The 72,089-nt window shown below is 45.8% G+C and overlaps 1 protein-coding gene across 1 annotated transcript; it reads left to right on the forward strand.

Moving 5' to 3' along the window:
- Positions 1–10,200: 10,200 nt before the first annotated feature.
- UFM1 (ubiquitin fold modifier 1) lies at positions 10,201–32,709 on the forward strand. Its single transcript, XM_084625330.1, has 6 exons — positions 10,201–10,347; positions 10,442–10,498; positions 13,946–14,003; positions 23,634–23,673; positions 24,121–24,153; positions 31,449–32,709. Coding segments are annotated over exons 1-6 (258 nt in total). The 5' UTR covers positions 10,201–10,345; the 3' UTR covers positions 31,517–32,709.
- The last annotated feature ends 39,380 nt before the right edge of the window (positions 32,710–72,089 follow it).

Genomic DNA, 72,089 nt, shown 5'->3' on the forward strand with positions numbered 1-72,089 from the left:
TAACCTTTTTTAGAGTACTGTGATGGTTACTGTAACTGACATCTTGTACTCAGTCTATCCTAATCAATCTTCCAGAAGCTGACATTAAATTCTTATTATGTAGTCCAATTCCTGCTGTTTCTTGAAGTAAGAAAATAAAACTAAATCAATATATAACTATGAAGTCATTACAATAAACTAAATTAACTGCAGTAAAAATGTCGTCCTGATGGAAAAGTCCTAACAGCATAAGCACTTAATGAATAACTGAATTAGAGCAACAGTAGAAATAGGGCCCCTACTAGTTTCTCCATCATTGCCCTAGCTTGAGAGTGAAATTTTGGTGCCACTGAAGTCACTGGCAAAATTCTCATGGACTGTGGTAGGGCTAGGATTTCACCCTGAGTATACAGCAATGCTCTTCTGAGAACCTGAAGTAGAAAAACTGTAAGAGGGTCCCATTAGTTAGTATTAGAAATCAGGAAGCAACTTGGTCTGGAATAACGTTAATGTTTTCCAAAAACAGAAAGATACTCAGACTGCAATAAAAATGTACTCGGATTGAATTTAAATCTTTCTACACTGTTTTGTTTTACTGTATGAGCCTGTAATGTCTGTACACATTGCCTGATTCTCTGAGTCATCTCGTAAACAAGATCATTTCATCTCCATTAACAAGCCAATCTACAGTATTTCAGTGTATAAATAAGTCAATTATAGCATTACATGGCCTGATCATGGAAGTAGGGGAATCAACTCAGAGGCAAGCTTAATGGGTAAGGCATTCTGTATAACTGGATGAAACTACTTTCTTGAACTATGGCGTGTGATCATACAAGGACGATCTTTTGCATTTGCTGGTAACAGTAAATGACCCAGCAGAAAAGAAATAAGCACCCCTGCGATTAAATTGTACCAGCACAGCTGCAATCATATCACAATTCAACAAAGCATGGGCACAAAGGGTAGGATTCATGAAAGGACTACGGTGTTGCAACCCTGAGTGACACGGCACCTAGAAAATTACAAGAACAGCACTGCAATCCACAAAGTCAAGTTAGGTACCTAGGCTCTCCATATAATGAATGAGGTGAGATTGGTGCCTCCACAAAACCCAGTATGCTAGGCAGGAAGCCACCTAAGCCAGCCAATGGGGGATGCTGACAAGAGGTGCGTGTGCTAAGCCCTGACCCTCTCTTGGAGATAGGCACCTAAGTCTGGGCAGCAGAAAGATGCCTATCTCTGCTTAGTGATCCACGAATAGGAACCTGATGCCTGGAGTCAGGCCGTTTAGGTAACTAAGGGGTTTCTTGTGAGACTAAGTAAGGAGTTGGCAGCCAGGGATTAACAATTCACCAGGAATGTGAGATTCAACCTGGATTCAATTTCCCTCTCTCTGCTGGAGGAGGAAAAAGGATTTGAACGGGGGTCTCCCACCTGTCAGGTGGGTACCCTAACTATTGGACTACAGAATCATTCATTCATATTCTCCCTTCCCCCATTCTTGACTACTTAAGTATTTACCCACTGTGAAACAATCATTGGTGCCAGAGAGAAAATGACTGAGGTGGGAGATCCAGGATGCAGTCCCCCTGCTCCAATCATTCTTTCAATGTGCTGTGACATTTTAAATTAGGCATGCAATTTTACACTTGCATACAAAATGGCATCATCCATGTACATTTGGGACGTGGACAGAATCACCCCCTGGGCACAGCCGGCCCTGCGACATGCAAAGCATGCATTGTTTACACCAGGGGTCGGCAACCTTTCAGAAGTGGTGTGCCGAGTCTTCATTTATTCACTTTAAGGTTTTGCATGCCAGTAATACATTTTAACGTTTTTTTAGATGGTCTCTCTCTATAAGTCTATATATTATATAACTAAACTATTGTCATATGTAAACAAGGTTTTCAAAATGTTTAAGAAGCTTCATTTAAAATTAAATTAAAATGCTGATCTTATACCGCCAGCCCGCTCAGCCCACTGGCGGCCTGGGGTTCCATTCACCTAAGCTGGCAGCGGGCTGAGCGGGGCCGGCGGCCGGGACCCCAGACCAGCAGTGGGCTGAGCGGCTCAGCCCGCTGCCGCTCAGCCCGCTGCCAGTCTGGGGTTCCGTCCGCCGGCTCCTGCCAGCCAGGGTCCCAGCTGCCGGCCCCGCTCAGCCCGCTGCCGGTCTGGGGTCCCGGCCCTGTCCACATAGAGAGGGTACCTACCTTCTCCCTGGTTCTAGCCATTCTCTTGCTCTCTCTGCACTGAGATGAGGGTGGGAGTGCGCTGAGCACAGGCTGGGGGTGAAGGATCAGGCTGGGGGTTGGGGTGCAGGGTCTGGCCAAGAGCTAGAATGAGGGAGGGGGCTCAGGGTTGGGGCAGGAGGTTTGGGTGTGGAGCGCTTACCTGGGCAGCTCCCATTTGGTAGGAGGGGTGTGTGTGCGTGTGCGTGTGCAGGAGCTCCCGTTTGGTGTTCAAGATGGGGGTGGGTATGTGGGGGGGTGCAAGAGTCAGGGCATGGGGTTTAGGGGTGTGTGAGGAGGGTGCAGGGGTCAGGGCAGGGGGCTGGGTATGTGTGTGGGGGGTGCAGGGGTCAGGGCACGGGGCTGGGGTGTGTGGGGGGTGCAGGGGTCAGGGCAGAGGGCTGGATGTGTGAGAGGAGGGTTCAGGGGTCAGGGCAGAGGGTTGGGAGTGTGGGCTGGGGTTGTGGGGGTGCTCCCAGCCCCCTGCCCTGAGCGGCTCATGGCAGGGGGCTGGAGCGGATATGCCGATTCCACCCCCTTTCCCAAGGTCCTCGGAGCAGGGAGCAGACTGCGGCTCCACTTTTCCCTCTCCCACTCTGTAGCAAGGGCCATCAGCTGATCAGTCGCAGGGAGCGAGAGAAGGAGGGGCAGGATCCCTGCGTGCTGGGGGAAGAGGCTGGGGGAGGGGGAAGCTTGCCTGCCTTGCAAGGAGAGAGTGGGGGGCGGAGAAGAGCGGGCTGGGCTGGGCAGGATTTTTGATGGCACGCTGCTGTAGACAGCAGCGTGCCATTAAAGATCGGCTCGCGTGCCGTCTTTGGCACGCGTTTCCGTCGGTTGCCGACCCCTGGTTTACACGAATGGCACACTACTGCTCTTTCATTATGTACATGGGGGAACAGTTTCAATAGGATTGAGGGATCTCTCACAGCAGAATACCCCGTAGCTCTGTGATTAGAACACTCTCCTGAGAGGTGGGAGATCCCCCTTTCTCTACCTTAGGTAGAAGGGGAAATTGAACCTGTGTCTCCCATATCCCAGGTGAGTGCTCTAACCACTGGGCTAAAAGTTATACAGTGTGCAACAGCACCATCACCTCCTCCTCTGTCTTGATTTTGAATGGCATCCGATCTGGTAAGCATGCCAGAGGTCACCTACCACACTGGGCCCTGCATGTGACTTAGGTGGCCAAATGCCTGTCTTTCCCTAATTCATGAATTGCTCTGGGGCTTAGGTGGGAGATAGGCGTCCAGATGCCAAGAGTGAGGCAGCTATGAGTAAGCCCAGAGACAGAAACTGCGACACTGAAACCCCTTGGCAAAGAGTCTCCTGTTCTTTGCAAACTCCCCTCAGCTCAGACCTGGAAAACTCACTACACCAAACATGTCTTACAGGATATTTATCCATAAAGAGTAACATGTAAGGTATCTACAGAAATCTTGTAACTTGTCAAGATTCATAACCATTATGAGGTGGAAGTATGGGCAATATTTAAGGAATTATGTATTTATATTGCAGGTATGCTTTATGGACTTAGAGTGAAAAATATTCACCAGGGATAATGTGTCTCACTGATGCCCATTTGGGCAAAGGAAAGTTGTCACCGCACCCCTAGTTAGCCAATGAAGTGCCTAGCCTTGCTCGCTCCCAAGATTATCAATTGAAAACCATCAGAAACAACTATAAATGATCGAAACCTCTTGGAGGTGAAAGAGGAACATTACAAGATAGGAGTTTGCCCTATCTGTGAATGGAAACAAAAGACTGTTTTCAGTATAATACAGAGGAGGGAGAAGCACTGTGTATTCATTCACTCAGGAAAACCCCTGGTGGAGGGGGATGCTTTCCTGAATGTTTGGATCTTGGCTTTTGTGAAACCAGCCAGATCTACAATAGCCTGATTTTTGAGAAAAAAAGCCTACTTTATTATATAGGAAAGATAGGTATTGATAAGTGTAGAGCCAGATAAGCATTTTATGATTTTGTTTTGTCACCAGGTGTTCCCATCACTTTCTCTCACTTCTAGGTAAATCGTAAAAAAAACCTACACCTGTTTTATTATAAGTAAGGCTACGATTTAGTCATGGGTATTTTTAATAAATAATGGACAGGTCATGGGAAATAAACAAAAATTCATGGCCCATGACCTCTCCATGACTTGCAATATAAATACCCATGACTAAATCTTAGCTGGGGGGGCCACTGTCTCGGGGTTCTGGGGGGAGCCGCTGCTCTGCGGGGCCTCAGAGGGCTGCTGCTCGGGGGGGTACTGCTGGGGGAGGGTCGGGGCTGCTGTTCTGGGGGGTCCTCGGGAGCCACTGCTTTGGGGGGGTGGGCCCGGGGCCAGCGGCACCAGCTGCCAGGAGCTGCCGATCCACAGCTGCTCTGGCCATCCCTGGGACTGCTGCTGGGGGACACCGAGGTGTGACTGCTCCTGCCACCCCCGGGATGGCTGCTTAGGTAGTCCCTGGGGCCAGCCACACCGGCCGCTGCTTGGGCGGTCCCTGGGGCCAACTGCCTGGGGCCACCCAAGCAGCAGCAGATGCGTCTGGCCTCAGGGCAGCTCCAGCAGCAGCCGATGTGGCTGGCTGTGGGGTTGTCCCCAGGGCCACTTGAGCAGCTGTCCCTGGGGCCAGCCACACCGGCCGCTGCTTGGGCGGTCCCTGGGGCCACCCAAGCAGAAGCAGATGCGTCTGGCCTCAGGGCAGCTCCAGCAGCAGCCGATGTGGCTGGCTGTGGGGTTGTCCCCAGGGCCACTTGAGCAGCTGTCCCTGGGGTCAGCCACACCGGCTGCTGCAGAAGTCACATAGTTTGCGGAAAGCCATGGAATCCGTGACTTCCGCAACCTCCATGACAGACATGGAGCCCTAATTATAAGTACTCACAAGTGCTGTGTAGTTTACAGGAGCCATGGTTTAAGATAAAACTAGTAAGCAGGTGTACACTGCATCTTTTGAGTGCAACGGATCTGGAATTTCTGTGAGTAGCCAGTGTCAGGAGCTTGATATCATAGGGGAAAGATTCAAAGGGACTTGAGTGTACCTACCGTTAACATGCCTGCCAGAGGAGAGTGCTTGAGCAGCTGAAGGGCTGGCAATGTCAAGGAGCCGACACGCAGATGTCACAAGAATGGCTCCTTCTCCCTGGAGGTGGGGAGTAACAAGGTCATTGGCGGTCCTGGGTACCTTGAAAATTGTCTCAGAAACTTAGGTACCAAGTGACTTTAGGTGGCAGGTTTGGCAAGAGTTTTGTATACCATTCATATGTTCACTTGTTTTAAAAACAAGCATTCATATATATATATCAAAAGAAATTATTATGTACACGTATCACTGCCAAAAATGTCATAGTGCTCATTATCATACATGACAAAAGAAACATGAATCAATCTGGGACACCTGGAAAATTTAGAAAATAAGTGACATTTCATAAGAATACATGAAAAAATGTCCTGGTCCCTTTATATGCTTATGATGGCTTTTTCCATTCATTATAATTAAATTTCTGGTCCAAGGTCAAAGACTATCATAAATAAGATCACAGGACTACAAGTTCCACTTGGTCCAGCCATTTTTCCTGTAGGATGCTAAATATCCTTCTGACTCATTTTTTAAAATCTCAGTAATCAACTTCTCTTAGCTAAAAAATGTTACTGGCCACATGCGGAAAACTACATCATCTACAACTGATGAATACATTCAGTATTCTTGCTTTGGAAGAATATAACTGTTTGCTTGGCAGTCAAGTATCAGAACTATATATGTACGTGGACCACCCTTGTATTAATATGTAGAAAAGAAATTTTGCAATGTACAAGACCCAGTCTATGGGTATGTCTAACTCGCAGCTGGCCTGTGGCAACTGACTTGCGGGCTGTTTAACTGCAATGTAGACATTCCAGCTTGGGTTGCAGCCTGTGCTCTAGGGCCCTGAGAGGGTCTCAGAGTTCAGGCTGCATCCCAAGCCTGAACGTCTACAATTAAACAGCCCCTTGGCCTGAATCCTGCAAGTCTAAGTCAGTTGGCATGAGCCACCACAAGTGTCTAATTGCACTGTAGACATACCCTAAGATTCTCCATTTTATCTGATCCTGGAAGGATTAGATTTTTATTGGTGAATGTTGGTAAACATCAATTTCATTGTACATGCACAAATCAATGAAAAAACATTTTAATCAATAACTGAAATTTACAAATAGGCAAAGTAAGAAAAATGCTGCTTGATAACTTGTTAAAATTTGATTTAAGGATATTTACTTTATATAGTTTGACATGTGATGTTGACATTTTGTGTTTTAATGGTTATAAAGCTTTAATTTTTGAATCTCAATGTCTACTTTCAATAAATAATTGTCTGTCCCCTCTTACTGTCTGTCCCCACCATAATTTCCCACACCAGTGAAAATGTAAATGAATTACAATTAAAAATTCTTATAACCCATACTTTACAAAATTCAATACATTTAAATTGATAAAAATTAAAATAAATGTTAAAAAATAAACATTAATATTATTCATCAAAATAATTTAAAAAATTGAATTCTACCTACCCTAATTATGACTGATATGATTAATCATTATAACTGTCTATTTTGTTTGATTTGACAAACTATTTTTGTACATTATTTCTGACACATAAATGAGAGAACTGTAAGGATAATTTTAATTGTGTTTTGCTAAATAAAGATTACTGCGATGTGTTCATTCATATAATTGTCCAAAATACGCAAATGAAACCATTGTGTTCCTCATGTTTTATTTTCTTTTGATTCTGTCATATTTTGAAGAGACACAAACACTTTGTGCATGGCAATTTTTTTTTTAATGTTTAGATTTAAACATATCGACACACACTGTTATATTGTATTTGCTTTGATCTTTCTCTGGAAGATGAGGATAACTTTCTGTCAACTGCATTGTGTTCTAGTACAGCAGAATGCCCTATTTTATAAAATAACTGGGGAATAAGTTCATAAACTCAATAGTTAATTGAACATCTCAAAATTACAGTAAATGTGGTGCATCACTTTCTTCTCATCCTTCAAACCACTCCAAAGTGATTTAAGGCATCGAAATACAAGGGGATGTTGAATTGTTAATTACCATCACTTTCATTATGTGATTTATTTTTCCATCAGGAAAAACAGTTCACATAACTGGTCATTCATAAGATTAGTGTTTGTAAAACTGAGGGTCTACTAAATAACAATGAATAAAATTAAAATTACTCTTAAGAAACAACGAGGAGTACTTGTGGGACCTCAGAGACTAAAATTTATTTGGGCATAAGCTTTGGTGGGCTAAGACCCACTTCATCAGATGCATGGAGTGGATAATAATACAGTAGGAAGATATATAAACACAAAGAACATGAAAAAATGGGTGTTGCCATACCAACTGTAACGAGACTAATCAATTATGGTGGGCTAATAGCAGCAGGAGGAAAAATCACTTTTGTAGTGATAATCAGGGTGGCCCATTTCAAACAGCTGACAAGAAGGTCTGTGAGAGTAAGGGATTGTCATTCAAGATAGCTTGTAGATCCTTGATGATGCACTGGAGAGGTTTTACTTGGAAGTTGAAGATGACAGCTGATGACATTCTGTTACTTTCTTTTTTGGGCTTGTTCTTTAGTAGGTGACTTCTGGGTACCCTTCTGGTACCAGAATTCAATACTAGAATAAAATACCCACCTGCTGAAGTGAAGAAACAGATTGACAGAATCAGAAGGGTACCCAGAAGTCTGAATAAAGACAGGGGATGGGTCAAGAACTAAAAACTAATTTCCCCATGCTAATTTACCCCCTACTGTTACTCACACCGTCTTGTCAACTGTTTGAAATGGGCCATCCTGATTACCACTACAAAAGTAATTTTTCCTCCTGCTGATAATAGCCCACTTTAATTGAATTGTCTTGTTAGACAACATAAGGCAACTCCCATCTTTTCATGTACTATGTATATATATCTTCCTACTGTATTTTCCACTCCATGCATCTGATAGAGTGGGTCTTAGCCCACAAAAGCTTATGCCCAAATAAATTTGTTAGTCTCTAAGGTGCCACAAGTACTCCTCCTTGTTTTTGCTGATACAGACTAACACGGCTACAACTCTGAAACTCTTAAAAAAGGCATTTCTCTTCAGCAATAGCAACAAAATATGAAGTTTCTAGGCCAATACATTTTAGACATATCAGGAGCTAAAAAACTGTTGGAAAACTTTTCAAAAAGAAATTTACAGCTGCATTTCCAAAACTCCACACCATGGGCCAGATCCTTTCCTGTGACCGAGCTCAAATTAGTGCTAGAGTAATGGAGAGGAATTAGGGAGCTGATTATGACTTCCTGATTCTGAAGACTGGTCTGCACCAATTCTGACCTGAATTAGATCTTCTCTAACTTATGCCACTTGTGTAGCATTTTAAATGGACACTACACCACTGGATGATAGGCATTGCAAACCTCTGCTACTCCATGTGTGATATGACTAATACATCCATGTGTGATATGACTAATACATCCATGTTGTGAAGGGAGGTAATGTCGCTGGTGCAGGAACAGCCCCTGTCAGTTTTGTGGGAGCACAGAGTTCTACACCAGGGAAATTCCCTGCTGACCACTTACAGCTCAAATCTAGATCCATAATTAAAAAACCCTTTAGGTGCAATTCTCCACTGCTTTGAACCTTGTGTAGTCTTATTTCTGGGCAGCAAGTATAAAATGCTACCAAATCAGAATAGTAGCCTCTTAGACCTACCTGGCACATGGGTAAATTAGTGAAGGATTGCAACCAAAGGATTGTTATAAATTATGGGATTGTCAGCATGGAATTGCCTTGGTGTAGGAGAACACCATAGGGTCTGATTTATTTATTTATTTAACCAAACTTTCCAGAAAAAAATTTCACCCTGAGATGAGATGTTTTTTCCAACAGTGCCAATGCCAGGTGCCACAGAGGTAATGAACAGAACAGGGAATCATCAAGAGATCCATTCCCTGTTGCATTCTCTGCTTCTGGCAAACAGAGGCTTGGGAGCAAGTATCAGGGGGTAGCCGTGTTAGTCTGTATCCACAAAAACAACAAGGAGTCCGGTGGCACTTTAAAACCTAACAGATTTATTTGAAAAGGAGGACTTGTGGCACCTTAGAGACTAACAAATTTATGTGAGCATAAGCTTTCGTGAGCAACAGCATCCGATGAAGTGAGCTGTAGCTCACAAAAGCTTATGCTCAAATAAATTGGTTAGTCTCCAAGGTGCCACAAGTCCTCCTTTTCTTTTTGTGATAGACTAAAACAGCTGCTACCCTGAAACCTGAGATTTATTTGAGCATAAGCTTTCGTAGGTAAAACCCCCACTTCTTCGGACGCATGGAGTGAAAGCTAGAGGCATCATCCCTGCCCGTCCTGGCTAATAGCCATTGATGGCCCCACCCTCCAGGAGCAGTGACTCTGAGAAAGATTTGGGGGTCATGGCGGATAATCAGCCGAACATCAGCTCCGCGCCTGACGCTGTGGCCAAGCGCTAAGGGGATGCTCGGCTGCAGAAACCAGGGACTCTCAGGCAGAGGCTCTAGTGGGTCCCGGGGCCAGTGCTGCTCGAATACTGCGCCCGGGCCTGAGGGCCACAATGCCAGGCGGCTGCTGGCGGACTGGAAAAGAAGTCCTGCTAGCTGCCCCAGGCAAGTCACCCACCGGCCGCACAGGGAGGCGAACCCCGCCCCGCCCCGCCAGGTCCCTGCCAGCCTGGGAAAGTCCTTCCCGGCCCCGCCGGGCTGCTCCTCGCACCCCGCCCCGCCGCCCCCGCTCTCTGCGCACCGGGCGCCCGGGCCACCGCGGGAGTCGGGGAGCGGGTGGGCTCAGGGGGCGGAGCCAGGCCCCGGGCCTCGCCGCGCCTCACAGCGGCAGGACCCAGAGTGGCTGCCCCCGCCGCTGCCTGACGAGGACCCGCGCCCTGGCCCCGCCCCCGCCGGCTCAGGGTCCCGCTTGCTCCGTGGCGGTTTTGTTCAGGCGGCGGCCGGGCAGCTCGGGCGGGGCGGAAGCGGAGGCGAAGGACCCCCCCGGCCGGCCGGCCGGCGCAGCGGCGGCTGACGTGTGCCTGGGGGCGGTGGCGGCGGTTCCTGGGCCCGGACCGGATCATGTGAGTGACACGGACACCCCCCCCCCGGCTCCGCCATCCGCCGCGGCCTCCCCCTGCCCCGCCGGCTCTAACGCTCTGTCCTCTGCCTCCCCAGGTCGAAAGTCAGCTTCAAAATCACGCTGACCTCGGACCCGCGGCTGCCCTACAAAGTGTGAGTAACCCCCCCCCCCCGCCGCCGCCGCCTCATGCCTTGTGCGCATGCGCTGCCACATCTACTTCCCCCGCACCTACTGCCCGTCCTCCCATGGGCACCACTGCACGGGCACTGTCCCCCCTCCCTGGCCCATGGGCACCCCCCACACCCTATGCCCCCAGCCACCCCGCCCCTGGGCACTGTCCTCTACACCAGCCCCCTTCTACCCCCCACCCCCCCGCCGCCAAACGCTGGCAACATCCCCCCCAGCTGCCTCACCCCTAGGCACTGACCCCTGTATGCCAGCCCCCACCCTGCCCCGCGGCACTGCCCCCTATGCCAGCCTCTTGCCACTGACCTCCCTGCTGCCACCTCCTGTGTCTTGTCCACGGGCACCGCCTCCCTCCCCACTCCAGCCCCACAATCACCCTGACCACAGGTACTGCCTCCCCACACCAGCTCCTCCCACGCCAATGGGCACGGCCCCCTCACACCAACCCCCTTGCCATCGACCCTCCCCAGTCATGGGTATTGCCCCTCCAACTCTCTCTCCCTGCCCATGGACACTATGCTCCTGGTCACCGCCGTGCCCACAGACACTACCTCCAGACACTGATCCACCCCCGCCCACTGATACTGTCTGCAAGCCTCCCTCAGCTGTGCCCCCAACCCACCCATCTTGCCTACAGGCACTGCCCCTAGACCCATGAGCACTGCTCCCTCCCACATACTTCTTTGTCCACATAGAAGCTGCCTCATGCCTATAGTCACAGAGTTTAAGGATAGACGAGACCACCAGATCATGTAGTCTGATTTTCTGTAGAGCATAGTTCACCAGCACCACACACTAAACCCAACAACTGAAATTAGATCAAAGTATCGCAGCCCACAGGAGACTAGATTGTTCTATGCCACAGGCAAAGAACAGGAGGGACTGAAGTGCACTGATGCCAGAGGGCCCTGCAATGGCAGAAAATTGATTGAGATATACGCAGGTAATCTCGGGAAGTGACCCATACCCCATGCTGCACAGGAATGTGAAAACTCCCTAGGTTCACTGATCTGGGGGGTTTCAGAGTAGCATTCTTTCCCAACCCCATATAGGGCAGTCAGTTCGACCCTAAGCATGTGAACAAGAACAAGCCAGCAAAGCACATGAGAGTGAGTGCTTGTGCCACTTCAGCCTCCTTCTCTTTCCATGTGGGTATTGCCCCGTGCCTATAGCTTCAGTTTCATTCCATGTGGGCACTGCTCCACATCTGCTGCTTTGTCTGTGCTTTCAAGAACGTTAGTTTCAAGTGTAGTACGGATGGAAATGGTATTCTTATGGGACTGATTTGTTGCACAGTTATTTGTAATTGATGTTTTTGTGTAGTTTACTAAGGCCATGTTTACACTACACAGTTTTGTCGACATAAGGCAGCTTATGTCAAACTAACTATGGAGGTGTACACACTGCAGTGCTCCTGCCACTTTAACTTGCCTGCTACGCCTACATAATAAAACCACCTCAACGAGAGACTTAAAGCTTAGAGAGACCTAGTTAGAGCAACACAGTGTCAGTGTAAACAGTGTGTTGCTTACGTCACCATAAGTGGCCTCCAGGAGGTATCCCACAATGTCCACTGTGACCGTTCTGGTCATCGTTTTGAACTCCGCTTCCCTGCAGCCAGGTACACAGGTGAACACTCCACCCCTGTTAAAGCCCTGGGAAGTTTTGAACTTGCTCTTGCTCGATGTGGCGAGCTCTCATAGCAACTTCCCAGCTGAGCATGCCAGCTCCACACAGCAAACACGCTCCTGTCTGAAGGTGGTGGATTTCCTGGGTCTGTGGAGAGAGGAGGCTGTGCAGGCACAGCTCCAGTCCAGCTGCAGGAACTTGCTTGGAGCATCGAGGGGTATGGGGAAGGGCTACGATAGGACACACACACAGCAGTGCTGTGTAAAACTCAGCAGAAGACATGGGAGGCAAATAGTCACCTCTGGTGCAGAGCTGAAGACATGTTTCTTCTACAAGGAGGGGGCTGGAGTCAGGGTGATGGTGAATTGTGCCTCTCCTCCCCTGTTGAGCTTCTCTTATAGCCTTGTGTTCATAACACACAGCACGATACTGAAGAGCAGTGCGGGTTCCATGCTTTCTGACACAGATGGCTGGTTCACAGATTACCAGGGCAGTTGAACAGCAGCTGGAAATCTAGTAGGATGCCCATGGAATGATGGGTCAGTGAAACCTGCATCATGTGATGCTGAACTTGCCACCATGAGGCATTGCAAACTCTTTCCAAAACACCCTGTGGTCAATTACCCAGTGAGATAGCCACCCTCGGTGTACTGCTTTCTGCATCAATGTAAGAGCTGCTACTTTGGATGCATTCCGCTGATACAAGGAGCATAGTGTGGACATGCAACAGCGGTTTAATTTCAATAGTGGCTATACATTGACTTAACCTTGTAGTGTAGATATAGCCTAAGTAATAATAATTAATATATGGTTTAAAATGAGTGGTATTCCTTATAACTAGATAAAGTTTAAAAATGTGCAGAATTAGGGTGTGGTTCAATGATACTTGGTTCTGATCTGGCTGAATTTAAATTGTTTTATTACTGTCACCTGGACAGTACTTTACAGATGCAGAAAAGGGTAGTGCTTATCTTCTTTCCCATCAAACAGACGTGTTCTTTATAGATGGTATATAGCTTTCTACTGCTCCTGGTCTATTTATCTAGGTATCATCACTGTGGGCTGGAATGACGCACAGGACTCCTCATTAATCTGTATGATGTAGCACTGAGGCCAGGTCTACACTACAAACTTACATCAGTATAACTACGTCATTCAGCGATGTAAAAAATGCATGCCTCTGAGCGATATAGTTATACCGACCTAAACCCCAGTGTAGACAATGCCCTTCCATTGACGTAGCTATTGTCTCTTGCAGGGGTGGATTAACTATGCCTACAAGAGAAGCTCTTCCCTCGGTGTAGTAGCGTCTTCACTAAAGCCCTGAGTTCGTAACTGGCCATATTGCTCATCATGTTGGTACCACAATATGGTTTTTGAAGTCTTATCATTAAATCAGTGGTACTACTCATGGTATTAAACACCATGCCCCATAGTAAGTATTTGCAAGATCAGGCTGTTGGTAGGGGAAAGCTGAATATGTAATCTCACACACTCAAAAAGGTATGGAGAGTAGATACTGGGAAGTCTTCCACAATTCTTATGTGGTAAACATGTTGACATCACTTCTTCTGGAATGCCTGTAATAATTTATTTAAAAATAAAAACTTCAGTTTTTGGTTTTTTTTTGCAATGTACTAGTCTTCTTTCTGTGTTTTAGGCCCTTATCATTGGGCACTACCATTGATTTCAGTGAAATTATAATCAATAACTTTAGAACCATTGGAATTAGTCTCTAATTTGGTCTAGAAATCATATTTTCTATTAACTCTTCTTTGTTTCAGGTTAAGTGTGCCTGAAAATACACCTTTCACAGCTGTCTTGAAGTTTGCTGCAGAAGAAGTAAGTGTTGAATTGTGACAATGTTTACATCAATAACGAAAGAGTTAAATTACAAGACTCGTGTAAATTTTTGTGTGAAATTATAGATAGCTGGGTCTAGAATGATTCATGTTGGAAGTTTGCTTTTATTGAAAAAGCTCATTGGAATTTCATCAAGGCAGTTACATAATTATTCTTTTTTAAAGTAATAAAAAGTGATATCTGATCCATAACGTATTACATGGGTGTAAAATGTGTATGATTTAAAAATATGTAGAGATAGAAAATAGGAAGTAAACATTAAATTAATGAAAGAGAGAAACCTGGTAAGCAGTAATGACTGTGGACAACAAAAATGTCGTTGGCTTTTTTGCTGTAACACATTAAAATTTGTTTTGGGCTGCATATGAGGAAGTGCCACATCACAGTTCAGTGGGGAAATGGTGCGTCTCTACTTCGCTTTGGTGAATCTACACCTGGAATATTATGATATTTTGACCTTTTTCTTACTCAAGGGAAAGTGATAGTTTGGAGGGATTTCAGAGAAAGTAAAAATGATGAAGGGGCTGGAGGGATAAATGTGAAGAAAGAGCCGGAGAAATGTGTGTAAATTGCCAAGTGATGACTAAGGTGGAGGCATAGCTTATAAGTATTTGAAGGGTATAAACTCCAAGGAGGAGTAGAGAAGAAGGATGGTCCAGAGGTTAGGGTGCCAGGTTAGGATTTGGGAGCCCCAGGTTCAGTTCTTTGCTTTGTCACAAACTTCCTGTGTGATCTTGAGCGAGTTACTGTTGGCTTGTCATTGTAGGAAAGTTTATACAAGTATAAAGTAAGACGTGAATTTAGGCTGTGTCTACACTGTTACTTTCAGTGCTAAAACTTTAGTCGTTCGGGGTGTGAAAAAACACACCCCATGGCAACAAAAGTTGTAGGGCTGAAAAGCACCGGTATAGACAGCGCTTTATCACCAGGAGCCATGGTCCCACCGTTAAAGCTACCACCCCTCATTCGGGGTAGTTATTTTTTATCACCAGGAGAGCTCTTCCCTGGCAATAAAGCTTGACTACATTGCCCACGTCGCTGTAACATGGGCAGTGTAGTCATAACCTTACACTAATATAGTTATACCAGTATAACTCCCTGTGTAGACTAACTGGTAAACCTTTCCTATGTAGTCAAACCCTTATTCTCTCTCTGTGCCTTGGTTAGAGGGATAAAAATGGCTAAAAATAACAGTATGGCTGCAGTGGCTCAGACTAGCCACTCAAGTACAATCCCACTTTACTCCTTGGAACATGTACTAGAAGAAATAATAATGTATTGGCAGAGGGAATGGATTTGATGACATAGGCCATTCCATATTAGAAAGGGTTTGCCAGTATAGCTGTTCAGGAAGATCCTCTTACTGGAGATGCAATTTGCATCACCAAAGCGTGCTTTTGCCAGTATAGCTTATACCAGAGGTCGGCAACCTTTGGCACCCGGCCCACCAGAATAAAGCCAAAGGGATGTGCTAGCCACTGCTTCCCACAGCTCCCATTGACCGGGAATGGTGAACCCCGGTCGGTGGGAGCTGCAGGGCTCCGTACCTGCAGACGCGCCAGATAAACAAACTGTCCCGGCCCGCCAGTGGCTTTACCCTGGCGGGCCGGGTGCCAAAGATTACCAACCCCTGGCTTATACCAGTTCCCCAAACAAAATAAGCTATACTGGCAAAACAACTTTTTTGATGGTATAACTGCATCCAAAGTAGGGCTTTTGTCAGCTTAGCTATATTGGTGAGGGGTGTGATTTTTTTTTTTAAACACACACTCTTAATCAAAATGGCTATGCCAGTAAAACTTTTAAGTGTAGACCAGACTTTTATAGGTCTTTTCCATTTCAAAGGCTTTTGTGTACACTAGAAGCCCATGCTTTAAAAACAGCCATGTTAGGAAAGTATTAGTTATTAAAATGGTCCCATTAAACAACATACAGTTGCAACTAGTGTGTATTTATGTACTTTGGATCATGCCTTTTGAAATCAACGGGAGTCTTTCTGTTGACATCAGTGGGCTTTGAATCATCCCCTTTGTGTAGGTTTACAACCTAGAGGGATAATTACAGCTGTTTTCAGGAGGCTTAGAGGGAAAATGAAGAACAATTGTTGTAGTGGGCTCTTGTACCCCACATATCATTAGAGTTCAGTTATATAAATCCACTTAGCGCACACAGAAGAAAACATTTTATTTTTAAAAGATAAGTTTTGATATTTTTATAGGGGTTTTTTTGGAAGCCACCTATAATACAATATGATGATATTTAACTCTTTCACACACTGGTACAAGGATCTATTGAGGGGAGGAGGAAATAATGAAATGATCACTTTTAAAAATACTGCATTGTCTTTGGTTATTATTGTTATTTATAATATTTATTTGTACTACAATAGGGTCAGCGAGCTCTAGTCATGAACCCAAGACCCCAGTGTGCTACGTGCTATACAAATATAGAATAAAAAGACTTTGCTTCATTGCTTATTAGTTACATTCTTTGGGGAAGAGGAGAGGGGTAATTTAATTTTTAATTCAGACCACAGGTACTGCATGTATTTGGCACTGAAAAGAACAAGACCTGGTTTCTGGCTTTATAAATGGACTATACTCCTTGAACCACTTAGTTTAATGTTAACTCAGTCATTTGAATAGATGAATCATTCATTTACTGTGAAGGGAATTTTTTAAGATAACATACAGAATATCCGTAGCCCGTCAGAATAAACATGCAAGTGCTGGTTTAGAATTTTAAAAAAGCATAGTTTACAATGTGTTTCTAGAAGCAGAGAACTAAATGATTTCTAAATTATGTTTTTAGTAGGCATGCCATCTGAAATATGTAGATATTTTGTTCAGTTTATTAAGATGTTATCAATCCTTAAATACAGGTTTCATATGAGTTATGTTTTTAATACTATACCTTTTAATATTGTTACCCCTTTTGACTGAGCTGTTAGCTGAATTTGGGGTGTTGCAGGTAGGAGGAGAAATTGATGACAGAAACAGGTATTTTCTTTGATGCAATCTCGTTTGTTTACAAAAATTATACATAAAGTCCTGTTTTCCTGAATACAATAGGAATCAAACAGCAGGAGACAGTTTCGTTACTTGTACTTCCATACCTGCTTTGCCACCAGCACTCTGTGCCCACATAGTTTTCTTTCTTAGCTTTCCATCAGGGCCACATTACCAGCACTTCTGTTACTTTTGACTTTCTTGCTGCTTCGGTCTCTCTGTGTTGCTTCTCACCCTCGCATGTGCACATACACGCGCACACACCCTTAAATGTCCAGCTGAGCCCCTGTCCACATAGTTCACGTTCCTGAGTGGCTTGGATGTGCCTTTGTTTTGGCTGGAGACATGGGCCTGTGTTTAGGGTGGAGTCAGCTTAATTGTTTCAGCCACCTGATTACAATGTCCTGTTCGTATTTATCCTGAATATACAGCAGATGGTTATGCCTGACCCATAACAACAACGTTTAACTCAGCCCATAGCAATATGATATTTTTTTTTGGTATGACTCTGAGAAGCAAGTATTTAAACCAAGACTTAACCATTCTTTTTATACCTAAGCATTATTTTGCCACAAATATTGCAAAGAATACAAATGTGGACGTTTCTAGGATAAACATAGTATTTGCTTTCAAAAAGCATAAGTCCAGCAAAATTGGATGGCTTTTTCTACAGTATCAGATATGATCTTCACATTATTTACCTACAACAGTTTGAAATATAGGCATTCCTGCAAAAAGGTCTTGATCTGGTTCCCGCTTCTTTTAACGGAGCAGGATCAATCCCCAAATCCATATTTCAGACACAAAAGCTCTGTTAAAAACAAGTTACAAAGTCAAGCACTCAAAAGTTAGAAAATGCTTGTGCAACCTTAATTTAGCCCCCCTGTTCATTATGATACAGATTTTCATTACATGATCACATACTATTTTTTCTACTGGACCCCTCCCTCATTCAATGCACATCTTCTGTTCTGGAGATGAATCAGGGCAGTGTAGTAAAGGAGGCTGATGTCTGTAGGATCCCTGCCTCAATTGTTGCAGGAATTGAAAAGAAATGAATAACACAGGGAACTGTAAGAAGAGAAAGGATGGTTTTCTGGTTAAGGCAGCTGGATTCTATCTCTGCTTCTGCCACAGAGTTCCTGTGTGATGCTACCATGCAAGTCATTGAAACCAAACCTTTCAGAGGTGGTCACTAATGATGTTTGCCTCATTTTCTGCATGCCCAACTTGATATCTTGGGCCTCTTTTACAAAAATGCTGATCGCTCACAACTGCAGTTGACGTCCAAGGGAGCTGTGCTTGAATATATAAAGTGGTATAAAAAGTTAAGTACGTTCAAAAATCAAGTCCTAGGCATCTCAGCTTGAGCACCCAAAATTAATGGGTACTTTTTACCTTACTGTCTCTGTGCCTCAGCTCTCATCTGTAAAATGGAGATAATTCCACTCCGTCACCTCACAGGGGTGAAGATAAATTAATTTTATGAAGCACTCATATATGAGAGTGATGAGGGCCGTAGAAAAAATCATGCAGATATCTTCAGAGCAGGGTTTGAATATTGTGTGCTTAATGAGGTCTATGGCCACACCTTACATAAAAAAGATTAATGAACAGCTATACAATACTTCGTATTAATTTGAGCACTGTCCATCCAGTGCACTGAATGAGACAGGGATCCGATGGTAAAAAGAGTATGTGATCATGTAATTAAAAGCTGTATAGTAATGCACATGCACAAGGGGGCTCAATTAAGGTTACACTGGAAACTTTAATTGAGGCATTTCCTAACTGTTAAGTGCTTGATTTAGCAATCTGAATAATGTTTTCTTAGTATAGTTTTTGCGGGTGTGTGTAATTTCATAGATTTCAGTGTAGCAGCCGTGTTAGTCTGTATTCGCAAAAAGAAAAGGAGGACTTGTGGCATCTTAGAGACTAACCAATTTATTTGAGCATAAGCTTTCGTGAGCTACAGGAATGCATCCGATGAGGTGAGCTGTAGCTCACAAAAGCTTATGCTCAAATAAATTGGTTAGTCTCTAAGGTGCACAAGTCCTCCTTTTCTTTTTTTGTAATTGCATAGCTTTTTAAACAAGCAAACTGAACAAACATAAATTCCATCATGTGGCATCATATGGACACTCAATGATTCATCAACAGGATGATGAATATAGTTCAACCATGCAAATCTCTGCAATCTGAGCTTACAAAGTAACTGTTAGTAGTAGTAAGTTGTCATCCTCTGTGTGGGCCAGCAGTAAATGGGATGAGACACTTTGCCAGTAGGTTTCACACATACTTTCAGACAACAGAGGACTGTTGGGATAGGAACCTTGGGTTCCACTGCAAGCTCTGGAGGGGAGTCTGCTCTAGTAGGACCAGACTTCTTGTTTCCCCAACGTGACCCCTTATGCCCCTGCCCCTCCCCCTCCAACATGTCACTGTCCTGTCTTTTCCCCACCTCTGGCTCATTGTCCCAGTCCTTCTTCTCTTGCTTGTCCAATCCATCTCTACTCCTCAGGCTTCTCATTCAAGTCCCAGTTTCCATGTCCAGATGGTTCTAATCTACCTTATCCCACTTCCAAACTCCCTCTCCCAACATCCAGTCCCATTCTCCTTGCCCAGTCTCTCTCCTTCCACTGGCTCCCAGTTCTATTCTCCCTCCCTGCATTCTTCATCCAGTCCCAGTCTCCCACCTTCTCCCTGGTTCCTTGTCCCTGTATCCCCCGCTGTCTTATCCCAGTCTCTTTGCCCAGCAAACCCAAGTTCTTTCCTCACAACCCATCTTGTCAGATCTGTCTCCCCTTCCCCCAATACACACACTCTGGTTCCTAGATGCAGCCTCCTTGTTCAGCCTCCCCCCACTTCTTCATGTTGTGTTATCTCAGTGTCTGCCTACCCCAGTTCCCAGTCCTAGTCTCTTTGTCCAACCAGTTCCAAACTGCCCTTCCTTCCTACACAACCAATTAAAGCCTTCCCTTTTCCCACCCCCCACAGCTTCCAGTTCAAGCTTCCTCTCCCTTTCATTCCCAGTCAACACCCACCAACCCTATTCCCTTGCTCAGACGATTCTGGTTTTCTCTTCTCCTTCCAGCCACAGTCTTGTCAGACTAGTTGTCCAAATCTCCTCTTTTCTCTCCCCAAGTCCTCCTTGTGTCTACTCTGCTTTTGAATTTGGCAGTTTCCACCTTCTTACTGGCTGAGTGCCAACAGAGGTGTCACTGAGAGCACAGGACAGAGAGGTTTCTTGCTCTCAGTTCCAGTGCCAAGCCACACTGCAACCTCTAGCAGCCATTACAGGGAAAGTCCAGCTTCTCTGTAGCCTTGGGCTGGAAGGAAGCATGTTCAGTCATTCACTGGAGATGGTGCGTATACAGACCAGTCATATAGGAGATGTAAGAGGATGGATGCTCAGTTGCTCTTTGGGGATAGCCAGCGGTATCCTTTCCGTTACATACAGTTGGTGCATGAATTCAGCGGTTCCTTGGAATATTAGCAAATAATGAGTAACATTGGGAGCCCTATAAGCACTGATTACTGCTGCTTTCCCCTTTCATCCCAGATGTCATAGACTTGGGCCATGTCTACACTACCGCTTATGTCAGCAAAACTTATGTCGCTCAGGGGTGTGAAAATAACACTTCCCTGAGTGACATAAGTTTTGCCGGCATGAGTGGTAGTGTTCACAGCACTTTGTTGGTGGGAGAGCTTTTCCCGCCAACATAGCTTTCACTGCTCGTTGAGGTGGTTTTTTATGTCGACGGGAGAGCTAGAGAGTCATAGAGCCATAGGGTTAGAAGGGACCGCAAGGGTCATCTAGTCTAATCCCTTGCCAAGATGCAGGATTTGTTGTGTCTAAACCATCCGAGAATGATGGTTATCCAGCCTCCTTTTTGAAAACATCCAGTGAAGGAGCTTCCATGACCTCCCTAGGCAGTCTGTTCCATTGTCCTACTGTTCTTACAGTTTGGAAGTCTTTCCCTGAGATGTAATCTAAATCTGCTATAGCTTGAACCCATTGCCACTTGTCCTGCCCTCTGTGGCAAGAGAGAACAACTTTTTTTATGGCAGCCTTTCAACTATTTGAAGACCGCTGTCATGTCCCAGTCTTAATCTCCTCTTTTCCAAACTAAACATACCCAGTTCCTTCAGCCTTTGCTCATATGGCTTGCATTCCATCCTTCTGATCATCTTTATCGCTTGCCTCTGGATCCTTTCCAGCTTCTCCATATCCTTTCTATACATAGGTGGCCAAAATTGGACACAGGACTCCAGCTGAGGCCTAAGCAGCACCGAGTAGAGCGGTACTATCACTTCCCGTGACTTGCATGCAATGCCTCTGTATTTTGCAACTGCATCGCATTATTGGTTTATGTTGTGGTTGTGATCCACCACAACTTCCAGATCCTTTACAGCAGTGCTGCTGCCAAGTCGGTTATCCCCTATTCTGTATTTGTGCATTTGGTATTTCATCTCTAATTGTAGCACCGTACATTTGTCTTTGGTTGAATTTCATTTTGTTGTCTATAGCCCAGTTCTCCCATTTATCAAAATCTCTTTGAATTTTAGCTCTATCCCCAGCTTTGTGCCATCTGCCAGTTTGAACAGTACGCTCTCTAGTCCTACATCCAGGTCATTAATAAAGATGTTAAATAGCTCCAGACCCAGAACAGATCCCTGTTAATCCCTCTTGAGACCTCTTTCCAATCTGACATTATTCCATTCAGAATAACATTTGTTTGTGGTGTTTAACCAGTTATATATCCACTTAATGGCAGTTCCTCTGAGCCCACATTTCTCCAGCTTACTTATTAGACTGTCATGTGGGACTGTGTCAAAAGCCTTGCTAAAGTTTGGGTATATTAATGTTCACCACTTTCCCTCTATCCACCAAACCAGTTACCCTGTAAAAGAAGGAAATCAAGCTGGTTTGGCATGATTTGTTCTTAATATGTCCATGCTCCTGGTATTCACAAATTGAACATTTTATTCATTGCTCTATTAGCTTCCCAGGTATCAAGGTCAGGTTGACTGGTCTACAGATCCCTGGCTTCTCCTTTTCCCCTTTTTTAAAGATGGGCACTACATTAGCCCTTCTCCAGTCTTCTGGGACCGTTCCTGTCATTGATGCATTTGCAAATATTATTGTCTGTTTACCTACATTTTAAATGTATACCAGGACTCAGATTAAAACAACGAAAAGGAGGCTTGAATCAATGTGACTTTCTCTGGTAACAGTAACCCTTTGTCCACACCTACTATTTTCTCCTGTACCCTGATGTTAAGCATAATATGTGGTAGACCATTTGAGTCCAGAAACAGAGCATATTGGGTCAGATCTTTCAAAGATTTAAGCTTGTGAGTCACTTTATGGACCTGTGTGTTTACAGGATGGGGATGTTCGATTGGAAGCTCTTTGAAGCAAGAACTGTATTTTACTATATCTTTGTACAGCACCTAGCACAATGGGGTCCAATTCTGGCTGGGACCTATGGACAGTACTGCCACATAAAAATAATATCGTAGTCCATCAAAATTCCTAACTATTTTCAATGCATTACCTTAATATAGAAAAATCAAGTAGCCTGAAGTGAGTGTTTCAATCCAAGAGACTTTTGAAAGATTTACTGAAAATACGGTCAGAAGTGCAGAATAGAGTCTATTTTCTATCTGGCCAGCTGTGACAGGTGTTTTTTTGGTTTTTGTTTTTTTTTAAAGGAGTTAGCAGTTTATGAAATGGTTGTAAATTCCCCCACATAAATTGTCTCAGTAGCAGACCATCCCTGCCCAGCCCCAAGTCAAGTCAAGCAGGAATTCTGCATTGTGATTCCGCTCATTGTGCTCTTAATAAATGTTACTAAATATGCACACAAATGATTTTACAGTTGCTCATGCACTGAAAAACACCATAGCTCTCAATACCAGGACTGTGTACGTTTCAGATTTCAGCCATTTTTGCTATAGCCATGTCTTTAAAAAAATAAAATAAAATCACGTTTACGCAAAGACCAAGGCTCCAGTTCTGCAAATTCTTATGCACACGCTTAACTTTGTGCCCATGAATTGATACTTGAGTAGATTCCGTGAAATTGTTTATGTACATAAGTGTTTGAAGGTTTTATTTGGCCATTTTTATTCCAGAAGGTTCTGGCATCTATATTTGGTCAATTTAAATTAAAGCAACTTATAAAACAAAATTGCATATTTGTTCCAGAAATGTATGCAATTTAGTAGTTACTCATTTTCATCAACATTTTTGGTGCTGCTCCTTACAGTATTATCAGAATTATTATTTTTTGAACTTTTCAATTAGCATAATTTTGACATTATTTCCAGATTTTTTTTCAGTTGATTAGATCTAATCAACTGTTTTAACACTGTGTACTTTATGTTCCATGTAACCTCTTAGTGCATAATAAGCTTTGATTGTAAACTATTATTTTGATACTCCTATAAAATCTGAAGAGAATTTTTTCCCATAATTATTCTTTATACAGGCCTAAGCATCTAAAATTACAACAGAGTTTGAATGTTCACTGTAGTATTTTCCACTTTGTTGTCTGTCTTTAAAACTAATTTGTCATACTTTTGTTTCCTTTAGTTCAAAGTTCCTGCAGCAACAAGTGCTATTATAACAAATGGTAAGAATATGGTTTTTATATTGTTGATTCAGTTAGGCTGTATTCCAGAAAAGTATAAGCAGGTTTTCTCTATAACCTAACCAGCATACAAACTGATGAGCTTTAAAAGTAATACCTCACTGTTATACATAATGCTGGTGCATGGGATTTTGCTATTAATATTTTATTGCTATTTGAGAGGTTTTATTCTACAGCATATCTTGTGGTTCACTATGCTGAAATTTTTATCATCAACTGTAAATAATAAAGCTGACTAGCGATACTTTTTGGCAATAGGAAATTAATAAAGACTGATATTTAATAATTATTACAGTATATTGTTTAGAACCTTGTATATTTTTCATTCATTTTAATGTTGTAAGTTTATGCTACGAGATACTTGGATTTTTTTTGTTTTAGCCCCTAAATCAAACTGTTTTTGTTTGTTTGTTTGTTTTTAAAACTTAGATGGAATAGGAATAAACCCTGCACAGACAGCAGGTAAGTAGTTATTTGTGAAGTCCAATTAAAAAAAAATAAAATTATTTTTTATTCAGTTACGATGCACCACAGTGAATGACTTATGTTCTCATCTAGTTTATCCAATTTTTAACAGCTTTTCAAATAGGGATCCAGAAGTACTAAACAGTGGCTGAAAACTGCATCCAAAGCCTCATGTCAAACATTAAGATCATATAATTATTGCTCAATATTTTGTTTATTTAGATCTGTGAAACAGTAGGTGCCTAGCTAATATTCCAGCGAATATTCGCATAAATACTTAATATGATAATGAAAAAGAAATAGCAACCCCATAATATAATACTAAATAACCATGCAGGGAAAAAACAACAACCTTTAACTTACCCTGTACATCACACAGCAATATTTACTACTTCTGCAGCCTTTCTAAATAGATTTAGCAGTGTGCCCTGAAGGTCAACTGGTTAAAGCTACTTTGGACTGGGTGAGAGAAACATTCCAAAGGAAAGGGAAACATTCCTGCCAGCAGTCTCCTCTCACTCATGTCGAGGGGGATCCAGTTAAAGGATGTCTTCTGATCTCAACTGCGGCAATGTGCCACAGAGAGAGAGGTGGTCTCTCAAATAGGAAGGTTTGAAGTCATTTTAAAATCAACATCTTAAACTGTACCCAGAAACACACAGGCAGCCAGTGCAGATTTTGGAGGCTTGATTGGGTATGTGCATGGAAAGACGCTCTGTTTACAAAGCAGGCTGCTGCATTCTGCCCTAGCTTACCTTACAAATAAATTTAAGGTTTAACCTTAAGAGAACATTGCAGTAGTCTAGTCTCCAAGTGACAAAGGCACGATTTATGTTGGCAAGGTCCACTTTGGAAAGACTTTTGTGACTTTTGCCAAAATCTTCTGATTGCTTTACCGAGCCTACCAATATCATCTCCTTCTTATCTGGAATGAGCCTCAGCCAGATATAACTCATCTGTGTCCTAGTCTCCACCAAACGTTGTGGTAGACACACAACCACTCAGGATCAAAAGAGAGAAAAATGAAGCTGGGTGTTTTCGGCACATTTGAAATACAACAACTCTTTATTTCCCACTAAGGCCCAGTCCCACAAAGGACTTCAGCACCTTGCTGAATCAGGGTATAGTCCACTAACATCCTCATATGTACACTGAATGAGAAGGAGGAGAGATTAATAAGACTGGGACTTTTCAGCTTGGAAAAGAGACGACTAAGGCGGAATATGATAAAAGTCTATAAATTCATGACTGGTGTGGAGAAAGTAAATAAGGAAATGTTATTTACTCCTTACTAGACCAAATGAAATTAATATGCAGCAGGTTTAAAACAAAAGGAAGCATTTCTTCACAGAAAATACAGTCAACTAGTGGAACTCTTTGCCAGAGGATGTTGTGAAGGCCCAGATTATAACAGAGTTAAAAAAACCCAAAAAACTAGATCAATTCATGGAGGATAGGTTCATCAATGGCTATTAGCCAAGATGAGCTGGGATGCAATCCCATTCTTTGAGTGTCCCTAGCCTCTGTTTGCCAGAAGCTGAGAATGGGCGACGGGATGGATCACTTGATTACCTGTTCTGTTCATTCCCTCTGGGGCACCTGGCATTGGCCACTGGGCTAGATGGACAGGACACTGGGCTAGATGGACCTTTGATCTGACCCAGTATGGCTGTTCTTATGAGAACAAGATAGAATCTTAGAGAATCTAAGGCAGATGATAAATCTGATAATGCAGTATGGATACTTGAACTTCATCCATCACCACTAGAAAGTCATCTCGGAATGTTACAAGAGCAATATCGTAATTGACATGAGTCAAATAAATAAGAGGCATCTAGGTACCGAGAGTTCTCACCACAATCTTCTCATGATTCTTAGCTGCAAAAGGAAGATTAGACGCAGGGTGATCGGAAGCCAGATTGTCAGCGTCAGGTGACGGTTTCTTAAATATGTACCGATGCTGCTAAGCAATGCTGGCACATTGCCCTTCTGAAAGTGTTGAAAGTCTTCACCAGCAGTAGGTTCTGCACATTCACTGGTATTTAGTGCCCCATGCTTTAGTTGTCATGGGTCATACGTAAACCTAGATGACTTATGACAAAGCTGGTTATCAGTAGACATGGTATCATGTACTACTCCTGGGGGAATTTTATGCCACTGCGCATGCTCGAATTTATTTTCCACACAGATTTCTTTGCTTCCCCACAGAAAAATGACTTTCTGATGGGGAAACAAAGGGAAGCCACAAGCGCGGTATTGCGATCCTCCCCAGGAGTATGTTTCAGGTGTCCAGGGCAGCTGGCAGAGAGGTAAATCGCTGTGGTGCAGGAGGCAGGGCTGGGGAAGACCCAGCTCCGTACCCTGTGCTGGGCTCAGCTGCTAGTCCTGGCTGGACTAGGGACAACGGGATTTCCTCTTGCCTTCCACAGCATCTGGGGCTGGGTCAGACCCCCACCCCCACCTCCAGATTTCTCCCCCAACTGCAGGAAGCTCTGCAAATTCCCCCATCCCCCCGCTTTCTGCACCCATCACTCCTCAGCTGCAGAGGGAAGGATGCCTGTACAGGGAGTGGCTCCCCCATCTCCCACCTCTGTGCAGCCAGTGGCCTGTGCTCCCCGGTGCCATGCTCAAGCCTCCACGTTTATTTGACAAATAAAATTTGCAGAATTTTAAAATATTGTGCTCAGACTTTTAATTTTTTGGTGCAGGATTTTTATTGTTTCAGCTCAGAATGCCCTCAGGAGTAATCATGTACTTACCGATATACAAGAACTCGTGTTTTTAATATTTTCATTTAAGATGCTTTTGGTGCTTTAAAATCTCATTTGATAGAGCAATTGTTTCAGTCTTTAGAAACCTCAGAACGTGAGGATCTATTGGAAAAAATTTAATGTTATCCCTGCAGATCTCAGTCATTCCATGAGAAGACACAGTCCTTCCGTGCCATTCCCCTGTCTCCCCACCCCAACAACAGTAATGTTATTCTGCCAAAATATAATCTCTCCTCTTTCCCCACATTGACTGTGAGTTACCTCCATTTTGGGAGGGAGAAGTAAAAGATGCAGAGCAGGAGTTAAAGCAATCCAACCAGCATTAACTCCCATACAGATTTCCATTTGGAAGACGCTCTGGTTTGGGAGCAAGCATGCCGTACCTTTATAAAGAAAACACTGTTGCATTAATGGTAGAGGCAGGGAGAAAGGGGCAGGAGTGAGTGGTGTGTGAATGGGGGTAAATGTGGGCCTGTTTAAACAACATTTGTACAGCTTGTGTGTGGTTTGTAGTGGCACAAGTACATTTCATCCAGATTAGAGTGTTTAGTCGTCAGGGTATCAGATTCATTGTTCAAGCCCTAATGTGTTTGGATATAATCTGCTATATTTTCATGTTTCCTTTGTTGTGCTTTGGCTTTGTGAGTAGCATAAAATAATACAATAGCCGTATAAAATCTTTTGGCTTTTTTGTGCTTTAGCAGTATATGCTCCTGGCAAACCTCTTAAAAGTATATGCTTGTGGCAGGACACTCCAAGTGCGTGGATCTGCCAGCCCTCATTAGGCTGGACAAATGGAATGTTGTAAATCGCCATCACTGTGCCTAAAGTGTCCCTTAGTTTAACTTCAAGGGAAACAGATAAATGTTGCTCCACTGTAGTGATAACTTGGACAAGTGTTAAAGATTTTGATCTCTGTCATAAAAGCAAGCACTTAGCAGAAGTGATGTTGAGGCTTCTGGGAGAGAACTTGTAACAGGCATATTTTCACACATAAGTACCAAGGGATAAGTGCCTTAGATATTTGTCACATGTAGGTAGATTTTTTGGGGGAATAGAATTGAAATTTGTACAGGAAATACTCCCTAAATGTTAGATATTTTTACTTAAAACTGCTTTATCTTCCTGAAAAGCCTGTCACTACCTGCAGTATAGGCCTGCTATCCATTTAAATTGTGGTTAAGGTTCTACAGAAGCTAGGTTTGGTTTGCTCAGTCACACTAGTAGTTCGCAGTCTCAGTGTACCTGTGTGTTTTGTGTTATCATTGGATTGGAACAGCTACCTAAGGATTGGACAGTGCTTCCTAAAAGGTGGACTTACTCTCAGCTAAAAGAGAAGGAGTACTTGTGGCACCTTAGAGACTAACCAATTTATTTGAGCATGAGCTTTCGTGAGCTACAGCTCACTTCATCGGATAAGTGAGCTGTAGCTCACGAAAGCTCATGCTCAAATAAATTGGTTAGTCTCTAAGGTGCCACAAGTCCTCCTTTTCTTTTTGCGAATACAGACTAACACGGCTGCTACTCTGAAACCTGTCATTACTCTCAGCTCTTACTCTTACTCTTGTTTTCTCTGTTTTTCTTTCATTTCCTGTGTGGTCTCATTTCTCCACCACCATCACTACCACCACCCTTTATGTCCCTTTATCAATTACTCCCCCTTCACTCTCATTTTACTTTCTCATGGTATCTCATATTCTTTCCACCTCCAACCTTGTGGTGGTGGTCTGTGTCATTCCCTGTCCAACCATTATTCTCTGTTTTATTCTCCCTCCCTACTTTGGCTTTCCTGATGCATTGTTCCAACCTGTCCTATTGTATGTGTGAGCATTAAAGTGAAATTTACTAAATTCCTGATCTCTGAAGTGTCTGCAGGTTGTTAAGATATTGGAAAGTGGTCTTCATTTTGCTGCCCGTACAATACAGCTGACTGAGAGAGAAGGAGAAGGAAGGAATTAAGGAGGAGGAAATTTTAAAATAGTATATAATTTTCTGTTTTCAGAGGCAGAGATGAGGAACCGCTGACAGGGCTAGAAGATACATTTTTAGTATAATACATAAAAGTAGAGGAGTGAGTCTGTTTTTCTCTTCAATGTCCTGCTCAGGAAAGAGATTAAAAAGAACTGCTGCAGAGATGTAGAGAGATGATTCTTTCAACTTCTAACCACTGAAATAAATATTTCTTAAGGCTCCACTAGATTTCTTTCTTCTTTTCATTTACAGTTTGAGCTGGTCATAATGTTTTAAAAGAAAAAAAATGGAAAAAGTTTTGACTAAATTTTCACATTCTCCTCCTCCTCCCCCCTTCCAACCAAATATAGAAGTAGTCAAACTTTGCCCGCTCTCTTTTTACACACGCGTGCACATACACACACACTTTTCGTAGCTCTATTTACAAACCAGGATATCAAGATGACTTATCGCTTTCTAATTTTTGGTTTTAGATGTATATTTTAATCGCCATCTCTAGCAGACACTTTGGTTGACATTCACATTTGAGAGGTTAAACATCCAATCAAGAAAGCTTTTTTCATTTGAGGCTTTATTCCCTGATATGCAAATACCTGTGAACAGGTAGTCACCTATAACATATGTTGACACTAGGGAAGAAAATTTTGAAGGAAATCTGATTTTAATGATGTTTGACTGCTTTGAGGTTCATAGAGCACAGAATGGGTAACATTTAATTTAGGACTATGTTTTGATATTACAAACCGTCCAGTGTAAGAAACAGTAGTATGGAGGAGTTGAAAATCTACTTTCCAGCCTCCTGGCTGCTCCAGATTGGCCTAAACTGTATCAAGTCTATACCCAGTGCTGTGGAATCTCCCTGATGTACTGCAACGCCAAGGTTCATTTGGGTGTGTGGGAAAGAGCAGAGCCAAGATTCCACCTACTCTCCCCCTGACCGCCTTCATTGCACCTCTAGAAAACGGTGGAAGTAGCAACTCTGCTGAACCTGCTTCTCTCTTTGTGTTGCTTCCCGTGATGTGGGTAGCTGGTACAGAGTTTAAGGGCATCTTGTGCCCCTGTACCTCCACCAAGAGATGTGTACCTGTATATAAATACATAGTAAGATCACCTTAGGCTTGGAGAACTTTAAAAACCTGTAAGAAGATTCAATGCATTAGACACCTGTGAAAAAAGTTCTTGAAAACACAAGCTAATGAGTGAGGAACTGACTTTTCCTGCTTCATTGTTATTCAAGAAAGATAGTACATTTATATTCAAACAAAAAATTATGTTGAGCTAGTTAAGGTTGGGAGTATGTGTCAGTGATGTTAGGGTTGCCAGGTGTCCGGTTTTCGACTGGAACACCCGGTCAAAAAGGGACCCTGGCGGCATTGGTCAGCACTGTTTACCAGGCTGTTAAAAATCCGGTTGGCGAGGGGCTGGCTCCGCACAGCTCCCAGGAAGCATTTGGCATGCCCCTCCGACTTCTAGGCATAGAGGTGGCCGCAGGGGCTCCGTGTGCTGTCCCCATCCCGAGCGCCGGCTCTGCAGTTCCCACTGGCCGGGAACCTGCCCCAGCTCTGAGCCCCCTCCCACACCCAAACTCCTTCCCAGAGCCCGCACCCCCTGCTGCACCCCAACCCCTTGCCCCAGCTCAGAATTCCTTCCTGCACCCAAATTCCCTCCTGGAGCCCATACCCCTTCCCGCACTCCAACTCCCAGCCCTGAGCCCCCTCCCGCACTCCAAACCCGGAGCCCACCCTCCCAGCTGGAGCCCTCACCCCCCCTCCATACTCCAACCCGTGCCTCACGCAGGTGCACCCTCCCACACACTGAGCCACTCATTTCTGCCTCTACCCCAGAGCCTGCACCCCCAGCCAGAGCCCCCCTCCACTCACGCACCCCATCCCTCTGCCCCAGCCTGGTGAAAACAAGCAAGTGAGTGAGGGTGGGGGAGAGCGAGCAATGGAGGAAGGGGGAGATGGAGTGTCCTGGGGCGGGGCCTCTGGGGTGGGGCAGGGCAAGGGTGTTCGGTTTTGAGCACTTTGTTTAATTTTTGTGACAGCCAGCTAGACTGTACTACTTGATCTACATCGTTAAAAACTCAGTACCGTGCACAGTATATGGTATGAATAAAGCAGCCATAGCAGGCTGTACATAATGCTGGGAGGCCTTGAAAGCATATTGTATTTGCAATATCTTTGCTTTTTATTCTTTCCTTGAATTTTTGATGTTATGTTTAAAATCATGGTGAAACTATTAATTTATATTGTTAACTAATGAGCTTAATATGTAACCTTGTGCCTGGCTTTTTTGTTTTAAATTGCAAAAGTGTTCATTAGACTGTGCGTATGTGAGAGGAACTGGAAAATGTTATAAAGTACACAGTCAGTTTCTCATGCGTAAGAGACATTCTGACTTTGTAATTGAAAACTGAAACATGATGATATTATTGTTCCTAATATCATACTTACACCTTTTGGTAACTGATTTCCTTGAAGAGCTCTTATTGATAACACATATGTGTATTTAACCTATAGGTGACCAATTTTCTCTTTTTTTGTTTAGGAAATGTTTTCCTAAAGCATGGTTCAGAACTACGGATTATTCCCAGAGATCGTGTTGGGAGCTGCTAATATCTACTGGGTGGTTTTGGAATAAGTGAAATCACCATGTTAAAGAATAAATGGTCATATTTATTTTGGAATTAGTACAACTAATGAATCAGCCTGTTTTAAAATTACTTACAATGACTTCCTGGGATTTAAAAATTAATTAAAAACAGAGTTTTCATTTTCTTTCCCTGTTAGCATTTAACAAATCATAAGCTGGCCTGGCCCTTCATCTACTAATAGAAGAATGGTCTGATGTAATGCTATATTCTTGAAAGCAGGATGGACCTCTTTCTTTTTACTAACAGAACCTCTTAGGAAATGTTATTGAAAACAAAAGGGCAAACCTTGTCAGTAGAAACATACAAGTGTGATTGATGGATTAATAACAGAATCCTGTATTTAGAAGTTCATTTCATGGAGGGAGAAGCTGTGTTTGATTTTTAGAAAAAGAGACCATTAGGAGAAATGCTTTCCTACTGAAAGCTAAAAAACATAAGTTTAAGCCCTGAATTATGTATAATGTACATTGTCAAACTCAAAGAAACAGTTTTCCTGACCGTTAAAATTGTCAGTCCAAATAGAAGGGGTATCTTGAAAACTTCAGACTCTTGTTACTGAAATATGCAGAGAACTTCTAAGAAATGTAAATACTTGGCTACAATCATAAGGTACTGGGAAAAAATTAATTAAAGAAAAATAAATATACTTTTGTTAAATCTTCATTTGAGCTTCATTGGTCAAACTAGCTTTTACAAATTTTCACTTATGCTGGATTTAACATTTTAAATAAAGTGTCCTCAACTGAAGGGTGGTGTAAAAACACAAATCATGGGAATCCCATGTGCTGTATGGTAGGGATTTATCGGTTGAGTACTACATTCCTTCATCAGCAAACATTTATTTGAGGAAAATGTCTTAGTTTGTTGCTACTGTGTGTTACTTGGAAAACAGTGTTGGAATCACTTGTATGTTTGTATATTCAGAAATTAAGCATTTTGTTTATAAATTGTCTGAAGTTAAATTGTTACATCAACCACTGACCTACATTGGAGAAACCAGTATGTCTTGTTTTGACACACACTGATATACTGTAGTTTCAAGATAGTATGCATTTTGCCAAACAAATCATTATTGCATTTTATCTATCCTCATACATTTAATTTATTGAGGTTACAAAAAATTGAACAATAAACAATAATACTTCGTAAAAACAAGTATTTGTCATGTATGTGTTTATCTCATTCAGAAAACAGACCCAGAGGGGACTCGGAAAGGTGTAATGGTGGCTAATGCTATTCACAGGCACCCGAGTCCCCTTCTTAATGGAAATGAAGAAATGTGCAGGTGGAGGCCCCCTACATGTTCACATGTGAAGGAGGCATACAGACTCCTGCGTTTTTCAGCTCTGTCTGAACTGCCTGTATTTTGGTTTCCCTTTAGCAGAGTAAACAATGTCCTGGAAGGAGGGGAGGGAGAAAAGAAAGAGTTGAAGCAACTTGTGTTCATTCGTCATTTTCCCAATCAGATTGTGGTAATAAATTAGAAATTGTGCACTTACACCTTTTAAGCAGTATACTCTGAAATTAATTATAAATGGAGAGCTCCCTATTACAGTAAATTTTATGGTATGTTGATTTAAAGGGCAAAGTGCATAACTTCTATTAATATATTGCCACGATATAATTAGAATGAACAGAATTAATTGCTTCTAATTTTTGTCCTCAAGACTGTTTGGCTGGATAGCTGAAAACCACTTGCCATCAGAGCATAAAAAACAAACATGGAGTTTCTCTAATCAAGAAGTTTTCTTGTCTGTACAAAGTGCAATACAGCTTAAAGCCTACCAAATTCTAAGGTCACTGGAAAAGCTTCAGCATCTTTTTATGCCTTATATAAAGGGAACTAGGTTAAAAAAATAATTTCAAATGCTATATACATGCATTTTATTATAAATACACTCAAGTAATACCTTGACCATTTTAATAAACAGATTTGACCTATTTCAAATTGTAACGAAGAAAATTGAGTAGATACTGTGAAAAGGATCTCAGCAACTTGGAACAATGAATTATCATGTAGTATTGCATGGGTGTATTCTTGCAGTACATTCTTTTAAACCTGGGCATAACTCTCCTTACCATTAAAGCAAATGATGTGTTGCATCAGTAGTAAAAGGCTTGTTGAACTCTTTGTGGGCGGGCAATCTGATTTGATGTGATTTTCCATTTTGTTATGACCAAATTATGTTTGACATTGGTGGGGGGTGGGAGAGGGAATAACCAGGGACAAATTTCCAGGGGCTCTCAGCATTCATAGTTGAGGTGAGATTTTTCAAAGGAGGATAGTATAGAACTCAACATCCAAAGTGGTGTGTACTTTTGGAATCTGGCTAGTTATTGGAGTTGAGCTCTTCATAAAATCTGGCTCTGATTGTGAGTGTTGAGCTGTTTTTGAAAATCTGCCCCTTGGAGTCTAATCCAAAGTTTATTGAAGTGCTCGCCTTGACTTTAGTATGTGTTAGATCACTCCTTTGGTGAACAGACACACGCAGCCAATTCTTGGGCTGGTCTGTGCATTGAGTAGGTCTCAAATATTCAAGTAATTATAATTTTTCAATGTAAAAAGTGTGATGTTTTTGTTTTTGGGGTTTTTTTTGTGACAAGTCAATATTTGCATGTAAGAGCCAATGTTATGATCCATGAAAACTTCTCTGCCAAAGAGCTTTGGTCAGTCCTTAGATTTGTAAATTGATGCAGAAAATGTATTCCTAGGACACATACATTTCAAATAGATTTACTTGGGAGTGAACTGCACAGAGACTGGTAGTTTATGAAGGAATTGAGCGATTCTAATCTGCTGTTAAAATTGCTGCTATTGGCAAGTGCTGTCCTCACTGTTTCTATCTCTGTTATTAGTATTCCCAAGCCACAGAGGTGAACCATAGCAACAGGCTCACTCAGGTTTTCGAGAGGTTTACTTTTTTTTTTTTTGGGGGGGGGGGGGGACGGGGACGGGGAGAGGAGTTATCTTCTTGTGGCTGAAAAATCACTGTAAAAATTGGTGATGACAGCTCCCAGCATTGGATGTTTTCTCAGAGGTAAGACACAGATGTTTAGCCCCTGCCAGTATAAAGGGTACAAGATGCAGTCAGAGTGAAAGGAGGAACGCTGTTCGTGTGACTAAAGGCTGGGAGTGGCTGTAGAAGATTATGGATGCAGCAGCCCTTCAGATGGCAGCTTGTAGATGATGGGTGAACTGAACAGCTTAATGGGCAAGATGAAACTAAATCCTTGAATCAGCCTAATGTTACTGTTGAGATCACATTTCAACAATCTTGTCATTAGTTACATGTTCTGTCTCGGTGAAATTCACCCATAAGAACAGCCATACTGGGTTAGACCAGAGGTCCTTCTAGCCCAGTATGCTGTCTTCTGACACTGGCCAATGCCAAGTGCCCCAGAGGAAATGAACAGAACAGGTAATCATCAAGTGATCCATTCCCTGTTACCCAATCCCAGATTCTGGCAAGCAGAGGCTAGGGGTACCATCCCTGGCCATCCTGGCTAATAGCCATTGATGGACCTATCCTCTATGAATTTATCTAGTTCTTTTTTGTACCCTGTTAGTCTTGACCTTCACAGGATCCTCTGGCAGAGTTCCCCGTGGGTGGGGGGGGAAGGGCGGAGGGCGACAGCACAAGCCCTATGCCCTATATTTAATGGATTTAAGTGGTGCATTGTCTTTATACCAGTGCTGTGCACAACAGTAAATTTCATTTACTGTTTCCACCAACTCCCAGGAGGCTGGAACAGCAAGAATCAGATATGGTCATTCTGTTTTCCAGAAGCTGAGAATGGACAATGGGAATGGATCACTTGATAATTACTTGTTCTGTTCATTTCCTCTGGGGCACCTGGCATTGGCCACAGTCGGAAGACAGGATACTGAGCTAGATGGACCTTTGATCTGACCCAGTATGGCCGTTCTTATGTTCATAGTATTCAAGTACTGTCATACCAAACCACCTAGTATATGTTTAGTATAGCAGGGCACATGAAGCTCCAGTGGTCCAGTTTGAAGTCAAAATTATAAGAGGACCTTATTTTGCATGCCATTTCTTCCTTATATAGTTATATTTGAGCTCACCTCTTTCCATTTGTTTGCTGTAGTTTTAGCAACAGAGAGCAGTTGTCAAATTTTACAATAGGATTTGTCATTTAAAATTATTTTTAATTTATTTCCGTCTGCAAGCAAGCAATAATACACTTAAGTATGAGAGAGAGGAGCTACATTCCTTTTACTGCATTTCTTTTGTGTATATTATTAACCTGCTTTTTCTAACTTCAGTGACTTAAAAAGTCCCCGTAAAGTAATGTGAAAAGACCCAAATACATGTGAATATTCAAGATACAAGTGCAAATAGTAGATCTCATGCATAATGCTGTTCATTACTAGAGAGCAAATTCTGTTCCCAATGCCAAGTGTGAATAACTGGTCTGGCTGTTGCGGATCTCCCAGCAGGACAAAGGGAGGAATCCTCTTGCTCAGGGTGTGGAAAGACAGCAAAGTTGCTCTATAACCACTGCTCCAGCCTTACAGCAGGACCCTAGTGATCTATTTCATGTGGAGAAGTAGCTTATAGATTCACACAACAGCAGATCCACAGACCTTGCTCCAAAATAAACTTTTATGGACAAGCAGGGAGACTGTAGAGATAAGCTTGGTGGCTTGGAGGAAGTGCAGACCCTGAAATCTTCTACCAAATCCAGACAACTGACCTGCCGTGTTGACTGTGCACACAGAGAAAAGGGCGGGATTTATCCCGATGGGATTTTAGCTCAAAGGCTGAATACTAATTGAAGGATACAGTGTATGTATTTTCTAGAAAAGACTAGGACAGGCACAGGGGCTGTCAGAACTAAAGAAAAATACTTGTGAAGAATGTGCTTCATCTTCTACCTCTGTGCATCTCACAATCCTAGGGTTTTCTACATCAGCCTTTACTAGGTATGTGCTACCCGGACCTCCGTGACTCATCTGATTTATAAATTATAACATTGCTGGTGAGACAGTGGCTATGAGAGAGAGGAGTACTTCAGGTGGCCTATCGCTATTATTGTACATTGAATTATTTATTGTGATGGCCGATCTGTAGTGCCCTTGTACTATGTTGCTTTACTCTCTTTATGATTTAATGTCAGGGCATGTTACTAGATTTTTTTTTATTTTTTGCAAGGATCAGGCATTTTGGGACAATGAGTTAAAGTTCATGAGCGATAATTACCTTAAGTTGTTTTTCATAACTTCGTTAGGATTTCTGTAGCCACTTAGAATAACTCAAATGATAGGCTAATGTTTACATTAAAAAGCATTTGACTTTTTATACCAGACTTCCTTTTGAATGTTCAGTGATACAGGGTTTGAGTGATCCAGTGCTGTTGCTTTGTAGCACTTGTCAAACAACATCTTTGAAAACATCCTAGTACAAATAAAGAGTTAGAAGATGTGACCTAGACTACCCCGGTGCAGGGGAATAAAAAAGAGTAAGAACAGTCCCTACAGCCCTACTTGGGCATACCTGGACCTTAGGTACACATGTATGTGAGGCCGTGTACCTGTTTATTCCCCCCTGAAGAAGGGGGTCGGGGAATGGAGGAAGCCTCCTTTTGCCTTCACTCACCAGCCAGAGAATCTGAGCCAATGCAGGTGAGGAGGTAGTGATTTACTGTTGATCAAGGAACTTGATCTGCCTCCTTGGAGCTAGGAGGAAGCAGATGCAAAATGGAGTTGGAGATGTGTAATCTGTAGTCCTAGGGCTTCTCCTGGGGCAGTGCAGCTCGTGCAGCACCTCTTGCTCAGGGCTGGGCCCAAATAAAAAATCTTGCACAAAATATAAGTACTTGATCATGCAACACTTCCTCATGTGAGTTGCCTCATTGGGAAGTAATCTGTTTGACTCCAGTATAGGGATTCTCACATGAGCAAGGGGTGCACAATCTGGCTTGACTGGAACAACTGACCCACCCTTTGTTCTGAAATAGCCATTAGAACAAGTTACAAATATCAGCCAATAGATCAGTTTGTCAGTGAATGTGGCTCGAAAGCAAGCGATTGTTTTCCCTGAACATTTAGCTGGGACTCCAAGTCTAATTCCAGTTGTCAACAGCAGTTTCCTTATTTAAAAAATTTACATTTTCAAGGAAAATACCCCCACAACTTTTTGTTCTGATAATTTGTTGGTGTGTGTCTGGACACCTCATACTTGCAATGCAATAAATAGGCTATCTTGCTGATCATCTCATAATTACTGTATTGAAAGGAGACCAAAGTTGAACTGATGTATGCCACAGGGGGGGTTTTATGCTCTGGAGCCATCGAGACAATGACACGTCATCTGAATCTTTTGATATTGCAGATTTGATTTTCTCTCTTCGTACAAAGTAATATTTCAAAGGCTATTACAAAACATAATGATTGTTAGCTGGTTGTTAGGAGTCAGATGGAAAATGCAGCCGTGGTGTTTGTCTCTTTGCCCAGCTCACAGAATTGATGGTGAGAGCTCTGTGCAAGCCTACAAATGCCGACTGTACTGCATCACTATTGTATTCTAAATGAATAATCTTGGGAGATTAGAATTTGGGCCTGGGTTAAACTAATAGCTTTTATAACCAGTGAGGAAATTGAATTGGCGCACTAGATGACTAGTACGTCTCTCTTGCTTGAAATAAACTCTCTGCTTTTTTGGTGAGTGAAACTAGGGGAGACAACATATAAACCAAAAGCTCTATTATCAAATTTGTGCACTCATCTGAATTTTCTGTTTTATCAGCTACAAGTCCCAAATTAGTTGCCTGTTCCATGTCATAAAAGTTCTAAATAAATGTACAGTGTGAGGGCCACTTTTAAGTGTAACCCAGTAATAAATTAGCGACTCTTCAAACTATAATTTCTTTGAGAGTTCCAAAATTAAACGGTCAAAGAACCAAATTCTGCCACCTCTTCTCACATTGAGTAAAAGTATGAGTAACCAACTGCAGTGAAATGAAGACAGCTACGTGTGGCGCGTGTTGCTACTCAATGTAACTAAGGATAGCAGACTATGATCCTAAATAATGACACACTTTAAAATAATAGCTCAGTTCCACATTTTAAATTTAATCTATTATTTACTTAGATTCAGACAGGCCAATTTTTGTGTGTGTTTGTACAGGGCTTAGCGCAATGGGGCACCAATCCATGACTGGAGCTCCGAGGCGCGACCTCAATACGAATAATAAATCATCATCATTATAATGTTGATTAATTATCAGTGACGAATTTTGGAAATTCCTAGAAGCAGGAGATCATGCAAAGGCCTGGAAGTTGCAGACCAAGGCACAGATTTATCATAGCAGGCATGTATATATATATTAAATATCCTTGTGGAACTGATCATGCAAAGAATATTTAGCAGAACTTTGATGTTACTAACATAGGCCACAATCCTGCCTTCAGATCCACACAGGTGCAGGGATCCTTACTAACCTAGTGAGGAGGACTTTATACTAGGTTCGCCGGGGGATGGAGACCTAATCCCTGAGGTAAGTGAGGAAGTGGGATACCAGAAAGAAACACCAGAGGGAGGGTGAAACAGGGGAGGCCTCCTGATTCATACTGAGAAAGTAGGGCAATCGGCTAGTTATCTTAGGTGCTTGTACACAAAGTCTGGGAAACAAGCTGGAAGAATTGGAAGTCCTGGCACACTCAAGGAACTATGATGTGATTGGAATAACAGAAAGTTTGGGGGGTCACTCCCATAACTGGAGCACTGTCATGGATAAACTGTTCAGGAAGGACAGGTGGGGGAGAAAAGGTGGAGGAGTTGCATTCTATGTAAGAGAGCAGTAGGATTGCTCAGAGCCCCAGTATGAAACTGGAGAAAAGCCTGTTGAGTGTTTTTGAGTTAAGTTTAGAGGTGAGAGCAACAAGGATGATGTAGTGGGGGGCATCTGCTATAGATCACCAGACCAGGAGGATGAGGCAGACGAGGCTTTCTTTGGACAACTAACAGAAGTTTCCAAATCACAGGCCCTGGTTCTCATGGGGGACTTCAATCATCCTGACATCTGCTGGGAGAGCAATACAACAGTGCACAGACAATCCAGGAAGTTTTTGGAGAGTGTTGGGGACAACTTCCTGGTGCAAGTCTGGAGGAACCAACTAGGGGCTGTGCTCCTCTTGACCTGCTGCTCACAAATGGGGAACAATTGGTAGGGGACGCAGAAGTGGATGGCAACCTGGGCAGCAGTGACCAAGAGATGGCCAAGTTCAGGATCCTGACAAAAGGAAGAAAGGAGAGCAGCAGAATATGGACCCTGGACTTCAGAAAAGCAGACTTTGACTCCCTCATGGAACTGATGGGCAGGATCCCCTGGGAAGCTAATATGCGGGGAAAAGGAGTCCAGGAGAGCTGGCTGTATTTTAAAGAAGCCTTATTGACGGCATGGAAACAAACCATCCTGATGTGCAGAAAGAATAGCAAATATGGCAGGCACCCGGCTTGGCTTAAAAGAGAAATCTTCGGTGAGTTTAAACACTAAAAGAAGCTTACAAGAAGTGGAAACTTGGACAGATGACTAGGGAGGAGTATAAAAGTATTGCTCGAGCATGCAGGGGTGTAAACAGGAAGGTCAAAACACAACTGGAGTTGCAACTAGCAAGGGATGTGAAGGGTAACAAGAAGGATTTCTACAGGTATGTTAGCAACCAGAAAAAGGTCAGGGAAAGTGTGGGACCCTTAATAAATGGGGGAGGAAACCTAGTGACAGATGACATGGAAAAAGGTGAAGTACTCAATGCTTTTTTTGCCTCGGTCTTCACAGACAAGGTAAGCTCCCAGACTGCTGCACTGGGCAGCACAGTATAGGGAGGAGTTGAGCAGCCCTAAGTGGTGAAAGAACAGGTTAAGGACTATTTAGAAAAGCTTGACATGCACAAGTCCTTGGGGCTGGATCCAATGCATCCGAGGGTGCTGAGAGAGTTGGCCGATATGATTGCAGAGCCATTGGCCATTATCTTTGAAAACTTGTGGTGATCGGGGGAGGTCCCGGATGATTGGAAAAAGGCAAATACAGTGCCCATCTTTAAAAAAAGGGAAGAAGGAGAATCTGGGGAACTACAGACCAGTTAGCCTCACCTCAGTCCCCCAAAAAAATCATGGAGCAGGTTCCCAAGGAATCCATTTTGAAGCACTTGGAGGAGAGGAAGGTGATCAGGAACAATCAACATGGATTCACCAAGGACAAGTCATACCTGACCAACCTGACTGCCTTCTATGATGAGATAACTGGCTCTGTGGATATGGGGAAAGCAGTGGACGTGATATACCTTGACTTTAGCAAAGCTTTTGATAAGGTCTCCCACAGTATTCCTGCCAGCAAGTTAAAGAAGTATGGATTGGATGAATGGATTATAAGGTGGATAGAAAGCTGGCTAGAGTGTCGGGCTCAACAGGTAGTGATCAAAGGCTCGATGTCTAGTTGGCAGCCGATATCAAGCGGAGTGCCCCGGGGTCAGTCCTGGGGCCAGTTTTGTTCAACATCTTCATTAATGATCTGGATGATGGGATGGATTGCACCCTCAGCAAGTTCACAGATGACACTAAGATGGGGTGAGAGGTAAATATGCTGGAGGGTAGGGATAGGGTCCAGAGTGAAGTAGACAAATTGGAGGATTGGGCCAAATGAAATCTGATGAAGTTCAACAAGGACAAGTGCAGAGTCCTGCACTTAGGATGGAAGAATGACATGCACTGCTACAGGCTGGGGACAGACTGGCTAAGTGGCAGTCCTTCAGAAAAGGACCCGGGGATTACAGTGGATGAGAAGCTGGATATCAGCCAACAGTGTGCCCTTGTTGCCAAGAAGGCTAATGGCATATTGGGCTGCATTAGTTGGTGCGTTGCCAGCAGATCAAGGGAAGTGATTATTCCCCTCTATTTGGCACTGGTGAGGTGACATCTGGAGTATTGCATCCGATTTTGGGCCCCCCACTCCAGAAAGGATGTGGACAAGTTGGAGAGAATCCAATGGAGGGCAACAAAAATGATTAGAGGACTGGAACACATGACTTACGAGGAGAGCTGAGGGAACTGGGGTTATTTAGTCTGCAGAAGAGAAGAGTGAGGGGGGATTTGATAGCAGCCTTCAACAACCTGAAGGTGGGGTTCCAAAGAGGATGGAGCTAGTCTGTTCTCAGTGAAGGTAGATGACAGAAGAAGGAGCAATGGCCTCAAGTTGCAGTGGGAGAGGTCTAGGTTGGATATTAGGAAAAACTATTTCACTAGGAGGGTGGTGAAGCACTGGAATGGGTTACCTAGGGAGGTGGTGGAATCTCCATCCTTAGAGGTTTTTAAGTCCCGGCTTGAGAAAGCCCTGACTAGGATGATTTAGTTGGTGTTGGTCCTGCTTTGAGCAGGGGGTTGGACTAGATGACCTCCTGAGGTCTCTTCAAACCCTAATCTTCTAAGATTCTATGATCCACTTGCGCAGATCCAGCTGCAGGATCAGGGCCATAATATGAAATTTACCCCAATGTAGGTGGCTAGTAGAAGGCCTATGTACTGCTTAAAACCTACATAAGCCCACAAAACAAGGCTTTTAAGTAGGATTTAATAGTGGGATATCAAAAGAAAGCAATAATGCTGTTTGTTTTACTTAATATCACAATATTATATCAAGAACAAGTTTCTAAAAATCAAAATAGTAGAAAAAATGGCACGCTACCCTGCAAGCTGTTTTGCCTGGCCACAGGGGTTCATCCACCCATTAGTCAATTATTATTCTGTTAGAAAAGTTACAGCAATATATTTCAGCCTTCTATAGAATCTAGGCCCTGGTAGATTCATTAAACAATTATGATCAAAACTGAATACATGCTAGAACATTAGGACATGACTTTATTTTTTTTTTAATTATAAGACTATCCACCTGCATCCCCAACAAGGGTTCCGTTCATGAGCTGTGACCAAGCTGCACTGAGACTCTGGTCCCAGGAGAGCAATTTTTTCTTATCTTTGGCATGCGATAATAATTCATTAGATATACTGTAATAGATCCTGTAATACACAACTCTGGTTGAACCTTCCCGGGTCTGCTATCAACAGTCTATAATGTATCGGGGTTACCATGGAATGTTACTCTAATAATGACACTTACCCACTTAGTTCATTGGATCATATTCGGCTTATTTTATTTTCTGTTGCTCTGTATGGAATTCAGTATAGAAGCTGATGCTTTCTGTGTGGATTGAGTCTCCACAGCCATTCCCCCGGTCCTGCATGCACTCTGACAGCATGACTCCATTAGAACTCTCCTGTTAGGGCTTCCCCAAACTGCTCCTGCCCCCGGACTTTGTGCAGAAGGACGACAGAAGGAATGCTGCAGTGAGGTCCAGGGAAGTTGGGGACAGAGCCACAGAGCTGGCTGACCCCTTATGTCCACATAGGCAGGGAATAGCCACATGGAGGGACCTTCTGTGCCTTTACTACCAGCCAAACATTAGGTTCTTCATCTCTAAAATGGAGAGACCCATTTATTTGTCAAAGTGTTCTATTCCATTCATATTAGAATCTGAATCAGGAAAATGTAGGGCTATAAAGGACTTCAGGTCATCTAGTTCAGCCCCTGTGTGCTGAGGCAGGACCAAATATACCAAGAGCATCCCTGACAGGTGTTTGTCTAACCTGTTTTTAAAAACCCCCAATGAGGGTAATTCCACCACCTCCCTTGGTAACCCGTCTCAGTGCCTTACTATCCTTATAGCTCTTGGAAAGATCCAAATAAAATTGGAAATGCTTGTTAACAAAGGCAACTAGTAGGCATCCTCAGTACCATTGTGTCTAACACCGAGTAGTGTATGTGTTCACCATCACTAAACACTATACCGATGTGGATGAGGAGAATGGGCTAGTGTATAGCGCATCCTGCCAAGTGCAAGATAGTTAATGCCACAGCATGAAACTTCAATCTACTCTGGATGACAATTAAGACAAAATCACCTTCTAATGATGATATGATCTATTTTAGGTTGATTTATTTAATTCAGATTAAGAATATTCACTTAGTCCTGCCACTTGAACCAATCCTGCTCACACTGACCCTGCACCATTAAAGTCACTGAGCGCTTTAGTGGACACAAGATCAAGTCAATTAAAAGCAATGGGATTTATGCCATTGCCTTCAATGGGAGTGAGATTGGACTGCTTATCTTTTAATGACTTGTTTGTAGTTTTTCCAATTCATTTTTGTTTTGAAGCATACTGGCTGAGATCTTATGATGGACATCATATAGGGATGCAGATAAGGCATTAAGTAATTCCCTTTATTTAGTTATCCTTTCTCTGTCTATATCATAATGCTTGAGGAGGAAAGTAAAGATCTCCTATAATGCACCTTGTTAACTAATCAGTTATGCATATTTGGGAGAGATTACTTCCTGTTCTCTGTAGATCTTCATCCACATAGCTTGCAGAACTACAAACATTAATATGGGTCTAAAATTATTCAGCTCTTTAAAAAACTGCTTATAAACTAGGCAGGAGAAAAGCTGAGCACCTGGTACCTATCTAAATGTGCTTTAATTAAACTTGTCTCATAGGTGTTCAGGCAGTAAATTAATTTGAAATCTTACGAACATATCTGTCCATTCAATTAATTTCTTGACGTGTGCATTTAAAGATTTCAATCTTTATTTGTTATGGGGTTTTCTTTTATTTCATTTAATGCTGCATTATCTACTATCAGCTCTTTTTTACATAATTGGCTGTACGTCTGACTTTCTATCCACATCCTTTTGGCTTTATATTTTCAATAGGCGTCCTCGTTTTATTCAACCCCTTTCAGAATCTCCATCATCTGCACAGGCTTTACTTCATTCCAATTTTTTTACTGTTATTGTGCCCACTCCTTTCCTGTCAGCCACCTGCACCCTCCTTCCACAGCCTTCCTCTCTTTTATTTTAGGCAGCACAATACAAGTGCCACATTCTGCCAGGCCCTCCTGATCAGTGTCTTTCTTCTTGTCTGTTTTGCTTTCATTTTTGTCCTAATCCCAAATCAACTGCAGCAGCATTTTTCATCACCGTTTTGTAACTTCTTTTCTCCTTTTAATCTGTGTCTTCTCTCACACTCTCCATATTGTTTCAACACAGCTACGCTTGTGTTAGTGGAAAGGCTCAGGGTTGAATGGTATTTGTGTGAATGTGCTGGTCGATGAGGGGGAAAGAGTCTGGGAGACATTAGCTTCATCTTGAGCTTTTAAAACCCATTGATGTGATGGAGCTTAATTTATTTTTCACACAAGTTGTCAAATGGGAGTAGGATGTTTTCAGTTTGTAAGGTTTGTTTTAGATAAGAATCAACTAAGGGTCATCCAAAGCCCATTGGAGTCAAACCACTGATTTCACAGAACTTTGGCGCAGGATCTAATATGACAGAGAGCTAATGTACTTTATACCTTCATTTACAAAGTAGTTAGTAACTGCTGCCATTTAGGCCCCAATCCAGCCCAGCACTTAAGCACGTGCTTAATTGTAGGCATGGTTGTAGGGTACAAAATTAGTACGTGCTTAAGTTCTTTGCTAGGTCAGGGCCTTGCTAGTCACAGATTTACCATATTTTACAAAAATATTTATTTCATTTATATTTATTTCAGTTTAATTTAATAGCCAAGGCCTATATCCACATGGGGGATTTAGGTGCCTAGCTGTCCTTTTAAGCACCTAATCCAATATTTAGGGCACTGCTGGCATTCCCAAAAGCCCTGCTCAGCTGCCATCCAACCCTGTCGGTGCCTAAATTCCACTGGAAAAGTCCCCTAGATGCCTACATTTCTATCAGTGGGTAAATGCACAGCCACCTAAGTCCTGACACCACTGAGCTGCTCGGTGCCTAATGCATACCTCAACCCTAGCAGGATTCAGAAACAAGGCATTTCCCCACCTATCTCAAGTGCTGGACATAAGCTACTTGGTGTGCTCAGAGCACACCTAACCTGTGCAAAATTTGGTGATACTAGTGTCTCCCACCCAAAACCCCATTGGTTAAAGCACTTACACATGATGTGGGAGATATAGGTTCAAATCCCCACTCCGCCAGAGCCCAGCTCCCTCCCTGCTACAGTGAGCACCTCAAGCAGTAGAATACTCTGAGGTGGGCCCCTCTCCTTGTTGAAGCAGTTCCATTTTATGGGAAATACTTAAACATTAATTGGGCCAGAAAAGTGGCACCCTGCTCAGTATTCTGGCATCTGTGAATCCCTAACTCTCCCTATGCAGTGGGTGGGAAGCCTGGGCACCCAACTCAGGGTTGTGAATTCCACAAGGCAGCAAGGCACCTACAAGTTAGATGTTGCAATGCTGAGCAATTCAGTATTCCTGTGTCATAGAATCATAGAATATTAGGGTTGGAAGGGACCTCAGGAGGTCATCTAGTCCAACCCCCTGCTCAAAGCAGGATCAATCCCCAATTTTTGCCCCAGATCCCAAAATGGCCCTCTCAAGGATTGAACTCACAACCCTGGGTTTAGCTGGGTTTAGTGACACTAGTGTCACTAAATTCCCCCTGTGAAACTAACCCCACCTCTTCCTGTGTGTACAATACCTAGCACAATAAGGTCCCAGCCCTTACTTGCACCATTGGATGCTACTGCTGCATTTTAAGTCTCTGACCCTTCAGCTGCTAGCAACCAGGTGGCCTGCTGCATCTACATGGAGCCACAGTAAAGCCAAGGGATAAAATCACAGAAGGACTGGTGTGCTGTCAGTTGCAGGACTGGGGCCTGTTTGTCATTATTAATGAGTGAGGTAGCTCCTTTCGTCTTAGTTTTACCATGGTTTCAGCTCCTAACTAGGTGCTATGCTCTGCATTTACAGTAAGAGAATTCTGGAGATGTAGCCAAGGATTGCTTTAGACAAGGGCAAGCCCAACTTGACCCAGAAAGATACAGGTCCAGATACTGCAGGTCCAGTGTAATGGTGAGTTTCAAGTGTTGAAAGTGGGTGGTTTGGTTTTGGGGTTTTTTAACAGATTTTTGATAATCAAATACAATAGACCCAAAAATCAAGGACACAGATACTTTTTCTATTAATAATACCAGAATAATTTATACCAAGATCCCTCACCCTATGGTGTTGGTATCTTTAATCCAGGGGCTCTCAAACTGGGGATCGGGAGGTTATTATGTGGGGGGGTCATGAGCTGTCGGCCTCCACCCCAAAACCCGCTTTGCCTCTAGCATTTATAATGGTGTTAAATATATAAAAATGTGTTTTTAATATATAAGGAGGTTCACACTCAGAGGTTTGCTATGTGAAAGGGGTCACCAGTACAAAAGTTTGAGAATCACTGTTTTAGTCCTTCTTAGACAGTATTATTTTCCCCCTCTGATTGCCCAGTCACAGATACCATTTAAGGCTTAAATTCCCTCTTTTTACAGAGGGGTATATTTCCTAGCATGCTCTGCTGTGGTAGCTGGCACTTTAAATCCAGAAGAAAGGCTAAAATGGCAATTTTTGTATTCCTGTAGCTGACTATTATACCAAGTGTCAGAGGGGTAGCCATGTTAGTCTGTATCCACAAAAACAACGAGGAGTCTGGTGGCACCTTAAAGACGACTACATCTGAAGAAGTGGGGTTTTTACCCACAAAAGCTTTTGCCCAAATAAATCTGTTAGTCTTTAAGGTGCCACCGGACTCCTGACTATTATAGGTTCTAGCTCCTTCCTCTCCAGCTATAGGCAGAATGGCTCTTTTTTCCCCCCCTGGTTTCTTGCTATCTTTTCAGCAATGCTCATTCTTTTAAGAGTGACTGTATTACTCCATAAATTCACCACACACTATAATCCCTTCACTAACTCCTCTTTGTTCATGGCTAGTAAAACCACTCAATGAAAGTGAGGGGAAAAGACAATAGAAGAGGTTTTGTATATCAAGCAGAGAATAAAAAAGGGTATCCAGCATTTCAAAAATCATCCTTAATGTTGAAGGAATTTACAAGAACATCTTGGGTAGGTATTTCGTTCAGCTAAATGGCACACCCTTAGAGGCAGGGAACTGGGCTAGTTTCAGCTGGTAGAAATTCTATAGGAAGAAGTGGGTGGGGATGTAGAGGATTCAGCCTTCTAAATCTGTGCCCATCTGCATGGATCCACTGTGGAAAACTAGCATTAGCCGATACAGTATATTAGCTGCAAAAAGAAAAGGAGGACTTGTGGCACCTTAGAGACTAACAAATTTATCTGAGCATAAGCTTTCGTGAGCTACAGCTAACTTCATCGGATGCATTCTCACAAAAGCTTATGCTCAAATAAGAGCATAAGCTTTTGTGAGAATGCATCCGATGAAGTGAGCTGTAGCTCACGAAAGCTTATGCTCAGATAAATTTGTTAGTCTCTAAGGTGCCACAAGTCCTCCTTTTCTTTCTGCGGATACAGACTAACACGGCTGCTACTCTGAAACCAGTATAATAGCTGTAGATTGAGTTGAGTTCATACCCGAGGATTGGACTCCGTCACCCATACATTTATTGCCTGTTTCAGTGGGATTATTTGCAGAGTAAAATACTGCTTATCCTGAGTAAGAGGGGCAGAATCTAGCTCTCTGACATCACTGCACCTCAACCCACCAGTTTTATGTAGCGTAAGATGGAAAGTTGCAACCCTGCTAGTCCCCAGACCTTCAAAGCCCAGGAAGCTCCTACCTGCAAGAGGTCTGCTGAGAGGTTTTTCATGGGACAAGGAAAGGGGGAGCAGGTCAGACACTCATTCCTCTCCCATTTCTGTGCCTCTCGTTCCAGATGCTCTTGAAATGAATCCCTTCGGTGCACAATGGAAGGAGTTCTGGCATATCTTTGAGTCTATTTTGTATCAACTTTATAAATGTTATCTGTATGCTTGTGAGCCAGACCTTGGAAGCATGTACATTTCAAGGACTATTCTACTGAGATGGTCCAGACAATATTGGTTTGTAGAATATTCATAGACCTTTGCATCAATCCATGTTGTATTTGTGCATTCCTGCTCACTGAGTGGGTTCCCTGTGGAATATGGAATCAGGTGTAGGTGAGTGATGCAAAATCCCAAGGCTGTTTATGCAGAGACCCAACCTTTGAAGCTCTAGCCCCTGGGGGAAAGGGGCCGTGACAGGTTCTCTCTCTTCCAGGAAGACTGAGACCAAAAGCCCTGAAGAATATAGAAGTGTTAGCCTAAGCTGACAGAGGGGTATCCTTCTTGATCTGCAAACTGACATGAACCCTTAACCAAAGGGACTAACCCAGCTCAAAGGGATATAAGGGCTGGAACTTGCCAGGGTCTCCATGTGGGAGATGGTTGACACTAGGTAAGCCTAACTTGTTTAGACCTTTTTATTGGTTTTGATATATTTTCTCTATATGGCTTTTGTCCTCAGACAAAGGTACTTTGCTTTGTGAAAGCTGGTTGGTTGCTGAGATTCAGTGTCAGAGCTGTTGAGAGAGCAAACTGCAGGTGCAGGACTAGGTTCAAACCTGCTGGGATAAATCACAGTAAATTGCAGGGGAACTGCAGCCTAAATCTCTGGTCAGGAGGTAGTGGGATGTAGTTCCCTGCCTACAGCGAGCTGACAGCTGAAGGCCTGAGATCTAAGTGGGGCATCCCTTGACCAGACCACAGAGGGGTCAGAGCTGCAGTTACTCTGAAACTATGGCTATGTACTTCACTAAAAATACATGGAATGCTCTATAAAACTACTATGACTGCAAGGAGATCATAGAATATCAGGGTTGGAAGGGACCTCAGGAGGCCATCTAGTCCAACCCTTTGCTCAAAGCAGGGCCAATCTCCAACTAAATCATCCCAGCCAGGGCTTTGTCAAGCCTGACCTTAAAAACTTTCTAAGGAAGGAGATTCCACCACCTCCCTAGGTAACCCATTCCAGTGCTTCACTACCTTCCTGGTGAAAAAGTTTTTCCTAATATCCAACCTACACCTGCCCCAATACAACTTGAGACCATTACTCCTCATTCTGTCATCTTCTACCACTGAGAACAGTCTAGATCCATCCTCTCTGGAACCTCCTTTCAGGTAGGTGAAAGCAGCTATCAAATCCCCCCTCATTCTTCTCTTCTGCAGATTAAATAATCCCAGTTCCCTCAGCCTATCCTCATAAGTCATGTGCTCTAGCCCCCTAATCATTTTTGTTGTCCTCCGCTGGACTCTTTCCAATTTTTCCACATCCCTCTTGTGGAGTGGGGCCCAAAACTGGACACAGTACTTCAGATGAGGCCTCACCAATGCCAAATAGAGGGGAATGATCACGTCCCTCGATCTGCTGACAATGCTCCTACTTATACAGCCCAATATTCCCTTAGCCTTCTTGGCAACAAGGGCACACTGTCGACTCATATCCAGCTTCTCATCCATTGTGACTCCTAGGTACTTTTCTGCAGAACTGTTGCATAGCCGCTCGGTCCCTATTCTGTAGTAGTGCATGGGATTCTTCCGTCCTAAGTGCAGGACTCTGTACTTGTCCTTGTTGAACCTCATCAGATTTCTTTTGGCCCAATTCTCTAATTTGTCTAGGTCCCTCTGTATCCTATCCCTACCTTCCAGCGTTTCTACCACTCCTCCCAGTTTAGTGTCATCTGCAAACTTGCTGAGGGTGCAATCAATGCCATCCTTAATGATCCAGATCATTAATGAAGATATTGAACAAAACCGGCCCCAGGACCAACCCTTAGGGCATTTTGCTTAATACTGGCTGCCAACTGGACATGGAGCCATTGATCACTACCTGTTGAGCCCGACGATCTAGCCAGCTTTCTATCCACCTTATAGTCCATTCATCCAGCCCATACTTCTTTAACTTACTGGCAAGAATACTGTGGGAGACCATGTCAAAAGATTTGCTAAAGTCAAGGAACACCACGTCTACTGCTTTCCCCGCATCCACAGAGCCAGTTATCTCATCATAGAAGACAATTAGATTAGTCAGGCATGACTTGCCCTTGGTGAATCCATGCTGACTGTTCCTGATCACTTTTCTCTCCTCTAAGTGCTTCAGAATTGATTCCTCGAGGACCTGCTTTGTGATTTTTCCAGGGACTGAGGTGAGGCTGACTGGTCTGTAGTTCCTCAGATCCTCCTCCTTCCCTTTTTTAAAGATGGGCACAACATTAGTCTTCTTCCAGTCAGCTGGGACCTCCCCCGATCGCCATGAATTTTCAAATATAATGGGCAATGGCTCTGCAATCACAGCCACCAACTCCTTTAGCACTCTTAGATGCAGCGCATCCAGCCCCATGGACTTGTGCTCGTCCAGCTTTTCTAAATAGTCCTGAACCACTTCTTTCTCTACAGAGGGCTGGTCACCTCCTCCCCATGCTGTGTTGCCCAGTGCAGTAGTCTGGGAGCTGACCTTGTTCATGAAGACAGAGGCAAAAAAAGCATTAGGTACATTAGCTTTTTCCACATCCTCTGTCACTAGGTTACCTCCTGCATTCAGTAAGGGGCCCACACTTTCCTTGACCTTCTTCTTGTTGCTAATATACTTGAAGAAACCCTTCTTGTTACTCTTAACATCGCTTGCTAGCTGCAACTCCAAGTATGATTTGGACTTTCTGATTTCGCTCCTGCATGCCTGAGCAATATTTTTATACTCCTCCCTGGTCATTTGTCCAATCTTCCACTTTGTGTTAGCTTCTTTTTTGTGTTTAAGATCAGCAAGGATTTCACTGTTAAGCCAAGCTGGTCGCCTGCCATATTTAATATTATTTCTACACATTGGGATGGTTTGTTCCTGCAACCTCAATAAGGATTCTTCTGAGATCATAATGCCAGATGATTTCCTCAGGCCTTCCTTGGAACATTTGCCTTCATGGACAGAGCTGAGCTACAGACAGTCTTTAGGAATGGAATTTGGATTATTCTAGCACAATATCCATTGTCACTAATGGAAACACTAAGGAGTTCATTATTTAAATAAATGACTGCTGAATTATATAAAGCATCTAATATGAAGTACTGGAGACTAGAATAACAAGCATATAAAAGATTACACTAAGTACAGAAACTAAAAGGAACAGTATATTCATGGAGCCATTAGAAATTGGTTTTCTAATGTGATACATGCATCACTCAACAAGGGTACAGCCCTATTAGACTTGTAATTATTTAGTGAGCTCTGTCTTAGCCGTTATAATTTTTCACCTGTCATATTTTGAGGGTGGGGTAGGTCTTTTTCCTATTGAAAAGCAAAATTGGGGGGGAAATCCTTTCTAAAACTTAAGATTTTAAAAGAAGACCCTGCTGAGGAAGTGTTCCAAATGTCATCTACTTTTTTACTTTATAAAGGCAGATGAATACACTGTTTGTTATTTCAAAATGCAGTTGGACAGAGTTAAGAACTTACATTATGCCCTTGGAAATATTAGGATTTATTTATTTATACGATGCTGTGTCCCAGTATAAGATAAAATTACATTCACTGCGTTCCTAAGAAAAAGCAAGGTCAAATAATAACCTAAATCAAACCTTATTGATTTATTAAGTCTGTTTTCCCATGTATGGCTCTGCATGTAGCAAAGGGCAGGTGAGAGCTTAAATGAAAACTTAGTGCTCGAGCTTACTGAGAAGGCAAATGCCTTAAATGGATGCAAAAACAGTACACCTCTGTTCCTTCATTTGTCTCTTAAAAGCATAAATTGTACAGTTTGACACTACAGAATAACAGTTCTAAGCAAGAAAGACATAGCAAGAATTAGTAAAGCTGTATTACAAAAGAGCAAATACTCAAATATCAGGAAAAACCTACTGGTTCAGTGTATTGTTGCTAGGACTGGCTGGCAAGGTAGCTTCATATCAGCAAAACCAGAATAAATGCCAGTTTGCAAATGTTAAGATTTATTAAAGAAATGCTTTCCTGTAACTGAGACAGATTCAGAAAGACTCCAGCTGGCATACTTTGTAGCATATTTGAAGCAATACTCATAGAGCTTTATGCTTCCAATAAAATATTTGTATTTACAAGGCATATTCAACCGTACCAGAACACAATCTTGATTCATCCCCAGAGCAGGTCCATCCTGTGCACTGAATGAGGTAGGGGTCCTATGGGAGAAGATCTCATGTAATCATGTAACTAAAGACTGTATCATAATTCATACACACAAGGGGCCCACGCTGGCATAGAAGAGGCAGTCTTAATTCTGGTATTTTCTAATTTTTGAGTGCTTGGCTTTGCAATCTTAATGTATCACCATTGATATAGTGACAGGGTCACGCCAGATGGCTATAGGAGAGTAATTTTTTTTTGAAGCAAAAAAGGTATTTTTTTATTTGCATAACACACTTACAAAACAAAACAGCATATGCAATGTGTAACACAGCAACCAGTCACAATTGTTTTCTCATTAGCTTCAGGGGAGGGAAGTGTTCAAGCTTGCCTGGGCCCAGAGCGGGGGGCTTCCTCAACTCTCGTGGTCTTCCACCCTTCCGAGTTACCTGGTGGTCCAGAGCGAGGGGGCTTCATCGACTCTCAAGGTCTGCCACCCCCTCGAGTTACCTGGCGCCACGGCCGAGTGTCACCAACAATTCCCTCCTCTGAAAGCACCCAACAAAAGGGGCAGGCTGTGGGGTGGACAACCCGGGGGGCGGGGCATGTGCACCCACGTGTGAAAGGACCCCTCTAAGGTGGTGGTGTCTGCAGCAGCAATGGCTGGGGCCCCTTACTCTCTCCCCCAATCAAAGGGTCAAAACAAAGGGAGCCGGACGGGGACGCCGAGCAGAGAGCCTCAGACAGTGCCCACGGCTCCTCAAAAGCATCAAGGGAGTCGGTGGACACAGCTCAGAGGAACTCCACCCGGATACGTGAACGGACCGAGGATTGGAAAACAGCCCCACAGTCACAGGAAACTCCATTGGCCAACCTCCTCTCTGGTTTTATAGATGGCCATTTTAGCCAGGGCCAGGAGGAGGTTAACTAGGAGATCCTGCGACTTTGTGAGGCCATAGATGGAGAGTGCATAAATAAAAAGGTGAGGGGAAAAATGCAACCAAAAACGTAATAGGAGATTTGTGAGGAGCCGGAACAGGGGCTGCAACCTGGCGCACTCCAAATATACGTGCGCCAGGGTTTCCCTCACACCGCAAAAGGGACAAGTATCTGGGATGGGGTTGAACCGCGCCAAGTACATGCCCGTGCTCATGGCTCCGTGAAGGAGCTGCCAACTGATGTCCCCGATGGGCCTCCGAACCAAGGTGGAATATAGGCTGGCCCACCGGGGCTGCTCACCCTCCAAAGGTGGCAGAAGGTCTCGCCACTTTGTGTCGGGGCGGGACACTAGGGTGAGGGCATGAAGGGTGTGGAGCACGAGCATGTATAGATGTTTCCTTGGCGCGGTTTGGAAGCATACCGGCTGCAGTTCATGCAGCCAGCTCGCTGTAAAGGGGTGAGGGGGTCGATAGGGTCTATGGGGCAGGGGTCCAATTAAAAGGTCCGGCGGGCCTGGGGTAGAGGGTGGGCACGGCATGCCCTTGAGCAGGACCCGATCAAGGTAAGCTCTAGCAGTGGGCGGCAAAGCGGCCTTCACCTCCTGAAGTACGCGCCGGGGGGTATGAGGTCTGGAGAGCCCCATGCGCCGAGCGAGCATCAGGGGATCCAGCCAGTCTCCCCAGTCATAGTCCAGGAGGTCTCCGACTCTCATGACTTCTGCCAGGATCAAGCTCTGGCGCACCGAGCGGGACTACGCCACCTGCACATGGAACTGGGGGTTATGTAGCAGGGGCTCCGCGAGGAGATCTGCCCCCTCGGTGGCCACCATGGACCTGGTTGTTAAAAACCATTTCCAAGTCCGGAGGAGGTCCTGGTAGAAGACTGGCAGCCTGGAGAGGTCTCACGGAAAACCTCCCGGACAGAGATAAAAGAGCTACCGGTCATATTGGAGCCCTCGGATGTGGCGCAGGATAGCGTGCACCAGTGAGCTCCACGCCGAACTGCCTGCATTATAAAGGAGCCTCTGTAGGGCCTGGAGGCGGAAGATGCAGACCTGAGTGTGCAGACACTTCAGGCCCTGTCCTCCTTCCTTTAGGGGTAGATGAAGAACCCCTACAGGGGCCCAGTGTATTCCTGACCAAAAGAACCCCAGAATCGATGTCCGGAGGTTGGTCAGGAAACCCGGGGACGGGACCAAAGTGTTGAGCTGGTACCAGAGCTTGGACAGGACTAGTTGATTAAGCACCAGTGCTCTCCCACGAAGGGAGAGATATCGGAGTAGTCCCATCCATTTCTGGAGCCACTCTATCACCCCACCCTCTAAATTTTCCCAGTTCTCCGGCGGAGAGGGATGCGTGGCAGAAAGGTAAACGCCGAGGTAGAGCAGCGGACCCGCACTCCACCAGATGGTCTGAAACACGGGTGGGAGGGAGCTCGCCTGCTGCCAGTCTCCTATCGCCAAGCCAGAGCTCTTGACCCAGTTGACCTGGGCGGAGGAGGCTGCCGAATAGATGGCCTGGCAAGCCTCCACCCACGCCAAGTCGCCGGGATCCTGGATCACGAGGAGCACGTCATCAGCGTACACCAACAGGACCAGCCGCAGCTCCGGCTCCCGCAGCACCAACCCTGTCAACCTCCTGCAGAGGAGACAGAGGAAGGGCTCGATCACCAGAGTGTACAGCCGGCCCGAGAGGGGGCACCCCTGCCGTACGCCTTGCCCGAAGCTGACCAGTTCAGTCAGGGTCCTGTTGAGCTTAACCAGACACTCTACGGAGGCGTACAGCACTCAAAGAAACCCCACAAACTGGGGTCCGAAGCCAAACACTTGCAGAGTTTTCAGGAGGTACCCGTGGTCCACCCTATCGAATGCATTCTCCTGATCTAGGTACAGGAGGGCGAAAGACAGACCATCTCTATGCCTGAGTTCTAAAAGGTCCCGAACCAGAAATAGGTTATCAGAGATACTGCAGTCAGGGATGGTGTAGGTCTGGTCTGGGTGGCTCATGTCCACCAGCACAGACCCTAGCCACAGCGAGATTGCTTTCACTATGAATTTGTAGTCCGTGCTGAGGAGCGCCAATTTCGTAAATCACAGAGGTCTCCCTTCTTTGGCAATAAGGCGAGCACAGCTCACCTGCATGAAAGAGGGAGGACCCTGCTCTGCAGAGACTCGGCCCAGACGGTGACTAGTCTGGGCCAAGGATGTCCCAAAACACGCGGTTGAACTCCACGGTCAGCCCGTCCATGCCTGGAGACTTATTTGTGGGCATACGACAGAGGGTTTCCGAGAACTCAGCCAGAGTGAGAGGCAACTCTAGCCGGTCTCGGTCGCTGGCGCTGACTGTAGGGAGCTCCTCCCAGAGCACTCTGCAAGCGCCAGGGTCGGTTGGATCCGGGGAGAAAAGACTTGCGTAGAAGGCTTGGGCCCTCCCGCACATCTCTACCGGTTCCTCGAGGGGGGTGCCATCTTCTGTCAGGAGGCAGGTGATGTGTTTCTTGGCCCCCCTCGTTTTCTCCAGGGCATAGAAGAAGCGGGAGCCGCGATCCATCTCCCGAAGGAGGCGGATGCGGGATCGAACAAAGGTGCCCTGGGCCCGACGGTCCTCGAGGGCCTGGAGCTCTTCCTGCTTCTCCCGGCACGCTCCGCAGAGGAGCGGGTCCTCGGGGCTGGTGGCCAGATGCCTCTCCAGCTCTAAGAGCTCCCGTTCCAACTGCTCTATTGCCGCATTTCTCCATCGGCTGGTGCCCCGGGTGTAGTCGTGGCAGAAAAGCCTGGCGCGCACCTTCCCCAGGTCCCACCATCGCTGCGCCGAGGGAAAGGCATGCCGCTGCCCTCGCCAGACCAGCCAGAATTCCCGGAAGGACGTCATGAAGCCCTTATCCTCCAACAGGCTGTTGTTAAAATGCCAGTCGGCCGGCCCCGGCCTCTCCGCACAGAGGGAGGCTGTCACGGTGGCTAGATGATGGTCAGAAAATGGGGCCAGCTGAATGCTGGAGGAGTGGTCTCGTGAGAGATGGAAGTGTGATAAATAAATGCGGTCCAACCAGGAGTGGCTCGACTGATGGGCTTCCACCCGGACAATGGTGAACGTGGAAGTGTCATCCGGGTGGTGGTCGTGCCAGATGTGCACTAGGGAGTGATGTTCGACTATCTCCCGGAGGGTGTCCGCAGCGGCCGGGCTCTGCACGGTCCCCGAGCAGTCCTGTTCCTCGAGGGTGGTATTAAAGTCCCGTTCCAGGACCAGGCACTCGTGAGAATCTAAGGTGCCAAGGAAGGTGGACGCCCGCTGGTAGAATTGCAGCCGCTCCGGGCCCGATGTCGGAGCATAGACATTAATGAGAGGTTTCAGAGTAACAGACATTAATTAGACATTAATGAGGTTAACCACGAGCCCCTCCATACAGACCCGGAGATGCAGCAGGGGACCCAGCATGGCATCGGCGACCCCTAGCACCTCGGGCCATAGTTCGGGGGAGAACAGAGTCGCCACTCCAGCCTGTCGAACCATGGCATGGCTAAAGTAGACCCTGTCCCCGCACTCCAGCCGTCAACTGTCTTTGGCAGTCAGGTCCGTATGGGTCTCCTGAAGGAAAACCACAGAGTACCCTCCCTCCCGAAGGAAGGAGAGCACCTGGGACCTGTGGAGAGCCATTCTACAACCCCGGGTGTTCAACCCTGGGTGTTGTGATGGTGAGAGGTGTCATGGGAGGGACTGGGGGGGTCCTCACTGGCAGGGACGCTCACATCCCCCAGCGGGCCACGCAGCAGCCCGTGACCCATCCTGTAGGTGAGTAATTGTTCACGGAAGATGCGGACCCAACAGTAGGCCGCGGCATCCTGCTTCCCCGTCCCTTTACCTTCCCCCATGAGGCCCTTGTGGCCTGGAGGATTTGAGAAAAGTCCCCCCATCGCTGGAAAGCAAGTTGTACCTTGTTGCAGGAGCCGCGAACATCCTCTAAAAACTTCCACAGCTCTCCTCGCAGCTCATGGGGGGGTGGGGTTACGGTTTCCCGGTTGTTCCCCGGCGGAGCCCTTGGTGCAGCCCTGTGGTCCACTAAAACGGACAAGCAGGGTACGGACCCCCTATGGGCTGCCTGATGGGCTAGAGCTTCTAGGCCTGCCTCAAGTTCTAGGGCGATAGGGGGTGGTGGAGGGAAAATAGAAGCTCCTAATGAGTTGGGGCAGGAGAACACAAAGGCCGCTCCCTGGGGGTCATCAGTTGGGAAAGGGAAGGAGACAGCCCCGGGGGCATCAATGACATTGCAGGAGGTAAATTGGATAGGGGTAGGGGCAGGGGCAGAGGCGAGGTTCTGGGTTTTGGGAGGCAAGCAGCTGGATGGTGGCGCCTGCCGATCAGGCTCAAGGGTTAAGAGGGTGGGGAGGGAGCTCTCAGTGACACTGGGCACGCGCTCTATGGTGGATTTAGCGGCCACAGCATCAGGACGTGGATTATCTTCTGTAGGGCCCCTGCCCGGGAAGGAAGTCGATTGCTCCGCACCAACGGGGGGTGCCCCTGGCGACTCATGTCTCAGCCGCGTGGTGCCGGCTGTCACCTGAGCTGGCTCGGTGGCCGTCAGCGGGGTGCCATCAGCGGCTGAGTCAGTGGAGGAGTCCAGGGGTTCCTTGGAGGTGGGAGCGGAAGCAGCAGTTAAGGGGATGGAGCATGGGGAAAAGAGGGTTGGAGTGAGGTCGCCCAAATCGAGATTTGCTGGCAAAAGGTCGTCCTCCCCCTAGGTGACTGGGGTCAGATCTAGGGCCTCGATCTCCTAGAACATGGAGGAGAGGACACTTTCTGCCGCCCCGGGGTTCTCCACGCTGGCACCCACCACAACGGGTTGCCTCAGGGTTCACACGGGCTTCGGGTAGTATCAGGACAGAAGGGGCTTCCTCGAGGGTCTCGGAGGGGAGGGTCTCCCGTGGAGGGGAGACACTGTCCTCCGGTGCTGCCACATCTTTCCCAGCTGACACCGGTGGATGGGAGGCACTCGTGGGCAAAGTAGAAGGTTCAGCATCGGTGCCCCCCTTCCTGGTCTTCTGGGGGGCCTCCACCTCGGGTAGATGAGGCGGAGCTCGAGCCTTCCGCTTGCCTCGCTTCCCCTGGTCTTGGTCCCAGCCCTCCATGGCATCATCTGGGGGTGGTTAGCAGGGATCATGTCAGGGGTAAAGGTGATGGCTCAGGGACTTGTGGGGGAATGGTGGGGCAGCATAAGGGAGGGAGGATTCTCCCTGGGGCAGGTTCTCTCCCATGCCTGGTGGTATCTCTGCCACATCCTCCTCCATGGGCCCCACTAGATTGTCAGCAGCGAGGGCGGGGCTCTCCCACTTGTCTGGGCATTGTAGGGGAGGTGCCCCTTGGGTCTGAGTGGGAGTAGCAGTGATCCGAAGAGGATGGGGGCGGGTTCCGGTACCGGGCAGCCAGGGGCGTCGGCAATGACAGGGCCAATGTCCTGCCGGGTCTCGGGGATCCCATATGCCTCTCCTTGCCGGGCTAAGGTGCAGTCCTTCCGGACATGCCCCGACGCCCAGCAGAGGTAGCACCGTGCTTCCCCCGTGGAAAACTACACCCGGTAACGGGCCCCCTGGTGGGGGACTAGGAAGGACCCTTTGAGCGCCACTCCGTCATGCGCTGCCGACAGCAGTAAAAGTTGCACTTGCCGGTGGAAGGAAAAAATTTGACAGAGGGTGGGGTCCTTGCAGCCCAACGGAAGAGGGCTAATAACAGAAACAAGTTTCCCCAGGGTGGAAAGGGCCGGTAGCAGGGCAGCATTGGGGAGAAAAGGAGGGACAGAAGTCAGGACCAGGCGGACGCCCAGGTCCTCTAGCGGCTCTAGGGGGACAAACACCCCACCCACACCACCAGGCCCCTCTCCACTGCTTCCTGGGCGGCAGCCTCTGATGCGAAGAAGAAAACAACCTTCCCGTACATTTTGGAGGCCGCCACAATGGCCGAGGGCCCCACCACCCTCGCCAATGGCCGCACGTAGGTCTCCACGTGCAGTGAGGTGGGCACCAGGAGGCATCGGACACTGTACTTCCTTGTCATGGTGGGAAAGGGGCCCCGGCCACTGTTGATGGTGGCGAAGGTGGTGGGTGGGAGAGATGATGAGGCAGCAGGCGGGGGGCTGCCGCCTCCCGGGCATACATCCTGGGGGCTGAGGGAGGGACATCCGCAGAGCTGGTGGAGGGGACAGCGGGGGAGGACGCCGTGGTTGGTGGTGGGGCTGCAGCAGTGGGGGTGGCCCCTCCCATGGAGGGCCTGGTGGTTTTAGCGGGGCCCTTCCCCTTGTTCTTTCCCTGGCCTTTCCCGCCGGCTGGGAGGGCTTCCCTAGAGTCTGAGGAGGCGATGGGCATGGCAGCAGCGGAGGTCACCCCGGTGCCCTCCATTGCTGATGCCCCAGCGGGGGTGGTGGCAGGTGATTAACAGGAGTTGGGGTCAGGTAGAAAGGGACAAGCTGTGGGGTGCACAATTTGTGGGGGGGCAAATGAACCACCGTACGCTTGTCCAGAGAGTCCTGTTTGGTTGGCTGGTGCTTCTGGCCCATGCAGTGGAATCAGGGCGGGCAGCTGAGTCCAGAGACAGATGTTAGACAACCAGCAAAGATGGTGGAGTGGGGGGGTGAAGATCATAGTGTGGGGGTTGGGAGGACACAGATGAATTGGGGGGCAGCTCCGTGCCACACCCCCTGTGTCCCTACAAACACAGTTAAGACACAGTCAAGCCCTCCCTCCACACGAGAGCACAGTTTGAAAGTTACTCAGTCTTAGGCCCCGTCCACGGCGATTTGTAGGTTCCCCGGGCGGTGTTCCTCTGGTAGACGGCTTTTTCTCTGTCTGTTCCGGGCTTTCTTTTTTGCATTCCAGAAATGCCGGAGCAAGTGATAAGAGTCCTCTCGATTGGAGACGGGTCTGCAGACAAACAGCAAGCGGCTGGTTCTGGGGGCTGGGTCCTTCCACTCCCCCCCTCTGGGGAAGCGAGCTGGCAGGCCCCCCCTCTCTCGGGGGGGGGGGGTTTCAGCTGGAGCAGCAGCAGTGTCCAAGGGCGGGTGGGCGGGGGGGCGCTAACAGCTGGCCAGCAGCCAGCCAGCACTCTAGCAACAGCAGAGAAAGAAAAAAACAAAAACACAAGAAAGGCGGGAGAGCGTCTGGCCCAGTTCGGGGGGAAGCCGAAAGCAGGGACAAAAGGCAAGGAAAGCCCAGGCCAGAGGGCAGCAGCAGAAGAGTAGGCTAAGTAGGTCCCTGTTCCCTGGGTAACAGGGAAAGGTGGTTTTTTTTTGTTTTTTTTTTGAAACAGAAAAGAAATTTATTTGTAACACTGACAAAGAATTACCAAAGGAAACAAAACAAACTATGCAACAAAACAACGCAATCAGAACACAGCAGCTTTCAGGAGGGAGAAGTGTTCAGGCTAGCCTGGGCCCAGAGCGGGGGGGCTTCCTCGACACTCATGGTCTTCCACCCTCCTGAGTTACCTGGTGGCCTAGAGCGGGGGGGCTTCCTCGACACTCGTGGTCTTCCACCCCCTTGAGTTACCTAGTGCCGCGCCCAGTGTCACCGATCCTCCCTCTCCTGAGAGTGCCCGGCAAGATGGGCACGGCTGCGGGGTGGGCGGTTTAGGGGTGGGGGGGTAGACACCCATGTATTATAGGACCCCTCCTAGATGACAGTAATGATGGTATTCACAGACGCAACAGCTGGGGCTGGCGTCTCTCGCTCTCCCTCAATCAAAGGGTCAGACGGAGGGAACCGGACGGGGTCACCGAGCAGAGAACCCCGGACAACACCCACCGCTCCTCGAAGGTGTCAAGGGAGTCGGTGGACGCCGCCCAGAGGAACTCCGCCCGGATACGTGAATGTACTGAGGATCGGAAAAAGGCCCTACAATCGCAGGACGCTTCATGGACCAACCTCCCCTCTCTGGTTTTATAAACGGCTGTTTTAGCCAAGGCTAGGAGGAGGTTAACCAGGAGGTCTCGCGACTTTGTAGGGCCACGAATGGGGAGTGTATAGATAAAAAGGTGAGGGGAGAAATGAAGCCAAAAGCGCAATAGAATATTTGTGAGGCGCCGGAAAAGGGGCTGCAATCTGGCACACTCTAAATATACGTGCGCCAGGGTTTCCCTCACATTATAAAAAGGGCAAGTATCCAGGATGGGGGTAAACCGTGTCAGAAACACGCCCGTGCTCACAGCTCCTTGAAGGAGCCGCCAACTGATGTCCCCGACGGGCCTCGGGACCAAGGTGGAATACAGGCTGGCCCACCGAGGTTGCTCACCCTCCAAAGGTGGCAGGAGGTCCCGCCATTTTGTATGGGGGCGGGACACCAGGGTGTGGGCGTGAAGGGTGTGAAGCGTGAGTGTGTATAAATATTTGCGTGGTGCGATTTGAAAACTGACCGGCTGCAGTTCATGCAGCCGGCTTGCAGTGAAAGGGTGAGGGGTTTGTTGGGATCAGCACGGTAGGGGCCCAATGGAAAGGTCTGGCGGGCCTGGGGTAGAGGATGGGCGGGGTGCGCCCTCGCGCAAGGCTCGGTTGACATAAGCCCGAGCAGCAGGGGTCAAGGCAGCCTTCACCTCCTGAAGTACGCGCCGGGGGGTACGAGGGCTGGAGAGCCCCATGCACCAAGCGAGCATCAGGGGATCCAGCCAGTCTCTCCAGTTTAGTCCAGGAGGTCTCTGACCCTTGTGACTTTCGCCAGGACCAACCTCTGGCGCACCGAATGGGACTCCGCCACCTGCACACGGAGTTGGGGATTGTGTAGCAGGGGCTCCGTGAGGAGATCTGCTCCCACAGTGGCCGCCACGGACCTGGTCATTAGAAACAGTTTCCAGGTCTGGAGGAGGTCCTGGTAGAAGACCGGCAGCCCAGAGTGGTCTCGCGGAAAACCTCTCGGACAAAGATAAAAGAGCTGCCGGTCGTATCGGAGCCCTTTGAAGCGGCGCAGGAAGGTGTGCGCCAATAGGCTCCATGTCAAACTACCTGCACTATAAAGGAGGCTCTGCAGGGCCTGGAGGCGGAAAACATGGACCTGAGTGTACAGACACTTCAGGCCCTGCCCTCCTTCCTTCAGGGGTAAATGAAGAACTCCAACAGGGGCCCAGTGCATTCCTGACCAAAAGAACTCTAGAATCAATCTCCGGAGGTGGGTCAGGAAACCCGGGGCTGGGGCCAGGGTGTTGAGCCAGTACCAGAGCGTGGACAGAACTAGTTGGTGAAGCACCAGTGCTCTCCCTCGGAGGGAGAGACATCGGAGTAGCCTTGTCCATTTCCGGATCCGCTCTATCACCCCGCCCTCTAAATTTTGCCAGTTCTCCAGCGGGGAAGGGTGCGTGGCGGAAAGGTAAACGCCAAGATAGAGCAGTGGACCCGCACTCCACCGGATGGTCTGAAGCGAGGGTGGGAAGGAGCTTACCTGCCGCCAGTCCCCAACCCCCAAGCCAGAGCTCTTGACCCAGTAGACTTGGGTGGAGGAGGCTGCCGAATAGATAGCCTGGCATGCCTCCACTCGCGCCAAGTCGCCCGGGTCCTGGACCACGAGGAGTACGTCATTGGCGTATGCCGACAGGACCAGCCACAGCTCCGGCTCCCGCAGCACCAACCCTGTCATCCTCCTGCGGAGGAGACAGAGGAAATGCTCGATTGCCAGAGCGTAGAGCTGGCCCGAGAGAGGGCACAGCTGGCCCGAGAGAGGGCACCCCTGCCGCACTCCTCGTTCGAAGCTCACCTGTTCGGTCAGGGTCCAGTTGAGCCTAACCAAACACTCCGCGGAGGCTGGTGGAGGGAACAGCGGGGGGGGTGCCACGGTCGATGATAAGGCCACAGCGGTGGGGGCACCCCTGCCATGGAGGGCCTAGTGGTTTTAGCGGGGCCCTTTCCTTTCTTCCCTCCCTGGCCTTTTCGGCCAGCTGGGGGGGGGGGGGGTTCCTAGAATCTGGGGGGGGGGGGCGGTGGACGTAGCAGTGGCAGTAATCGCCCCGGTGCCTCTTGCTGCCGGTGCCCCAACGGGGGCGGTGGCAGGTATTTTGACAGTGGTGGTGGTGGGGGGGCTCGGGGGTTAGGTAGGGGGGGAGGTGGGAGAGGAACAACTGATATTGGTAAAGGGGCCTCGCCCGTCTCATTCCCCACCATTGTGAGCAGGGAGAGACGGGGAGACACTGGAAGGAGGAGCGGGAAGGGGGAAGCAGATTAACCGCTCCTCCCTGCTGGGCTGCAGGTGGGGGTGGTGGTGGTACCAAATGGTTTGGACTGGAAGGGGGGGAAAAACAGGAATTGGGGTCCGGTGATAGGGGCAAGCTGTGGGATAAACAGTCCGGGGGGGGGGCGGGGCGTGGACCCACGCATGTTTGTCCAAAGAGTCTCGTTTGGTCAGCTGTTATGTCCGGTCCGAAAGGCAAAGTTCAAAGCAAACAGCTGGATCCGAGGCAGATGGCAGGTTGCCAGCAGGGACGGATGGCGGGGGGGCCGTGACAGTTGTAATAATGTTGGGAGGGGGCACCGATGGATCGGGGGGGGGCTCCGTGCTACACCACCTGTGCCGCCACAAACGCAATTAAGCCACAGTCAAACTTCCCCCCACGAGTATAATTCAAAAAATTACTCAGTCTTACGGCCCCCTCCACGATGATTTGTAGCTTCCCTGGGTGATTTCTTCTGTCTGCTATCTTCTTCTTCTCCAGCTGTGTTGGCTGTGTTCCAAGGCTTTCGGCAGGCCGAGAAAAAATTGCAGAAATAAGCTGACAGCAAAACGGCTGGGTCTGGGGGCTTCCACTCCCCCCTCCGGAGAGCGGGTCGGCAATCTTCCCCCCCTCCGCCGGGGATTTCAGCTGAGGCAAATAGCTGCGCCCGGGAACAGGCGTGGGGGGGGGTGCTGGCGGCAAACTGGCAGCTGACCAGCACTCAATGGCAGCAAAAAAAGCGGCAGAAAGACAAAACAAAACAAAAAAAGCGTCTGGCCCGGTCGTGGGGGAGAACTAAGGCAGGCTCAAAAAGTACAAAAAATCCAGGCCAGGGGGCTTTAGGAAAGAAGAGAAAGCAGATAGCTGAGGAGCAAGAGAGGGACATCCCGTTTCCCAACAGGGAAGGTTCCAGAACAATCAGGAACCTTCTGGAGACAATTAAGACAGGCTGATTAGATCACCTGCAGCCAATCAAGAAGCTGCTAGAATCAATTAAGGCAGGCAAATCCGGGCACCTGAATTTTAAAAAGGAGCTCACTCCAGTTTGTGGTGTGTGTGCGTGTGCGTGCGTGCGTGCGTGCGCGCGCGTGTGTGTGTGTGTGTGTGAGGAGCTGGGAGCAAGAGGCACTAGGAGCTGAGAGTGAGAACGCGGATTGTTGGAGGACTGATGTGTATAAGCATTATCAGACACCAGGAGGAAGGTCCTATGGTGAGGATAAAGAAGGTGTTGGGAGGAATCATAGAATCATAGAATATCAGGTTTGGAAGGGACCCCAGAAGGTCATCTAGTCCAACCCCCTGCTCGAAGCAGGACCAATTCCCAGTTAAATCATCCCAGCCAGGGCTTTGTCAAGCCTGACCTTAAAAACCTCTAAGGAAGGAGATTCTACCACCTCCCTAGGTAACGCATTCCAGTGTTTCACCACCCTCTTAGTGAAAAAGTTTTTCCTAATATCCAATCTAAACCTCCCCCACTGCAACTTGAGACCATTACTCCTCGTTCTGTCATCTGCTACCATTGAGAACAGTCTAGAGCCATCCTCTTTGGAACCCCCTTTCAGGTAGTTGAAAGCAGCTATCAAATCCCCCCTCATTCTTCTCTTCTGCAGGCTAAACAATCCCAGCTCCCTCAGCCTCTCCTCATAAGTCATGTGTTCCAGACCCCTAATCATTTTTGTTGCCCTTCGCTGGACTCTCTCTAATTTATCCACATCCTTCTTGAAGTGTGGGGCCCAAAACTGGACACAGTACTCCAGATGAGGCCTCACCAATGTCGAATAGAGGGGAACGATCACGTCCCTCGATCTGCTCGCTATGCCCCTACTTATACATCCCAAAATGCCATTGGCCTTCTTGGCAACAAGGGCACACTGCTGACTCATATCCAGCTTCTCATCCACTGTCACCCCTAGGTCCTTTTCCGCAGAACTGCTGCCTAGCCATTCGGTCCCTAGTCTGTAGCTGTGCATTGGGTTCTTCCGTCCTAAGTGCAGGACCCTGCACTTATCCTTATTGAACCTCATCAGATTTCTTTTGGCCCAATCCTCCAATTTGTCTAGGTCCTTCTGTATCCTATCCCTCCCCTCCAGCGTATCTACCACTCCTCCCAGTTTAGTATCATCCGCAAATTTGCTGAGAGTGCAATCCACACCATCCTCCAGATCATTTATGAAGATATTGAACAAAACCGGCCCCAGGACCGACCCTTGGGGCACTCCACTTGATACCGGCTGCCAACTAGACATGGAGCCATTGATCACTACCCGTTGAGCCCAACAATCTAGCCAGCTTTCTACCCACCTTATAGTGCATTCATCCAGCCCATACTTCTTTAACTTGCTGACAAGAATACTGTGGGAGACCGTGTCAAAAGCTTTGCTAAAGTCAAGAAACAATACATCCACTGCTTTCCCTTCATCCACAGAACCAGTAAGGAGGCCATGGGGAAGTAGCCCAGGGAGTTGTAGCTGTTGCACAGCTGTTTCAGGAGACACTTCAGACAGCTGCATTCCACAGGGTCCTGGGCTGGAACCCGGAGTAGAGGGCGGGCCTGGGTTCCCCCCAAATCCTCCCAACTCCTGGTCAGACACAGGAGTCGTCGACCTGGACTGTGGGTTTTAGAAAAACAGCCAAGCTGAGGGCTGCCATGAAGCTCCAAGACGAGGAAATCCGCCAATAAGCACAAGACCCACCAAGGTAGAGCAGGAACTTTGTCACAATTATATGTATATACACACACACACCTGAAAATAAAAGAATCTGACCTTTGATATATGTTGACACTTGAAAGATTTGATAAATATTTTAGGCACTTTGTTCTTTAGTAATCTGACCAGCATATTAAAACCATTTGTTCATGGATTAACAATGAAATGATGAACTTTATATGAGTTTGTGGAGTCCAGGTGGTTGCTGGGCAGTACAAGTGATACATTTCTGAGGGCAAGTCTGGGACTGGGAGTTTGCTGGTGTTGCCCTGCAGTGTAATTCATGAGTGGCTGGCTATACCAGTCATACAGTATAGCTGGGAGTGATTTACATGCTGGAAGCTGTGTGTGAGCAGACCAGAAGTGGTTGTTCTCTCAGCGAAGCAAGGTAATAGGCACCCTAGCTGGGAAAATTAAAGGGACGCAGCTTTCCATCTATCCAGATTGTATTCTGGGTAACTTCACAATAGGTTAATAGCATTTAGCTCTTGGAGGTTGACTCTACGTGTCATATACCTGCTAAGAAGCGCTACACATTTTGAGCGCTCAGTCTGTATTTCATCTTGCTTTCTGTTCAGTGGGTCTAATTCTGCCCACATTTAATTCCAATAAATTTCCTAAGGCCTTTGAAATGTTTGGATGGCCTAATGAGATTTTGTTCACAAGCTCACACTGTCATCTTTATTTTCAACTGCAGTGTTCTACATGGGCTTGAGGTCTTTCCTCTCTTTTAGTCTGCTTTATGATTCTTCTGACAAGCACTACTCCTTTCCCTTCCATCTGTGGTATCTTCAGACAGATTTGTCAGTTATTTCCCTTTATTTAATCTAATGCAATTCTCAGCTGAGAAAGTTTGAAATTATCCAAGTGTTCCTGGGTTACTACTTTTCACAATATCTCCTCTTCTTTTTTGTCAAATACTCATTCCATACTCTGTTTCCACTGTACTTAGTTAAAATTTCATAACATCTTTTGCTGTCTACTTACCCTTTTTCTTCAAGTCCATCTTGTCAATTTCAATTGCTTTCCTTCTTCAGAACTTTTCTGTCATCTTGAACCTTGCTTCCAATTGGCACCTTTCATTAAGTTGATGTGTGTGTTTATATTATAGGCAGGTCTGGTAGCACCATCTATTATTTAGATTTACTGACACTTCCCATTATAAGACCCTGTTTTCAATTGTTTATAACTTTGTCAGACTTTAACCATTTGGGCTGAAATATTCTATACCAGGTGGCTGCCTCAAACTGTTTTTAGAAAGCTTCAGCCAAAATGGTTCAGCTGTTTCTGAGAACAAGGGGAAAATGCCTTATATTGCAAAATAATGTAAAGGAAAAATCTGTATTTTGTTTTCTTAAAAAGGGGGCCAATCTTAAAAAAAAAGGATTTAGCACCCCCATGCTTTGGAGAAGGGACTTGAAATTTGTCAGAAAGGTGGCTTTTGTGTTATGGATATGGCTTTTGCTGTTCTTGTGAAGAGCCACATAAATCTGGTCAAATTATAAGATTTGGAAAATATCTGAATTTGTACATGCTCAATAGATACTTCTTACAGTTTAGCAGCTAAAATCTCCAAATCTTCAGCCTTCCTGGGCATACTTCATCTTCTCACAGCTATCTACATGCAAATGTGCAGTCTGGTCAACAATCATCATAAAGCGACAGAGCATACTCCATCCCCTCACATCTCCTATGTGTAATTGGATGGGTGCCTGTGTCATCCCCAGAGTATGCTTGTATCCCTGGGGTGGGATTTGGCACTAGTCTTGAAAGCAGGGAACCTCTCTTTGTGCTCTCAATGCCAACCTCCACCCTTATTAACTCTCAGGAAGCCTGAAGGAGAAAGCTGCCAAACTTGAATGCAGATGGGACAACAGCTGGACTGGGAAGCCGGGAAGGGAGTACAGCAGATTGAGACAAGGAGCCTGGTGAGAATGGAACTAGAAAAGTAAGGGGAGAAAAAAAACAACAAAAAAAATCCTGATGGATTTGGGGGAGTAGGACTGGGAGCAGACTTATTTACACACAAATACTTGCTTATATATTGTGTAAAATGATTATAATGGGCCAGATGTTCATATTTCTCAGCACCCACTAGCTGCCATAATTCTCACATGAGCTGCTAGGAGCTGACCACTTCCAAAAAATCTGGCTCTAATATTGCATTTCCCTATCTTCAGACATAACAGTCATGGGGTGGTGTCCACTGATTGCAAAACAAATGGAAAACACTAAATATATGTGCAGTATACGAATAGACTTACTGGTAAATATTTTGAGTTTCTAATCTTTTTTTTTACTCACTTTCCACAGTCTTGCACATACTTGATAGAACAATCACATGGTTGGAGTAACATTTGAACTTTAAAATAACACTTACAAATGCATTAACCATTATATAAACATAGAAATTGCTTTACTCCCAATGATGGTACACTTATACAGTTGTCATCTGTGAGCTTTCTTCCCCACCGCCTTTTTTATTTAGAACCTCCTCCCTGTCCTGGTGCATCAAGCACCCTCATCACTAATACCCTTTCTTAAGAGACATATTTTCTGCCAAGCTCCTTAAGCAATAATCTACCAAAGAGCTGTGTTAAAAACAAATCTGGAAAAATGGTTTAAAAATAACTCTGTAAAAATTGCAAAGTTCTCTCATTCCTTCCCTTTAAATTTGAATATTAATTTAGGCTGAAGTTACCCTGTGCATGTTACGGCTCAAATCCTATAACTTGGATAAACTAGATAATGACTGTGAAGGACCAGACTTGGTTTATGTAACACTACTGGAAAAGTCTCAATAATCCAATTATTATATTTTATTTTGCAGATAAGATTGTGTGCCCTTGTTATTTTGTGTAAAACCAGCCTCATTTCATCTAATTTATGCAGGAATTGTCAGTCTGCATCTGAAATGCTAGATTAACTCTTATTTCATTGTCCCTTTACCTGACACTTGCAGTCTCTAATGGTCTCTGCAATACAGAGATTTGCCTGAATAACTCCCCGACTCAAATCAGTGACTGTATGTAGAATACTATGTCAAGTTAGTAGCTGACATCAATTCCCTGTCACTTCCTCCAATATGTCAGTTTGCAATAGTCTAATCATAGCATTAAATAGTAATGCTAGCTGCATTCAGTAGCACTGAGGGTTTTTCCATCACGGGCAGTGGGTACTGAAGGCTGGGGAAGGCTGAGCCTCCCCAAACAGCTTTGCATGGCCCCACCCACGCTCCGCCCCCATGGTCCTTCCTGCTTCCTGGTCCTGTGCTATGGGGGGGACTCTTCTCCTGTGGCTAGGGCCCCAGGCTGGGGCTAATACAGTGATGCAAGTGGAATCCACTTCTCACTGATATGGAAGGAAGTACGGAGGGGCACATGACCTCCTCATGTGAGCCTCCATGTGACTCCTTCTCGCGTCAGCCCAGGGCCCCCACGCTCTCCCCAACCCCTTCCCATGATTTACCCACCTTACCTGGGGAGGGGGGCCTCTGTCCTTTTCCTGCTGTGCTGGAGACTTCGGAATCACAATGGTGAAAGGAGCACAACGTAGGGCTGCTGGGCAGCCCCATGCCCACAGCTCCTCTGGCGTGGCTGTACCACCCCAGCTCTTCCACGCAGGGTCTCCTCTGTCTGTACAGCAGCCAGCCCCACCAGAGGACAGGGCGGGGAGGGGGCAGGTCTGGGACAGTACAGCCACGCTGGAGGAGCTGCCAGCGTGGCTCTGAGCTGGATCCAGTGGAAGGGGTGGTTCTGGGTTCCCCTACTGCTCCCACCCCCCCACAACCAAGAAGGGAAGCTTAGGTGTCAAAAAGGAAGCCAAGAATGGCAAGTGCTAGAGAGTGGCCTGAAGGTCATTAGATATTTGAGTTTAATATTTTCTGGACTTTTCTGTTAATCCCTGGAAGGAGAATGGTCTGAGCAGTGCCCTGGCTGGCGGGCTAGCTCACATATGTCCACAGACTGTTGTGGCACCAGCATAATTAAAGAGGGTGCTGGACTGAGAAACCCCCTGCAATCCCACACCCAAGCAGTAGGAGGCACTGTGGAGGTGAAACAACAGAATCTCATGATGTTTGGGTTTCTTTTCTTAAAGGCCCAGTTACTGCAGTCTTGTGATTAGGGGAGACTCCCTGCTTCATTTTTTTAAGGAAGGCTTTTAGCCCTCATGATTGTAGGGAGAAGCTTTAAAAAGTGGGCCCCAGAGGCTCAAAAAGCAGAAAGTAAATAAAAAAAGACCCAGAATCACTAGGGTTTGTTTGTTTGTTTTTTAATCTCACTTTGGGGGCAGCTGACCCATGGTTTTTGAATTCTTGGCACTAACAATAGCAGCCCACTATCAGAGAGTAGAACTCCCACTGTAACTGTGGAGGTAGAGTACCAGCAATGGGTTAGTCAGTGGGGAGACCACACGGTTTACTGCACAGAGTACAAGATATATGACTATGCATGTCTTCTGGGTAATCATTCCTTGTGACCCTACAACGGGAGACACAGACCACCTTCTATGATAAAGAATTGGTCTGTCACTACCTGTGTATCTGGTGCCATGCATACCAGCTGCAGAGCTGAAGGATTTTACCACACACAGATTAATTTTAGTGAGCTCTGAAAAGCATGGAAAGACTCGTTTTTTCTAGTACTCAACAAGGAACAATAGAATAAAGAAAACAGTATTAATCCTACACATTATTCTCTCTCTCGCCCCCCCCCAACCCCCCCATTTCATTGCAGAACTTCTATATCCAACCTTCTCCAGCCCCTCCTTCTGTCCTGGCTTCCTGCCGCAGCTTTAAAAACAAAACAGTGTACAGAGTCTGTCACCCTGCCTGTCCAATCACCAGCTCCAGTCCAGCCATACCTCCCGTCACACCTTCCACCACCTCTACAATTTCTAGGACATCCCCCACCATCTAGAGACACCCATGCTTTTCCACCATGCCACAATTACATGATCCCTGTGGGAGGAAACAATGGGAGGTTTGGGGTGCTTATTTGTGATGTTCTTTGCCTTTAGAAACAAGAGCGAACACATTATTTTTATTTAAAGGTGATGTAACTAAACAATGAAATCCAGAGCCTCCTGTTCGCCACAGCCTGAAGTTCATGCTGATCTCTCCGCAGCCCAGAGCCCGTCTCCTGAGATGGAGAATAACGTTCGGTTTCTACAACCTTTATATGTCAACAGCTACCTCCACACACCATTTGCGAAATGATGGAGAAAGAGAGCCATGTCCTGCCGAAACGAATGTAATTTAGTCCCAAAGCAACTTCAGTTGCAAGCGTGAAATATCCCCCTCCCCTAGCATTGGTAGGAACATAACACCTAATAGTGTTTCAAAAGCACATCAAAAAGCTGTGCCAACATAGCTGGAGGGAAAGGCAGTTTAGAATCTAATGTTCACAAAATTCCTTTCCCCACGGCTTTCCCAGCTCTCACCCCTCAGATTTAAACATGTAGCTGTAACTGCATTTGCCAATGGCTCTTTAACTGCGTGCTGTTCCTCGTACAATACGGTCATTGAATGTCTTGCTTGCATCCATATAATGTAACACAAAATAGCAAAGAATGCTGATTCTTTGGGTTCAATGACCACCTAGGGGGGTAAAGGCCCCCTTACTCCTACAGGTTACCTATATTGTCAGAAACTGGGAGGAGGAGAGGTGGAAAGAGCACCTATTGCTGGGCTGCTACTTCTCCTTCCTGT

The sequence above is a fragment of the Lepidochelys olivacea genome, assembly GCF_965140295.1.
Source record: "Lepidochelys olivacea isolate rLepOli2 genome assembly, chromosome: 1".
NCBI classification, from domain to species: domain Eukaryota; kingdom Metazoa; phylum Chordata; order Testudines; family Cheloniidae; genus Lepidochelys; species Lepidochelys olivacea.

Bases quoted from the DNA above. Each gene is read 5' to 3' on its own strand.
- UFM1 (XM_084625330.1), top strand. The intron at 10,499-13,945 runs GTGAGTAACCCC...TCTTTGTTTCAG, and splicing joins CCGCGGCTGCCCTACAAAGT to GTTAAGTGTGCCTGAAAATA. The intron at 24,154-31,448 runs GTAAGTAGTTAT...TTTTTTGTTTAG, and splicing joins AAACCCTGCACAGACAGCAG to GAAATGTTTTCCTAAAGCAT.